Source organism: Mercurialis annua, linkage group LG7 (assembly GCF_937616625.2).
Source record: "Mercurialis annua linkage group LG7, ddMerAnnu1.2, whole genome shotgun sequence".
Taxonomy (NCBI): Eukaryota; Viridiplantae; Streptophyta; class Magnoliopsida; order Malpighiales; family Euphorbiaceae; genus Mercurialis; species Mercurialis annua.
This window is the reverse complement of record NC_065576.1, coordinates 8,523,831-8,595,502: the sequence shown is the minus strand read 5'-3', so window position 1 is coordinate 8,595,502 and position 71,672 is coordinate 8,523,831. Positions and strand designations below refer to the sequence as shown.

Sequence of the window (71,672 nt, the reverse complement as noted above, 5' to 3'; positions counted from 1 at the left end):
AAATTGGAAAAAAACTAAAAATGTCTCTTGTTTAAGTAAGAGTTCAATTATGATTAGTTGGTATCTAATTATGATTAATTAGAGTAAATTATGATTTCTATGAAACTCACTCTCCAGTTAAGATAACATGTTAGAAAAAAAAAAATTAATTCGGTTTACACACGTTTAGAGTATAAGTGATACGAGTTTGTTAATTTTGACTATTTTAGAACTTTAACACAAGTTGAGAAGGTGAAATGATCCTTTGTTCATAAAAATTATTCTTTTTTTATGGACATGGATGAGACATATGTACGTCTTAATACAAGCAACATTTGTTTTTTTTATTGCTAACATCAGAAGTACAATCAAATATAATAAAAGAATATTTTGCTTCTTTAATTTTTTCAACAATTGTATCTTGAGATAATTACAAAAAAATCTAATGAACAAAGGATCACTTTACCCCCCGAACTTGGCACAAAATATCAAAAACGTCCAAATTAGCAAAACGGGATCACTTTTACCCTGAACTTGTCAAATTTAGTACAAAAAACCCCCTCCCCACTCTCACCTTAGAGAGTGTACCTCACTCTCCGGTTTTAATAGTGGTTTTGGTTTTCTAAGGTGGTTTTTGATTGAAAAAAATTTAAAATGGTCCTAATTGTTTTTAAATATTTTATATTAATACCTAATAATTAAAAAAAAAACATTTTCATCCTTTCAATTTCAAACTTAATATTACAAATTAATCCTTCAACATTTACTTATATACCAAATTAATCACTAAAAATTATATTAACTCCATACCTAAATTATATTAACTAAAAACATAAAGGACCTTTTTGTATATTTTGTAAAAAAAATTATTTTTTTTAATTTTGATGACCAGCTGCCGGAAATTGTTTTCCGGCAGCTGCTCATCACGAACTGAGTTCGTCTCTGTGGTGGAGACGAACTCAGTTCGTCAGAGTTCGTCTCTCTGACGAACCCAGATATGGGTTCGTCAGAGAGACGAACTGGGTTCGTCTCTCAGTGAGAGACGAAGCAGATTCGTCTCTCAGATGAGAGACGAACGCTTCGTCTCTCAGATGAGAGACGAAGCAGATTCGTCTCTCAGATCTGAGAGACGAATCCGTTTCGTCCGGCCGCTGGTTTCCGATGGTGATAATGGGTTTGGGCGGTGGATTATAAATTTTGGGTGGTGGTCGGTGAAGATGGAGGTGGAGGAAGAGGGATGGTGGTGGTGGTGGTGGTGGAGGAAGAAGAAAAAGAAGGGTATAAAATTAATTAGGGTTTAAACTTAATTAGAATTAATTATTTTTAGTTTGGAGTCTCACTCTCCAATTAAGGTGCCACATCAGCATAGGGGTGTTTTTGAACCGGTTTTGTCAAGTTCAGGGTAAAAGTGATCCGGTTTTGCTAATTTTGACGTTTTTGATACTTTGTGCCAAGTTCGGGGGGTAAAGTGATCCTTTGTTCAAAATCTAATTATAAGACTTGTTTACGTGCAACACTTTTTTTTGGGTAAAATTTACATTATTACTATTTCTATTACATTTTCATTTTCCTGGCTAATTTTTTACACGTATCACCTTTTTCTGTCAATTCCAACACATGCTCAAAAGCTAAAATACCATATACACCTTTTGCTGACGTCAGCACACATCAATGGATCTGACGCACGCGTGAGGCCCCCTGACGCGTGAACAGGTCCATGGTGCACCTGTTTCATGAACCGGCAACACCATGTGCACCTGTGACATTCCCTTTAAAGGGGATGTCTCTATTTTTTTATAAAAAATTATATAATTTATTAATTTATATATATATATATATATATATATATATTTATTTAAATTATATCTAAAATTTATATATTATATACATTTAAAAATAAATATATAATAGAAATATTAATATTAATTTTTATTTTTAAAATATAAATATAACAAATTTTCAAAATATAAAAATACATGTTATAAAAATAATAAAATTTTAAAAAATATAATTGTATAAATCATTTACCGGATCCATCTCAGATACATATTTGTTATATCCCTGATCCATATTAAATGCATCTCCGATATATATTTAATACATCTTCTATTCATATTCAATCATAGGATCCTTTTCTTGTATTTTATACTTTAAAATAAATAAATTATTACATATATTTTTTATACATATTTGATACATATTTTAGATGTATCGGAAATTTTATTATATATATATATATATATATATGTATTTTATACATATATGATATATTTTTTTATACATAATAGATATATTTTTTTAAATATCTTTAATAGATACACGATATATTATATATATATATATATCATACGTTGTATTCATTTACTAAATATATACATATTTTATACTACATAATAGAAACATTTTTTAAAATGTACTTAATAGATCTTCATACATGATATATATATCGCGAATACATTTATACATACTTTATACATAATATGTACATCGCGAAGACATGATATTTTTTAAAATGTATATAATAGATACACTACGAATATATAATTTATAAATGATAAATATATTAAATATATACGTCGTTGATACATAATGTATACATGATATTTATATTATTTATGCGTCTGACTCGTGTTCAGTATGTATCAAGAATGTATCTGGTGGATTATTTATAAAATTATATATTTTTTTAAATTATATTATTTGAATAGTTTTATATTTTAATATATTTATGCTGTTAAAATTAAATTTGATGATATTTTTAAAATTTATATAGATAATTTTTTAATATATTTTAAATTAATAATTATATAACTAAAAGAATATATTTTTAAAGAATTTAAAAAAAAAAGTTTCCACTGGTAGTGCACAGTTCATAACAATGCACTAGCGGTGCATATAATAGTGCACCAAGCTAGTGCACTATTTTCGGGTCAGCAGGCCTGACGCCCGTCAGGCCTGCCGCTGATGTCAACCATTAAATATGGGTATAATTGTTTATTTTTTTTTAAAAAAGGTGCTAGATGTAAAGATTTAGCAAAAAGAGATATTAGGTGAAAATGTTAGCTTTTTTTATGAGAAATTCTTAGGTAGACTCGGTCCACCACGTCATTTTTGGACTAAACCAATCATATCATAGCACCTCATTAAAAATGAGGGTATTCTTGTAATATCATTATTCAAAAGTGTATGCAAATAACAAATAAAATTACAAGAATACCCTCATTTTAATGAGGTGTTATAATATGATTGGTTTAGTCCACAGATGACGTGGTAGACCGGGTCTACATAAACATTTCTCCTTTTGTATATATTTATGTAAGATTCTCTCGTATCTTTTATTTGTTTACCAACAAATCAATTAATTCATTTTATATTCTATGACCAAGATAATGATTATATATTTCACTGGTCTGAATACGTTTAAAATATTATTATATTAGAGCATCTCTAATGGAGTGCTATTTTTTGTGCTAAATTTAGTATTAAAAAGTGGTAAAATGCTATAGATAACATAACGTTCTATTTTTTTTCAATGCACAAAATTGAAAATAAGTGTTATTATTATTTTTTATGATTATTATCTCTTAATTTTATTAATTTTTAATTATTTGATAATTTTTAATTAGATATTTTAAATTAAAATTAGTGTAATTTTTTTGATATAGTAATGAGTTTTTAAAAAGAAACAATTAAAAGAATTGATGAACTATATAGAAATAAATTATTTAATTATTTAATTATATTGATGTATGATCTACTATTAAAAAATTAAATCGAAATCGTAAAATTAAAAAGAAGCACAAAATTTAAAATGAAAAAAGTAAAAAAATATGTTAAAATAATAAATGCAAAAAATATAACCATGGTAAAATATAATTAATAATGAATTGTTATTGGTTATTATAGTTTAGTACACGCTATAGTATGTTTTAAATTTACCACGTGATATAATATATATTAAATTTATTACAAATTATAGCACTATATTAAAGTTATATTTTATGACTTAATGCTAAATTATGGCTTTAACATTCCATTTTAGCGTTAAATTGGAGATGTTTAGATCAAATTATACAATCATTTCAATATTATTCAAATTTTTCTATTGTTATCCTTATAAATTTGTGTATTTAATCCTTGTAATATCTAAATTATTTTTTTGCAAGCATTATAATTGCTAATTTATAAGTTAATAAAAATTACTACAAAACCTAATTCATCAAATGGTAAATTTTCAAAATTAAGCAAAAACAACACAACAAATTTTGGGGTCAACAAAACGCGGCAAAAACTAGCGTTTTTCATTTTCCATTTTTCAAGCACGCGCCCATTTTTCAGGTGAAAAGTAATTAACCCCGCAATCGCAATCCAGTAATACAAACACCCAACCAATCAAATTAAACCATTCCAATCCAACGCTCAATAATACCCTCACACGGATCGCCACATAATCGAACGGCCAAACTGACTCCTTCTCTCTGTATAAAATCACCGCAAAACATTTCTGCACCATCATCATAAACACAAATTCAAAGAGAAAAGCAAAAATGTCAGGAAGAGGAAAGGGAGGCAAGGGATTAGGAAAGGGAGGAGCAAAACGACACCGTAAGGTGCTAAGAGATAACATCCAAGGCATCACCAAGCCGGCTATTCGCCGGTTAGCCAGACGTGGCGGAGTGAAGCGTATCAGCGGTTTGATCTACGAGGAGACACGTGGCGTCCTGAAGATATTTCTGGAGAATGTGATTCGTGACGCTGTGACGTACACTGAGCATGCGAGGAGGAAGACTGTTACGGCCATGGATGTCGTTTATGCTTTGAAAAGACAGGGAAGGACTCTTTATGGATTTGGTGGTTGAAATTAGGGTTAGGGTTTGTAATTGGGAATTATGGTTTAGGTTAGTTGATTTTAAAATGTTTTTATGTTGTGATGTTGATGAATGAAATAGATTTGTCATTATTTTGCATTAACGTTAGCTTCTGGTAATTGATTCTCTTTATTTTCTTGCCAATGATTTAATTCTGTTTGGGTAGTGAGAAAATGGTAGGATTAGTTTATTGGATCAACAGAGATCCGAGTATAATGTTCTGTTTATCCTCGATGAACTGGAATGTAAATTTTAAATTTTCTGCTGTTTCTTTGTTTAAAGTTAAATTAGAAAGATTTAGTATTGATAAATCCTAATTTTTAATTTTAAACAGTGGAAAATGCAATAATTTTAGCTTCTGGTAATGAATTCTGTTTGGATAGTGAGAAAATGGTAGGATTAGTTTATCGATGAAATAATTGTCAAAAAAAAAAGTTTATCAATGAAACAGATGCCTGAATATAATACTGTTAGACGTAATTCTTTTTGGATTTTTTTTTTGGTTACATCATTCTGTTCTTTTGTTCAATGCAATTTTTTTAATTATTCTTCTACCAATGTTAGGATTACTTATTTAGACTATTTACAATGACTATTAATTATAAACTACAATTAATTCGTTACAAATTAGTATCCTAAACTCAACCTTTTTTTTTCCCAATATCCTAAACTCAATCAAATTATATTAACCTCTAACCATTTTTAATCTTGGTTATATTTGGTTTGATCACTCACCTTTAATTCTGTAAATCTTAAATGAAATAAAAACAATAAAAATCTTAAATTTAAGAAAATTACTCCCTTTGTTCCAAATTGAGTGATAATATTTCAATTTTTTTTATTCTAACTTATAGGCATTATATATTTACTTTAATAACTAATTGTCTCATATACCTAATTTATTATAGAAAATATTTTGAAAAGACAACAAAATTTACAAAAAGATAAAAATTACCACTACATTAAATGAGGACAAATATACTACTATTTTTTATACATTAACTCATTTTATCTTAGAAATTAATTTTTTTAATATTCGTGCCTAAACTGCTCATCAATTTGGAATGGAGGGAGTATTTGATTAGTAAAATATTTAAATAAAAGTTAATAAAAGAAGTTTAAAAATGTGTTGTTTTTATTACAAATCAACATATCAATAATACATATATGATCCTAATGTCGCCACTAAGGCACAAAAATAACCCTAATAATTTAAAAGGTGGAAAAATGAATCTCAATTTAATAGTGAAATTTAACCCTGTCAAACAGAAAGGTCCAAATTTCAATTTTCAAAATATTAGTATCATTTTGCATTTTGGTGGCAACATGAGGACTGTTTATCCCATGTAACGGTTGTGTCACGTTATTTTTACAAGTCAATGAACATTTGTGATAGAAAATCTTTAATTATTGTTTATCTTTTTATCATTAAATATTAGTACATTGCTAACGCCTCATTGGTTTGTTGCACGAATGATGTGGCGCAACCGTTGTGTTGTATAATTATCCCAACATGGGAGTTTTAATTGAAAACCTAAAAACATTAAGAGTCAAGTGAAATTTTGGATAAATATTAGGGTTATTTTTGTACGTTATCACTTTTGATACATATTGTTGTGTGTTTATCACATGCATTGGTTGTTTCATGTCATATTTACAACAAGCTAATGAGCATTTGCGATAGGGAATCTTTTAATTATTATTTATTTTTTTATTATCAATTTTTCCATATATCTAACGCATCATTGGTTTGTTGCACGAATGACATGACGTAACATTTGCGTGCACTAAATTTTTCATATTGTATATGTTTTTTAAAGATTACTCCCCCCGGTCCGCATTTGAGATTTTTTTATCTATACTATTTGTTATTTTAGAGTTTTAAGAAAGTATTAATTGTTATTTTTCCAAATTTATTCCTAGCAATAAATTACTTAACAAGACTAAAAGAACTAATCAAACGTAAAAATAATATGGACAATTTAGTAAAATTATATTAAAATCAAAGTATATTAATTAAAATCTATGTGAAGAATAAATATTATGTACCGAAAGGAGTATGAAAGTAACAAATAATCTTATAATAAAAGAATTAATTACTATTATCACTATAAATTTAGATTTAAATTACTACTATTTTGTCCCATAAATTATAAAAAGTTAGTGTTTTCCCTTTTATTTTATATTTTTTTAAGCTAAAATTAGAGGAAAAGAAAACATTTCCCGAAACTCGCGTGAAAGGCAAATGTTGAAGTTAGACAATAATCGTCACTGTGTTTTGACTCTACTGCTATCAAACACTCGAAGACTTGCTTTACTTTTATTCAAAATAAATGAATTTATAAGCTTAATTTTGTTTCGCATAACTCACACAAATTACTGATATGGCAGACTCAGCAAGACGCCACCCTCTCGGTAACCAGCTAGGTCAAATTCTCTCTTCTACTTACAATTTTTGTTTAAAATTCAGTTTCATTGCTCTATATTTTCTCTCTATGTTTCACATGGAGGAAGCTAATTAATTTTTGTGGTTATTTGTTTCATGTTTTTAGGTTTTAATGATTTAGCTTAAAGTTATTAGTGTTTGTTGTGTTGAGAGGTTAAGGCTATTATTAAGTGTTTTTATCTTTTGAATTAGGTTTAGTTTAAAGATATGGAATTCATTGTTTAAATTCAAATATGATTATTTTGATCGTTAATTTTAAGCTAAGGGGGCACTTTTCTTGTGCTATGATGCCATTATATGATGTTAAAGTAGTCTTGACAATTTCCAAAGAAGTTGATTGAGCATTGTCCTTTTATGGGATTGCGGTTTTTGTAATTAGTATACTCTTCTAAAAGAAGGTGTGTTTTGATTTTTAACAAGCTACTGAGCGAGTTTTCTTTTACATGAATTATTTGTCATGTGATGGAATGCAGAGATTCAGCAAATACTTGTCGAAGCACAGCATAGATGGCTACGACCAGCTGAAATTTGTGAAATTCTTCGCAATCATGACCAATTCCGTATTGCTCCTGAGCCTCCACATCTGCCACCTAGTTAAGACTTCTGTACTCTACTAAGTTCCCTTCTTTACTTTTTTGTGCCTTCCCTTAAAGTTGATTAGCATGATATTATTGGTGGCTGAAACTTTTAGGAATTTGCATTTTTTGCTCAATTTGTTTAGCACGATGACATATGTTACTTCTCAATGCTCTATGACCAGCTATTCTTTGCAACAGGTCTGTATGGAAATGTTCTTAAGATCTATAATATCACTTGATTATTCAAACTATAGATTCATCTCCCAAAAAAATTAAATGCAATGACGAGTACCATTCTAATTTTTTCCTGATTGCATATAGTGAAAAGTGAAAACTATAAAATAAGCTTCATATGATTTTGTCATAGAACTCTAGAAATAGCTAAACAAAGACAATTATACATAATTTTAAGTATTTTTTGGAAGAATTTCTGAGTTTTGAATTTTGTTTTTGATAGTGAAAAGGAAGTTTTCTCAAAGGAAGTTTCAATTGCATGAATGAGGATAAAAGTTGTGGGAAATTTCTCATAATTTTCTTCTGTTTGCCATTCATTTATAGGTGGTTCACTTTTCCTTTTTGATCGCAAGGTGCTAAGATACTTCAGAAAAGATGGCCATACCTGGAGGAAAAAGAAAGATGGAAAGACAGTGAAAGAAGCTCATGAGAGGCTCAAGGTAAGCATAAGAAATCAAATAACTTTAGAATAGAGCCAATAACTTTACCTTTTTGCTGTTATGTTTTACAATGGAACGAGGCATTGTTTTTGCATTGAAAATGTGTTCCTGCTATCATATTAAAAGTAATTGAAAATAATAATATTTTCTCAGTCTGGAAGCATAGATGTTTTGCATTGCTACTATGCCCATGGAGAACAAAATGAAAGCTTTCAAAGACGCAGTTACTGGATGCTCGAAGAGTAAGTCTGTTATGTTATTCTTTACAAACCTAGTTGTTCTTGGTGCATTTTCTTTTCTCATAATGGTTATTGTCCATGTTGAACTCTACTTTACTGTGTTATCTGTTTCTTAGGGAGGGATATAGTAATTTAGATTGATCAGAAATGGAAGATTGAGTTGGTTCTAACTGAGTTTTGTTCTAAGACATTACCCTGCATCAGTAGTTGTCTTATTGTTCTTATCGTGCATGGTTTCGGGATTTCCCTGCACAATGAGAAGAAAACTATAGCTTTTACACATGGCTTAGCTTATAGAAAGAGTAGATCAATATTTATTAATCTACTTGAAAATTTCTTGGGGTGCTTTAGCTATGATTTTGAGACTGTTTACTACCCAACTTGCAGTCACTAATGGCTTGAGTGTTCAATATGTGACAAATTTGTTTATCAGCATGCGGGGTTCTCAGTTTAATTATCTGTGCCAGAGATTTTTATGTTCTTTTTCCTTCTATGCTTAAGCTTAACCTGACTCTTTTTATATGTCTGTGTTTGTCTATACCATATACTTATAAAATTCTTGTTCTGCCGACTCAAATATCAAATTGTTCAATTATCAACATTGCACAGTTAAAAGGAAAAGTTATCAACATTGCAAGTCTCAGAAATGAAAAGACATTAGACACTCATGAACAATTTATTGCTGATATTCATTTGCTTGGGATGGTTTGATTGCAAAGTTGTGTGAAACAATTGCTGGTTTCTTTTTTTCTGCATTCCACCTTTTAAGCTTCTTGTCTTTTATGCTTGCATGGTTGACTATGATGCAGTGTACTTTTCGTATTGTACTTGTTGAGTTGTTATCTTCTATTTCTCATTAGTTGTCTATGATGCAGGGAACTTTCTCACATAGTACTTGTCCACTATCGAGAAGTAAAGGTGAAATTATATCTTCCATTTGTTTGTTTGGTTGGTAAGCTAGTTCGCATTTCAAAAAATTTATTCTTTTAGAAATTACAAGTTAAAATCTGCACTAAAGACACAAAAGGGCTGCTATGTGTGCATACTAGGATTGTTGAAAACTTGGTCATTTGATCCTTATGGTTACGATGAACTTAATGTGTTTAACTCAATTACAATGTGTCCTTTTCTTTGAATGCACCTTGAATTTCAATTTACCTAACTCACCGGGTAGAGCAGTGAGCTGGTTACTGCTCAAGTTGCAATAATTTTTTTAATTAAGAACAATTTGTTCCGCCTAGAGCAAACTATCATCTTTAATACAACTTTTTGGTTAAACTATTATGCACTAAAATCTAATTGAGAACAATTATTTCTCCTAAAAAACGCAACTATGAAAGAAACTTCAATTTGGATGCAATTTTATGTGCTACACTTTGATTGTAAACTTGTAATTTTAGTTAGTTGATTGTTTCCAGTCAACACCCTGGATAAGCTCCACTCAGCAGAAACACATTTCTGGCTGCAGTTGCTACCCCTTGTGTGTAATTGGTACCATTAAATGTATTAAAACTGGAAACTGTTGCAAGTTCAGAATTTATAGGTGTAGGTATCCAACCCTCTTTTCACACTGACCTCATGTGTGATAATTGCTTATTTAGAATTAATATCTTCATTTTTTGAGTTTTCATGGCTTGAATTTAATATTCCATCAGGGAAACAGGACAAACTTTAACCGCATTAAACAGAATGAAGATGCTACTGCTCGTCACCAAGAGACTGAAGATTCTTTACCCAATTCTGAGATGGACACCTCTGTTTCATCCAATTTTCATCATGATAGTAATCAGGTACCTGCACAAACTACAGACACAGTAAGCATGACAAGTGCTCAGGCATCTGAATATGAAGATGCTGAATCAGGTGCATCCATATCTGTATTTCGGCATTTTTAATTTCTAATGTCAGACTTTCTTATAATAATTTCGTTTGAATTTTGTTGATAGATCTGACTTTTTCTTTTCCAGACGGATGCCTTCGTTTCTTCACATTCTTACTAGTGAATCTGATATTTGATGCAGTGTATAATCACCAAGCAACTTCTGGATTTCATGCTTTTCTTGAGATGCATCAACCTGCAACAGAGAATATTAATGCTGGCCTTTCTAATCATCATGATCCTGGGTTGATTTCAAGTAAGTTGGCTTTGACGCTGTGTTGTCCAATGTGTAGGCCTCTTTCTTTAGTGTAAACATACTTCGGTAATTTTTTTTAACTTTAAAAAGCAAGATAACAACTTTCATAACTATACTTAAACTGTTAATAGGTAATTATCAAGAGAAGCTGCCAGCCGTTCGTAGAAGGGAGTTTGTTTCTGAGGTGGATAAAACTGAAGAGACCAATCAGGCTGCATTAGCATATCAGCCCCAGAAACATTTTGACTTACCCTCACGGGAGGACGTATTAGAAAATTATGCTCCTGGTACTGAAACTTCAACATTTCAGCATCCATTTTCCTCACAAGCTCTTCCTGCAGGAATCATTCCTAAACAGGAAGAGGAAATTCTGAGACAGCTTTTTACCTATAATTTGGATAAAAAGCAGGAGCCTTGGAGTCATTTACCAGTTCAGAGAGAGTGGAATGTAAGTTGGAATTTTTTTCTGTGCTCTGCAACTTGTTGGCATATTATTTTTGGTGCAGATAGAAGGGTGGTTTCTAAAACCATAAACTCTTCTCCATAATGGTTTTCTCTAGTCTATGATGGTCGAAATTTGCAAACCTATTTGTTTCATAAAGTTAATGTGTTTATTGACAAGGTTATTTTAAATACTCTCACTTGTATCATGGCTACAATATTCCACAATCAATCTGCATGGGTTGAATTTTGAAATCTACATTAACTGTTCTATCGGAGCGCCTGCTGTAGCAGAGTTCATTTTTGTGAATTGATGAATTATCCATAATGTTTTAATTCATGCATCATATTTTTTAAAAGAGTGTATACTACCTTTTCATCATGGCATTTATTTATTTGTACTCTTAATTTCCTTTGCTAACAGACGTTTGAAGGTGCTTCTTCACATTTCTCAAAAAGAGTCGTAGATCAAAAGTTTCATCCAGACTTGACATATGACTTCAGTACGGCTAGTTCTCGTGAAAAAGAATTTACTAGTGGTGATTTACTCAATACACTGGATCGTTTAGAAACACGAGAGGGTGATCATCCTGTACAACATGATGTTCAACCTCAGCTTTCAAATACAGAGTATAACATGACCCTCGAGGGAAAGTCCATATGCTCTTTAGCGGCCAAGCAGCATCTGTTTGATCATTCTCTATCCGGAGAAGGTCTAAAGAAGCTTGATAGTTTCAACCGATGGATGAGCAAGGAACTCGGAGATGTTAATGCATCACATGTGCATTCCACTTCTGCGGCCTATTGGGATGCAGTTGAAAGTGAGAACGTGATGGACGTTGCCAAAATTCCTTCTCAAATGCACTTGGATACCTATGTACTGGGGCCTTCTCTCTCCAACCACCAGCTTTTTAGCATTATTGATTTTTCACCAAACTGGACATATATAGGCTCAGAGGTTAAGGTATTCTTCAAATTGCTTTTTATATGAATTGAATATCAGACTTTTTCCTGTAAGACACGATTACTAAGCTGTCTCTCAAGACAATCTAGTATATTTAATTTTTTTACATGTTATGATTTTCTTTACTCAATCATGCTTGCCATCCAGGTTTTCGTCACTGGACGATTCTTAAATGATCGAGAAGAAGCAGAAAATTTAAAATGGTCATGTATGTTTGGGGAAGTTGAAGTTCAAGCTGACGTTATAGCTGATGGTGTTCTTTGTTGTCAGACTCCTTTAAACAAGGCTGGGACAGTTCCTTTCTATGTTACCTGTTCAGATAGGGTAGCATGTAGTGAAGTGCGTGAATTTGAATTCCGACTCGGCCATATCCAAGATATGAACATCAATGAAAATTATAGCAACAGCACTAGTAGTGTACATCTTCACATGCGATTTGGGAAATTTTTGTCTCTTAGTTCTGCCCCTGTTCCGGAATTCGACACTAGTGATATTGGCCAATCCTCCCAATTGAGCAACAAAATCAGTTCATTTCTCAAAGAGGATACTGATGAATGGGATCAACTGTTAAATCTTACTACAGAAGGAGTTTCCTTGGAAAGAGTTAAGGAAGAATTTCTTCAAAAGCTACTCAAAGACAAGTTACACGTTTGGCTCTTACAGAAGGCAGCTGAGGGTGGAAAAGGCCCTAGTGTATTGGATGAAGGTGGTCAGGGAGTGCTGCATTTTGCAGCTGCTCTTGGATATGACTGGGCCCTTGAACCTACAATAATTGCAGGTGTAAGTGTCAACTTCCGTGATGCAAATGGATGGACTGCACTGCACTGGGCAGCATCTTGTGGCAGGTGAGTAGAATGTTCTTAATTTTCCTGTCTGTATTAGAACATTGAATAGCAGAATACATGTCCAACCAATGCCGTGTTGTAAATTTCCCGTCTGTCGTAGAACAGTGAACAGCAGAATACATGTCCAACCAATGACAATGTCGCGTTGTAAATTTCCTGTCCGTCTTCAGAAAAATTGATGGTGTGACTGTCCAGAATTGAATTAAAATTTCCAATCAGCACATTAATTAATGATTAAGTTAAGCTTTTTTAGTAAAATTAAGTGACCAATGTTGATTGGATTCCAATTACACCACTTGCCATGTAATCACTGGAACGTTCATAATCTTACACGGTGAACTAGACCACCTAAGAATTTCTCCTATCTGGAAACGATGAACAGCATAATACATGCTGTCAACATCTAGTCTGATAACGTTTAGCTTGTACCAAATTTCGTTGGGAAGAAGGGGGAATTTTCTTTTCATTATAGGAGGATAGCATTGTAAGACCATGTTTAAAAGCATGCTAGATGCCAATGACTGTTTGAAGGTGATAATCTGGTGTTTTAGTGTTGACTGTTGAAGGGGGAAGAAATTGCATTTTCTGTCTGTGTGTGTAGCATCAATTTTTCGTCAATTCTGTGGATCGAACTACATTATTGAAGTGCCAGTCATCGGAATTTCTCTTTGATTATCTGCAGCAAATATTTAGATGCTCATATCTCGTTCTCTATTTATTTGACTTTAACATCAGAGAGCGCACAGTTGCATCCCTCATTCTTCTTGGCGCAGCTCCTGGAGTATTAACAGATCCAACTCCCAAATACCCTGATGGTAGAACACCTGCTGACCTAGCTTCTGCTGAAGGACACAAAGGCATTGCTGGTTATCTCGCAGAATCTGCTCTGAGTGCTCATCTTTCTTCTCTTAATCTGGATAAGCAAGATAATGATAAGGCAGAAATATCCGGAGCAAAATCAGCGCAGATAGTTCCAGCTCATATGACAAGTATTAGTAATGAGGACTTGCCATCTGGGCAGTCATTGAAGGACTCGTTAGCTGCTGTTTGTAATGCTACGCAAACAGCTGCTCGCATTCACCAAGTCTTTAGGGTACAATCCTTCCAAAAGAAGCAATTTAAAGAGATTGGTGGTGATAAATTTGGAATATCAAATGAACGCGCTCTTTCACTGATTGGGGTCAAGGCAAACAAGCAGGGACAGAATGACGAGCCAGTGCATGCTGCTGCAGTACGGATTCAAAATAAGTTCCGTGGTTGGAAGGGTAGAAAGGAATTCTTGATAATTCGGCAGCGAATTGTCAAAATTCAGGTGCATTTTAATAGTCTAGAGCTCTTTATAATCTTTGTTCTCCTACTTTTTCATAAGAATTCTATGTGCACTTTCGACTTTCATGAATGAGTTATTTTCCTATAAATCAAAGCTTGAATGTGTAAATTCTAACTTCCCCATGTCTGGTGAAAGGCCCATGTGAGAGGCCACCAGGTCAGGAAAAACTATAGAAAGATAGTATGGTCGGTGGGAATAGTGGAAAAAGTGATTTTGCGGTGGAGACGAAAACGAAGTGGCTTGCGTGGATTTAAATCAGAAGCACTTACCGAGGGTCCCAGCAAAACAGATACAATGTCAAAAGAGGAGGATGATGATTTCTTTAAAGAAGGCAGAAAGCAAACAGAAGCAAGATCAAAGATAGCCCTTGCAAGGGTGAAATCCATGCACCAAAATCCCGAGGCAAGAGATCAATATCGCAGGCTGCTAAATGTTGTGAACGAAATCCAGGAAAATAAGGTAATCAACACATTATTTTATTCTGCTTCCTCTTCATAAGGTTGTTTTTCTCATAAATGGAACTCTAAGTATGCACTCAACATAGAAATGACAACTTTTTGCATGGAATTGAAATACATATTCATGAATCCTATATTGCACGGAAATGGAAATGTTAAAACGGAAATGTTACGTGGAAAACAGGGAAACAATATTTTTTTACAAAGAATATGTGGTAAATATTTTCAGTTCAGAATAAGTATTTTTGGAAACGAAAATGAAACGCTGAAACATAGGACTCAGACAAGCTTTCGTGCAACAACAGCCTGAATTTGGTGACTTTGACAGATATGTATATCGAGCAGCTTGTTGGTAGATACCAAAGACAGTTGTAAACTTGTTTGATATACTGCATTAATTTTACTATTTCTTTGTTCTTGAATTTAGTTATCTTTGTATCCATTTGATTTAACAGGCTGTGCCCAACAACAATACCGATTCTGAAGCAATGGCGGAGTTTGATGATCTGATTGACCTTGATGCCTTACTGGATGACGACACTTTCATGCATGTAGCTTCTTGAGCCAACTTTTTTCGGTTCATTATATGTTCTTTTGCTGTTTTAAAATTCATTTGTAAATATTCCAAACGGAGTTATTAGGATTAGTACTGCTACAATGATGAAATAATTTTATCAAATGGAAGCAATTGAAGATAGATTTAGTGCCAATGTGTAATAAGTCCATGGACAGTGTATGAAGTTCATTTGCGACTCGATGTTAATGGTGGCTTCTGCTATTAGTGGCTGATTTCATATGCATTGCATATGATTTTTAAAAAAAAAAATTTAGATAGGAGTGATTACTTTAAAAATGAAAACAGAGGGACAAGATTGTACCAAAATAGAAGGAAAAGTCACAAAACTATCCAAAAACTAAACTTTAAAAATAATTCATCTTTACCTGGCTCAAAAGCAAAAATCTTTTCATTAATTGTGCTTTTGTTTTTACTTGCAAAAAATTACACCAGAGATACATATTTAATGTCTCAAAAAATATATTGCTCATATATCTTCAATACAACTCTAATACGGACAAAACGGAAAAAATTTATTATTTTTTTACTTATAAAAATACATCGTAAATGTACATTTCCTATTTCAAATACATCTCTAATACGGAACAGAGAAGTGAAATTTTATAGGAACTTAACAAAAATTATTTAGATATTGAATGGAATTTTTATAGGAAAAGCGTGTTATTGAAATTTTTTACCTGTTTTTAAACTTTTATGTTATCAGTTTCTCGAAATAAAATTAGAGCTAGAAAACTAGCAAATTCTACAAAGCTTCAAGTTTTCCACATAGTTAAACTGCAAAATTTACTTTGAGATCCAAAAACAGATATAATAGGAAATTCAATAATTTCAGAATCGGTTCTCAACCATGAAGAATACAAAGTGTTTCTGTAAAATTTTCTCAGACCATATACACTCATCTTCTTTCCTCTTATTCTGAAAGAAAAAAACCAAAAGGACGGTGTGCTTCCACCATCCGCTGTACAGAAAACGACCCAAGTATACATTTTGCACAACGCATATCATTCTCGACAATGGTTGAAGGTTAAAAAGGGAAAAGATAAAAACGATAATAAAAGAAGCTAAGGAAACAAACGAGTCCGGTCCAGTCCAAATTATCAAAATACCTACTTGTAAAATTAAAACCCCTCCACTCAACTCTTGCTACTGGCACCAAGGCTCTCATAAAACAAAATGTAACCGTGATCTGTATTACTTGAATATTCCTGAGATGACCCAAAAAAAGTTTGAACTGCAGACTCGTCAATCATCTCGACATTTTCGTCATCAAAAAACAGCCAGTGATTATGGCTTTTCACAAGGCTCACATAGTGTCCATGATTAGGCCCACTCCCAACATGAACAACTACTGCAAACAATGAGTACTCAATATCTGAATCTTCCATTGTGTTACTGAGCTTCAGCTCAAGAGGGAAGACAACCCGATAAGATAGCTTCTTGTATCGACTCAGCTGCTCAATGTATTTGAACCTCTTTAGATGGATGACCAATATGTGAGGGGGTTTCTTTATCTTCATCCTCTTCTGGGCTTCTTGCAAACTGCATGTCCAACCAAAATTTGTCATCAAGTTCTTAAACATATATACAAACTTTTTTAATCATTTGCATGCTAAAACAGACGGTTAATTGTAATCATTAGCGCTAGCAGTTACAGTAAAGCGAATCGCTGCCACATTTTCTTATAAATGACGAAGTAAGACGAACTAAACTAAGTGCAACGCGAACACAGCAAGTTCCCAAATGAGAGGTGCCATGATTTTTGTATGAAAAGCTATCACCATATGTTGCATGAAAATAGTAAATTTCTGATGCATACCAAAGGCAAACAGGAAACTCTATCAATGGTAACCTATTAAGTCTTTATTTAAGGCTCTAGCCGACGAGCCCTTCCTGCAAACTTAATATCTCATAAGATGTTGAATACATAGAGTCCAGCATTACCAGGCTCTGAGTACACATCTATGCATTTAAGGTGGAATAATTTTCAACTAAATAACAGCAAATGAGAAGAGATATGGAAGATCATTTGCTTGCTTGGCAAAATTCTTTAAGAAGATTAAAACTTCTAAAAAGAAAATAAGTAATCAAGCAAGCGAACTGCTGGGTCAACTAAATACATTTGTCCAAACCCATTTTAAATACAGAATTTTAACTCAAGTAATAAGTTTAAAACTTTTGATCAAGCTTGGTATCTTTTCATACTACAATGATATGGTAAATTTGTTTGAGAATGAAAAATTGCTAGGAATTATTTTCATTTTGATGTATTGAGAAAGTAATTTAACAAAAACGTTTGTAGTTATTTTTGCTTTAGCAAGATTTACATATTTTCTATAAAGAGGTTGTTTCCATTGCTGATTCAACAGAATCAAGGTTAATTAAGAATTGATAAAAAAAGAAACAGAAAAAAAACTACTTCAGAAAAACAAAAGGAAAATAAAAAATTAGTTTCTATATTTTCAAAAATAGAAAACACAAAACACACACATAACAAAAAGGAAGCAGAGATTATCAATTTCAAATAGTGGCGAATCACGGACCAATGGCAGTTGAGTAAAATCCACTAACCTGCAGCACTTGTCGCAGAAAAACTTGTCCTCCGCATTCAAAGTCTCTGTGGAACTAAAATTTTTCAAACAGCTCGTTATTGAGCTATTCTGTTCAATATCAAGGCTTAAGTCGAAAAATGTCTCATCTCTTGCTGTAACAGTCTCACACTGCAGGCACCTTGTCTCATTGGTAAGAATACCCTGACACATACATTAGAAGAAATTGTAAGATTCTAGCTTGCTTTTCTTCTTTGTTGTTATTCCTCCAGCAGGTTTCATGTAGGGGGGGACAAAGAAAGGGTGGTTGGGTGAATAATGAAATTATTATCATGTAGCAATATAACCAAGGACCTAATGTGTAGCTGGTGAAACATATTTACAGTTGTATAAGCATTTAATTGCACAAATATTTGCGCAAGCAACATTTTAAATAAGATAAAAAGTTGGACAAGGCACCTGAAAATTTTTGTGCACCCATGTAACAAAAGGCTCCTTTGAAATGCCATTCACCTGACCATTCTTAAGCCCATTTGCAATCTTTTCAGGTGCAGACGCAGTTTCCGGATCACTTTTGGTAGCTTGGGCCTCTTTCTCCAGTATGTCGACAAGTTCATTTAGCAAAAAATTCAAAAATTCATGAGCATCCTGCATGAAAATGTATATATAAATATACAATTAATCACAAGACAGGCTAATTAATCGAATAAAAATGAAAGCAGACCTGGTGCATATAGCTACGAAAAAGCTCATTCTGTTTTTTCAATCTCTGTACGAAGCGCTTTGGAGCAATGACACCCGTTTTCTTCTTCTGTGAACTTATCTACAAAAAAAGAAACTATTGATTGGTCCCAGCGCCACAGCTGCAAATTGTTTTTTGATTGGAAAATAATTTCATCTCCAAGGTTCAAAGCATATAAATTAAAAAAAAGACAACGCAAGAGATGGGTAGCCACATATGGCTTCGACCCCATAGTTGGCTACATTTCAATCGTCACTTATACAATATGAAATTGACTTCACATGCCAAAAAATTCACATAACCAACTGTGGCAGTACAGCCATAGTTGCCAAACTAACTCAAGATTTTTTTTATTTTTGAAAAAGTCCTATGCTAGGAGTTAATCGTTTATCAAAACCACAAATCATAAGCTGTAGCAATAATAAGGCTTAATAAACAAAATCTAAAAACATTTACATGACCTGCAACTTAAGATTACAGATCTCCAAATATTACATCATTTAATAAGGTTAATAAACAAAAACTTGAATATTTACATGAGCTACAACTTAAGAATTTTATAGATTTCCAAAAATTACAACATTTGGTTGAGCAAAAATCCAAAAGCAATATCCAACACCTGCATTTGCTTGTTCAGTAGCTTAGATAATTATAGTAATGCTAAACAGAGGTACATAAAATAAGAAACAAGTCTGCAAAATCTTTTGAGGTGAGATTTTAGTGAATTATTCACAAATTATATAGGAAGAACAAAAAAATTGGAAGTTCAAACAAATAAATAGCAACAGAACTATGAAGCTCATGAGCTTGAGAAAATCTAAAGAGGCAAGTTGTGAGCAATTAAGAAAAGAGAAACGTACATCCCATTTGATCTAATGGTCAAAGTAAAAGCTAAACATTTACCAATGGAGATATTACCTGTGTAAACAAGTCCGCCAAGCATGTCAAAAGATTCTCTTCAGCATCCCCAATACTTTTATTATTTGCATAATATTCTAGTAACTGTTCTCGAAATGGTACACAAAAATAAAGTGCCTGCAGAGTAAATGGGAGAATAAAGAGAGAGAAGTAAGGAATAAAGGAACCGACTGATTACAATTTCAAACATAGTAAATGATAATCCTTAAAAGATTCATGGCGAGCGACTCAAAACCACATCAAAAGCCGGGTTTTCAATAGGCATATACAATAACAGTACAAAAGCAGCCATCTCATAAATCAATGCATCATCTATTACTTGACATTGATTAACAATTTCCCAAGAATGCAAGATAGGAAGTTGCTAAGATTAACAAAGAAATTGATCCAACTTTGCAATTAGACTGCAGTACGAAGAGACGGAAATTAGTGGCAATTTGAGAAACTGACAAATATTGATTATCAATAACATTTTTAAGACTTTCAACAGAACCTTTAGAAGCCTAATAATAACAGCCAGCAAAATACTTACAAAGAAATGAACCTAATAAAACATCCTTAGACTGTTACACATACACAATTACCCAGCTAAAAGCTCGAAATATAAATAACAGATAACACACAAGAAAACTGAGATTTTTACAGACAAACAAAATTTAGAAAACAGAAAATTAATTCAAGTCAACTTGATATAATGAGCTATAGCATGTAAAATTAAGCCATAATCATCAATTATAAAGAATCTCTAATACCTAATTTAGTTTCACTATAAAGCCTAACCTAAATTAATAGACTAAAAAACACAGATTTAATCTAAAAAATTACCAATACTAGAGCAAACTAAATTAAATCCTATCCCTATTTGATCTTAACTAAAATAAATTGATCAAAACCAGGTAAAAATCAAAGAATTGATCTAATACATAAACAGATAAAAAATACGCTAAAAAAATTAAAAAATTAGGGTTAAAAAATACGAAGAACCTGCAAAACGCTATTGCAGTAACAGGTATTGCCAAAATTTTCAAGGCCAAAATATCGTTCGCCTTCAGGAAACTGGTCGCCTAGTGCTTTCTCGAGTTTCGACCCTGCTGCGCCCATTTTTTACTGCACATCTACGTCTGTAATTCCTGTAACTTTTTCTTTAATGATTTCAATTAGAAGATCCGATTCAAAAAAAAAAAAACAAAATTCTCCAAGTTTTAATGTTTAAAATAGCGGATTAGGGTTTGCTTAAAGGGGAATTTTTCAATTGATTTTGGTGTAATTTGTTTTTGCAGGAAATGAAGGGGACGACGCGATGAGGGTTTGCTTTGATTTGGTTATTTGTTTAGTTTCTGGAAATTACAGACTTGGTTTTATATTTTTTATTATTTATGAAAATGGAAATTATATAGAATAAATGGTCAGTCTGGTTCTGAACTTATTCATTTTTAACCATTTTTTATCAATAAAAGATATAGTATTTTTAACTTTTTATTTATTCTCAAAAAAAACTTTTTATTTAACTAAAAATAATATTGACCATTTTAGCTCAATTAAATGTAGAAATGGATCTTTTCAATTATTTAATTTATTTAGATTACATAATTTTTTAAATTAATTTAATATAAAAATATTATTTTTAATTAATTAAAATATTTAAAAATAAATCATTTGACTTCGAGTTTTATGTTGAGGGATTTGTTCAAATTATATATGAAAGAGTCGATGATATATTTTCGAGTCTCAGTAGGGCCAGTGTTTAAGGCCGAATTAAAATGGAAGTTTAACTACTAACGTAACTAGATTCTACCACAGTCAAAAAAATAAAATAAAAAAAATCAAATGATATTGGTTGCTAATGTACTAAACTTTATTACCACTTTCATAATGATTATTAATGGAGTCTGGATTCTTCATCAACGATTGAAGATGCAAAATAGAATAGAAGGCTAATCGGACAGTGGTTGTCCGATTAACGTCATTTAGATATTTAAGTCAGTCTAAACTCAGTGAGCGTGTATTTTTTTATTGAATTAGTAGTGTGTATTTTCTTATTGAATTAATAGTGTTTGCAGGCATACCTCATCTTTTGGACTTGATCTCATGTCTTGCCGAATCTGGGGAGTTCGGCATAGCTAGGGATTAGGACGAATCCTTTTTTGGTCTTTGTTCATGCGAGGTCTTTAGGACTCGGTTGTCGCTGTTGTTGGGCTTTCGCCTTAGGCGAGTCCTTAGATTCACTCGAATGAGTGGATCCTGTACGACTCTGTTCTATCATAATTATGCTTGAATTCGGTTTCCATCATTTATCTATGTTCCATTTCTTTGTATTTTCAACAAAAAGTTTCGTTTTTTATTAGTTTTAAATTAAACTTATATATTTAATAAACACATATTCTAAAATTTATTTCCTTTTTCATAATTGATGTTGTATTTCTTTCTATAAAAAAATTATTATTACATTTTATCATTATTTTTATAGATTTAGATTGAAAAGTTTATAAAAAAAATGAATGTATCGATTAAGATCTGAGTCGCTGAATATGCCGCATTCTTTAAAATGCATTGCAACTCTGCCCGAAGGTGTAAGATATATTATCAACTACATTCTCACCAGGATAAAACGATCACATAACATAGACACTACACAGTGTAAATCGATATATAACACCTTTTGTATTTTTCAAGAAATCAGTTTGCACATAAAATAATGATGTAGACGGTTTTGCGTTTGTAAAAAAAGCGTGTGTTCAAATAAGGAAGAAGAATAGTGTATATAGAAAATATAATAAAAACAATGATAAATAAAAACATTAATAAAGACAAAATGTCTCAAAAACTACTGACCTTTAAACTTTTTTCAATAGCACCCCGATGTTATAAAATCGTTAATTTTACTTTATTTAGCATTTTTACTTTCAATTGTACCTAAACTGAAAAATTTGGACAATTTTGTCAGTCTACGGATAAAATCATTTCAAAGTAACTAAATACGAGTCATATTATATCCTTTTTCACTTAAAAAAAAAAATTCAAAATAAGTCCTTTATTTAAAAAAAAGTTCAAATAAATCCTAAGTGGGAAATTCATTAAATATATAATTAACTTTTTAAATTTTATTAAAACCGCCTCCAACCCCGGCGTCTGCCTTCGACCACACAGGTCGGCTGGTTCGTCTTCTCCATAAAGAAGACCTTCGTTTCTCCATGGAGAAACGAACCGATATGGTTGTCTTTCCCATGACGAAGATATCTTAGTTCGTCTAGTCGAGTTCATCTCCATTTCGGCGGTGCATTTTCGATTTAAAAATATTATTGATAATTAATTGATATTATATAAAAAAATATTATTATTTGTTGACTTCTATGAGCAAAAAAGCTTGTTTGCACTATTTATAACAATAACGCCTATTTATAATGCTAAACATGAAGGATTTATTTATTTTTTTTCCGAATGGAAAGAGGTCAATTTAATGATTTAGAGTACAATTAAAAGTCAAAAATGCGAAATAGAGTAAAATTGACGATTTTACAACATCAGAGTACTACTGAAAAAAGTTTAAAGGTCGGTAGTTTTTAGGACATTTTGCCTTAATAATAATATAACATCTCTATAACAATACGTGGCTGAAATTAAGGGATTTGTTTTGACAAAAACGTTACAAATATTTAAAGTTCACAAATAAAATAAAAATTAACAAGTATAGCTAAATTAAATGATGTTTTTAGCCCTTATAATAAAAAAAACTGATTCTTGAGATCTCCTTGCACGCTCATGTCACGTCGAGGTAAAGCAACCAAATCAGCTAGCCGACCAACTAGGTGGACGGCGTGTGAGGATTCGTTAAGAATGTGTCTCCTCACCCACTCACAAAACTAGGTATTCATTAGGGCCAAATTCTAATAATTGTGTTCAACAATGTAAATTCATAAAAGAGTCATTTCTCAAGCAAACACAAGGCACTCTTATTTTTGTAAAATTCACTTTAATAAAAAAACAATAATACCCCATCTGATTTTTTAAAAATATTTTCTCAAGCAACTATCACAATTTACCTACACAAATAAACAACTTTTCAGGCATAACATATTAATAATATTACAACTTAATCATATTTAATTATATAAAATGTGTTATAAAATTTTAATCATGTGTTCGTGTCTCCTCCTCAATCCAAAGACGACTAAGGAAATTTTCAATCAAAAACTCTCTAATTTTTTTACCTGAAAAGATTTTTAAAATCCATCCACGAAGGAAGTAATTTGTCGATCTAAAAAATCAACTTGAAATTGTTCATCGAGAATCATATCTTTTGAGATAATTACAAGAGAGATCTTCTGCAATTTATGTGATTCTGCCTGCACATATTTATCGCATGTTCTTTAAAGGCATCTCCAACTCGTAATTTAAAATATGTTGAATTTCACACTATTTCAGATTTTCTATGTTGTTTTTCCTCCAACCCATTATCCTACATTTCATACTAAAAGAATATTCTCTTTTAATTCAATACTACTATGTTAACCATTTACCATTTTACTTATATTTTAACCATATACAACCTCATCTATCAATATATTTGATAATGCTCATTGACCCCCTCAGTAACCTCCTCAACAGTTTGCGCCACATGAGTAGAATATTCTCTTCCACACTGCCCTCTTCATTGACCCCCTCAGTAGTAGCATGACTACCCTCCCTAGCTACCCCTGTATTTGGGCTTTCAACTTCAGTTTCAGGTCCTTCAATAGCTGTAGGTAGTGGGGTGTTTGCCAAAACAGGCTCGCTTGCATCCTTACTGGCATATATATGAATCTCATTCTTCCAAGAAACATTCTAATGTAATTCAATATAATTCTAATTAAGTCATCATTCACCACTAACATCAGGCCATTACTTAAATTCCTAGCAGGTTGCAAAAAATAAATTTCAAACACTGACTTGGACCAGTTAGGTAATTATTTCTTATGGCATAAACAATTAAGTAGTCTGAATCATAATTGAATTTGATTTCTACTTCACCATCGACATACTCCAAATTAGGATTAGATGACCAAGTTCCACCAAAATTAAAGTACACATCAATTACTTCACCCATTCTGTAACATGTAGTAAAACAGCAAACAAGGGGACCACTTATCAGCAAATACCAAAGCATTACGGACCAAGAACAAACATTATTAAACACTTAAAACTAATTTTAACAAATGCAAAGGGGACCACTAATCAGCAAATACCAAAACAACAGAGACCCTGAATAAACATTATTAAACACATCTCACCAAACATGGACCACTAATTAACAAACAAGACATTAACAAATACAAAGGGGGACCATTTATCAGCATTTTCTAACTACTGTGTTTTTCCAAAATGACAATAAATAGACATTAACAGGGACCATCACTGCCAAAGAACCCATTAAATAAAGGATAAAGTAATAGAATACAAGAAAAACGAATAATACCTGAATGTCAGATTACCCCACTTCGTATGATTTTATATCAACGCAAAACAACTAACTTCTGTTCCTCGCTTTCATCGATTGAGAAACCAGAAATTAGAACCCTAATTCGATTGAAATTATGGGAGAGAATGTGAGTTTTTTTGTCTTTAAGAGAATGGTAGAGATTGATTTTGATTTGGAGTGAGTGATTTCAACGTTAAGAAAACCCTAACTTTTCAATTTCAGGATTTAAAATTAAAAAAGTTGGGACATGTCATTAATTCACTGACATGCCATTAATTTCCTGCCATGTAAGTAATTGGCAATGGTAACAAACAAGCCACGTTGGAACCGTTTAACAGAGTTAGGAACAGTGTTAGGTGGAGGGCCTCGTTGTCAAAATTTAGAAACATTGGGGGCTTCTCTGACCCTTTACTGACGTTGAGGGCATAACTGATCCAAAATACAAACCTTAAGGGCTTATTTGACCCTTTTCCCATTAATAAACGCTCAAGACCTTACTTTCGAACATTAGGGGTCAAAGTTTAAATTCCCAAATCCTCAACACCCAAAATAAAAATTGGCTAATTGGAGATAAAATGCGAACATGGCCAAGCCCCTTATCTACTTCGGCTAGAATGCTAAGTTAGAGACACAGCACCAAATATTTCTCATAAGAAAGCAAAAAGATGTTGAGCCTTTCTATGGCCACCGTCTCTCCAATTCCAAAATCAAGCTTCTCAGGCATCCAAATCCGTCAATCATGTCCAATTCCGACGAGGGTACCTGTCAAAACGACATGGTCGTTTTCTGGGAAGCCATTAGTAGTAATGATGTCGAAGAGACTGGAAGAATTGAAGAAAATACGAGAAATGAGCACTGAACAAATTCAAGAAGAAGTTATTGATCTTAAAGGAGAGCTTTTTATGCTTCGGCTTCAAAGATCTGCTCGTAATGAGTTTAAGTCCAGCGAGTTTCGTCGCATGCACAAAAGGGTATGTGTAATCTTTCATTTATGTGTACCGTTTCGAAAACGTTTCAGACACAAAATTTCATTTTTACATAGAAAACTTCAAAATAACACGTGTGTCCGTGCCCGAGTGTCCCGTTTGCCCGTATTCGTGGTGCCTATGGTATGTTTGTGTTTTTAGTGATGGGAATAGAATACTTAGTTCTGGGTTTACTTTGTTTTTGTTGACACATTTGTAAATGTTAGTCTTTTAACTTGAAAAGCAAAAATAATTGTAGGATTGCTAGATATGGTGCATATGGTTATTCTTTTTGAAATTTTAGATTTTTTTTTATTTGTGGAGAGATTAGAGTTGGTGCATTGATGTTAAAGCTGTTATCTTTGAATTTATTTTTAGTTAGCTGAATAGTAATATGAAATTTTATTGCAATTGATGTAGAGGTGATTGATAATGTTGGTGAGGGTTGGATATGGTATTGGATAGTTGGAGTCTTAGTAGATATTTCTGTAAGTTAGTTATCTGGTAGGGATGCCATAGTCAATACGCTGATTTATCGTTGTGTTAACCATTGCCGAGACTTGCGGAATTGAACTTTGCTTCTGTTCTATTTTTGGATGTTGTAGGCTATGTCTTGTGTAGTGATTGGAGAGGTGCTATTTTTGAATGTTGGTGATGTGTTACAGGCAGTGAATGTTTCTCTTTTCACATCAGTCTTCACGCATTGTGATGTTGCTGAAGTCTTTTACGGATATTTTTTTTTGACAAAGTTTTACGGATATAGATTTCAAGCAAAGTGTTGGAATCTATGCTTTGACGCCCCATTGTCTGACACATTTATTTTATATGGATGAGGGTAGTGGTTTTGAATGACTAAAGATAATCTAACATAAATTGTCAAAATCTACTTGTGAACATAAATCAAAACCGCAACTAACATTATTTTATTACATATATATAGCATAGGTAGCCAAAAGTTTTCATCCTTTTTAGGTACTTAAAAACGGATGAAGCTCCTAATTGTGATAATCGGCAAGATGTGGCGAGGTATTCATTACTTAACCATAACAAGAAATGGTGTATCCACATAGATTTTGTATAGCCACCTAATGTGAGTTGAATATTATACTGGTTTGCTTAATGTACCACTAGAGTTTAAGGCTGTAGAGGGATGAAGGAAGCCCAAAAATGATGGCTTCTAGTTAAGTGGTATCTAGGGGTGTGCAAAACTGAACCGACAAATTCGGTAAGTTCAGTTCAGTTTGAAATTATAAAAGCTTTCAGCGTTCTGTTCGGTTCAATTTTGGTATAAGTCGAACCAGATTGAACCCAACTGGGTCGGTTTGGTTTGAAATATAATTAAGATTCTTACAAAATTACACCCCTATCAGTATCTCTACTTGACGCAGAATGGTGAAACGGGATCGATATGGTGGCTGTAAATGTTTGGAATGAGGCTCTAAGGATTTCATGTTCTTCTTTTAGGGTTGGGCAAAAGGGGTAATGATGAGACCACCTGCATAATGATACTTCTGGGTATCAATCTAAAATTTATCTTCCTAAGAATTCAAGTTTTGCAGCATATTTTGCTAGAGATATAATTCAAGTTTCTAGTAATGTGCCAGATTTGATCATTTGAACTCAAATAAACCTCTGGGCTGGGGGCTTGTGGTTCAAAGTTTTTTTGAACGGCCATGCTTAATAAGTCCAAGTCATTTTTGTCTGCACAAAAGAATTCGTATATGTTCAGCTGCCTAATGATTGACGGTGCATTTCAGGTTGCTCGCATGCTTACTGTGAAGCGGGAAAGAGAAATTGAGGAAGGAATTAACAAGAGATTATCGAGAAAACTGGACCGAAAATGGAAGAAAAGTATTGTTGTGAGGCCTCCTCCATCTTTGATTAAATTGCAAGCGGAGGAGGCAGCCGCAGAAGCTGCAGAAGCTGAGAAATCAGGATCAGCATAAGCTAATGTTTGCATTTTCTGTATGAATGAATGCATGATCTACTTTCATCTTATGGACAGCTTTTCAAATCACTTAGTTAATTCTTTTTGACAATTTATGTCTATAACATGATATCTTGAATCTGCTCCGTGTCGCCGTGTTTGTCGCTTCTGTTGAGAAAAAAAAAATGGAAAAACAACTTCAGCTAGGCATGTGAAGCAACTCTTACCTTAATTTTTGTGATATTATCATGAATTAAGTTTAACTAAAATTTCTTCCTTTTAATGGTAAGAGACCAGCAGAAAAACTATGCCGTGGATGTGTTATGGAGATCCCTGAATTCGAGCCAAAAATCCAATTAAAAAAATTTAAAAATATTCATTGACCGATAACTTTATCAAGTTGTACCAAAAGATTACTTGTATGATACACACCAAAAATCGTATTGAATTATGCTGAATTGCACTGAATCGAAAATTGAAACTACAATCAAATGAACAAAAATTTCCTACAAACACTATAGCAGGAAACTCCTGCAACAGTGTCCGGAAAAAGTGACACGTTACTATATAAGGGCTTTCTATAATGGCTAATTAACCTTTTAATTCAGATACTCAACTGGTTATTTAACCATACTTTTACACCAGCATAAGGCTGCCTTCATTTAACCATTTAGTCTATTTAGTTACCCAGAAATTATATGATTCTACAACTATTAATGGAACAGCAGCTTTTAATAATTATATTTTTTATACATAAAATTAATTACATTCATAACATAAAACCATTAAATGAATACGTAATTAGAAAGAAAAAAATTATATTTAAGTGATAGGATAATTTTACACTTGCATGTAACTCAATAAAAACTAAAAATAAAATAAAGAAAAAAACATTAAAACCTTATGTTTAATGTTTTAACATAAAATAGATAAAAAAAAAAGCAAAATAAAATTATTTTTTCAAAATTCATTCGATATTTTTCTTCTTGGAATCTGCAATTGCATCTTGTAAAAATAAACAATTATAAATATAAAAAATTTGAAATAAAATAAATTTATTTTTTTAAATGATCAATTACATGAAGAAGTTGAGTATATGAGAATTGATTTTGACTAGAAAATATGTAAGAACAATCATTTTGTGATGGACTTTCTAATATCTCTTGAGTAGTAATAACATCTTCAGATAAATATTTTCCACTCGATTCCTTCAAATAAATAATAAAAGATAAATATATCAAAATAATAAATATGTAATATATATCTTAAAATAATATAACAAATGCACATATACCTTATTAGTATTTTCAAATACCTGTAATTCGGCATTCAAATCTTCTTGTTCTGAATTGATGCATGTGGCATTTTGATCCTAAAATAATATTACAGTAGATAAGAAATTTTAAATATAATATAGATAATAATTTAACATAAAAACACAAATTTAAAACATTAAATTCATATAAAATAACTTATGTCTTATATGCAAAAATCACCTGTGATTTGGATCGACGTTTGATATTTTTTTTTCTAAAGCACCTTTTATCCTTTTACTTGGACGTCCAACAGTCGCTTTTTTTTTTAACTTCGCATATAATAGGAGAAGATGTTTTGTCAACTTTTGAGTTGGACAAACTAGATGGATTATTACTTATCTTCATTTCTTGCAAATCTTTCAATAATTTCTTGAAATCTTCACATGCATGCTCATTCATATTCTCACTTTCTGATGCAAGTGCCAATATTTCTCGAAAGTTATGACTCAAAGATGAATATCTTTTTCCAATTGACTATTGCGGACTACTTCCAACCGCAATGATATAATTGTCCTCAATCATTCCAATTTTTGCATCTCTTGTCCATCTCTTTAAGATGTATTGTGGCGAAATCTGTTTGATATTCTTCTTATCAAGAGTTTTCAAAGTATGTGCGCATAAGATTCCCACAAACGTAAATTTCATGCAATTACACTTAACTGATGGTGTTAATGCGTCTAATGTGACCAAATGTTCTTGATCTTTTCTACCACACTGGACTTTATAACTGGTAACATGTTCAGACTTGTCAACTTTGTGCATAACACAATCTAAAATCTTCATATATTCATCTTAAAACATCCTATACACCGCTGGAGTGTATACCTTTGAAGCATGTCTTAACATCTCCACATCAGCTTGTAAAACATGAACTCTTTCTCTCATTCTGAACTATATTAACAACTCATCATACCGCTTATCTGACAACAACCTGTTATAATTGTCAAAGAAATGAGTAAAGTTATTCTTTGCATCCAAATATTTTTTTAGGACGTTATTCATTGACTCACTTCGCTGGGTGCTCATCATATCAGCTGTAAACATATGCCGCCCACAAACCATAGCCCATTTTCTCCTTACTTCAAAAATTCCATTGCACCATGTATTATCAGTAAGCATATACTTATTAAGCATATCATCCCAAGCTTGAAGCCATTTATCTTCCTCTTCATAACCATATACACGAGAGCTAAAATCATATGCAAATTGTTTTGATGAATGAAAAACATGACTTAAATTTTTAGCAGCGTTCTGATAAATATGCCACACACATAATCGATGATGAGTTTCAGAAAATACTTCTTCAATTGCTTTGGCCATAGCGGGGCACTGATCTGTCAATATCGTTCTAGGCTGCTTACCAGACATTGCACTGAGAAAAGTCTCAAACAACCATTTAAACGATGATATTGTTTCATCATATAGTAACGCTGCACCAAAAATAATACTTTTTTTTTATGTTGATTAATGCCAATAAATGGAGCAAACGGCCTAGCATACTCATTTGTTCTATAAGTTGTATCAAAACATATGACATCTCCAAAATGTTGATAGTCGATAATTGATCTCCCATCTGCCCAGAACACATTTAATATGAAATTATCAGCATCATCAAATCGCACTAAATAAAAACAAGAAGGATCTTGTAATTGCATTTTATGAAAATACTCCATAATAGCATGACCATCTCCTCTAATCATCTCTGTTCTACGCTTGGCAGATATATAATTTCTAAAATCATTATCTAAAAATCCATTAAATTCACGGTCTCCACTTTGTGAAGTTAGTAAATTAATAGTGGACCTGACAGATAATCCAGCCTTTGCAGCATCATCAGCAATAACTTTATGGGCTGATGTAATTTGTCTTTGTAATCTTAACATGTGTTTCATTGGTGTAGGAGTAAGTTCATGACTATGCTCTGCCTTAAAAGAAATAATTTCAAACATACTGTTCGTTTAAGCTGACATGTCAGTTGTGCCAAACAATTGACTCTGGAAATTGGATGCTCAAATTTTAATTGTTCGGATCTTTTGTCAACACCTTTTTGACCTTGTTTTGAACAACAAAAAGTTCTCTTTATCTGTCCATCCACACGCCGCACATATTGTTTTCTAACACTAAATCCAAGTTTGTGAGCATAACTTTTATAAAAAGTATAGACACTTTCTTCACTGTCAAATTTCATACCAATACATGGCTCTTCGATATCCATTTAATCTGATAAAGAAATATATTTATTATAACATTAACTAATTAAATATTTAAGACTCGTAAAAATGCAATCTAACTTTTTATGTAATACTTTTGAATGAACAATGATATTTAGTAAAACTGGAATTATATAGTAGTGCACAGCAATATAATTTTTATAGAATATAATTTAATAACAAAAAATCTAAATTTACATTCAACTTAGAGATAACTATATAACAATAAGTAGAATTACATGTAAAGTTACAAAAATAATTTCTTTTAAAAATTTATACAACTATAAACAGTTAAATTTTATGATAGTGATTACAAATTAAATAAATAATAAATGGATAGAATACATAATAACAGCAATAATAGTATTTGTTAGGAATTCATATAAATATTAAATTTTATTTTAATCATGAATAAATTAAGCTAAGTTACTTTATTATTTCAAGTTTTTTTTGTAAAAAATTTCTGTTGACTTAAACTATTTATGATTCGAATTATTTAGCTTATGATTTTATTTTAATAAAATTAAATCTTTACCTGTGTTTGCTTTAAAAATAATTTTTATAATTTTACTGTATGAAACAGACATTAATAATGAAAAGAAAAGTGACAATCCTTAAAAAATTCACCATAAGCATATAATTCATAATTTATAAATTTTAATTGATATGAAATTCAAATATAAGATTATCTTAATTTATATTAAAAATAAATAACTAAAAAAATAGAATTACCTGTTTTTCGATGCTTGATCACTTTCAGTTTGATGACTGTTTACTTGACTAGTTTCGCGTTACGTGCTACGCACGTGGCTCGTAATGTAACTCGTCAATTAATTATATTTTAATTTAATTCATTATAAATATATAAGTTTATTTTATTTATAATCAATATAGATTAAAAAATACATTATTATTTGAATAAACTTATTATATTAATTTATTATAATTATATTATATTGTATTTATAATAAATATTAAATATTTTAAATATTTTTTAAATAATATTAAATTAATTAGAGATTAGTTAGAGTTTTTATTAGATTGTATAATATTCTATAAGAAGGATTATAATTAATATTATTGATTAGTTATAATTAATGCTAAATTAGTTATAAATTCGTTAGAGTTTGCTGGATTACTAATTATTTTGTGATTTTGATCAATAATTATTTTTCATGAGTAGTTAAATTATTAAAATAATATTAGAGATATCATGATAGCAAATTTGAATTAAATGATAATCAGAAATTAATAAGAAGTTTACCTTAATGTTTTGATTTTTATTTTGAAATTAATTTTGTTTAACCGTAAATAAATATTTAGACTCGAATAATTTATTTACACCAATATCTTTCTCTTTAATTATACAAAATCCTATTAGTAATGATAAACTGTAAATCAAATTTTCTAATGCACATCTATTAATCAAATTGGTTAGGTAAATTCATATTATTACACTCTTTATAAAGTATGGCTACCAATGAGCTGTAGTTTAAATGGTATAAGCGCTAGGCAGCAAACTGCTAAGTCGTGGGTTCGGTTCTTTCCACAAACGCTCCTCCCTCCCCAATTATCAAAAAAAAAAGTATGGCTTATTGACAAAAAAAAATGACCAAATAGATTCATCAAATTGCATCTGAAAGATTTCACTTTTTAACGATTTAACTCAGTTCGAATTGATAAAAACAGAAAATTAATTTTTTTGCAAAACACATGATGCAATAGTAATCAAACACTCATAAATAGGATTAAATGTTCTTCTTTTTTTTGATAATTATTAAATGTTTTTCTTATATTGGCTTATGGTATGAAAAAAAACATCCACCTTTTAGTCCCTTTTCGTTTACACCCTCATATTGTAAAATCACCGATTTCATCCAAATCCACACCTTTCGTTTTCAATTCCAAAATATTTAAATTCATACTTTTTGATTTTAATTGCACCCTCAAACATCAAATTAACCTCTTTTTCAATACTTCACATTTTAATATATATTCAAAATAGTCTTTAATGTTATAATTAAAACAAACAAAAATTATCTTTAAAATTTCAAAAAATCCGTAATAAATTTAAAATATTTATCTCAAAATTCTATACCAATCCCGAAAACAATTAATTCCAAAATTTTAGATTTATAATTTATATTTTTTAGTTAATCCTAATTATTAGATTTATATAAAATTTTAAATTTTATTTTAAAAAATAAATAATCTAATCATTAAATATTTCCTTATACAAAAGGATTTGATTATTCCTAATCCAATTCGTATGAGAACACTGGAGATTAATTATTTCCTTCAACTCTTTTAATCAAATTCGGCAAATTAACTCTTCAAGAAATTTATAGTCTGTGTTGTTTCTGTCTCTAGATTTTATCGATTTTTTTGCATTAAAAGAAGATGAAATTTGAAGCCGGCGACAACGTTGAAGTTTGCGGCAAACAGGAAGGCTACGTTGGTTCAGATGAATGAACAATTGATTCATCTGAACCACAAATTAGCAAAGGGAAATAAAGATCACACCAGACATGTAACTTACCAACTACAGGGATATGATTATGGTTGATAACCTCACAAACAGTTTTAGCAATGCACTTTAAGAAATAATTGGCAATGCACCTAGAGAATGTTAAGCCAGTTTTAAGAAATAAAATATATATTACAAAACTTCAACACCTGTAAGTGGTGATGCACTCATCTGCAAGGTTCTGCCATTCTCAATAAATCGCACAGAAGGCAGTGAAGGATCACTAACAAATTCAATTTCAAGAAAGTTAAAACCATAGGCACCAGAGTGCTTTAAACTAAAGACAAAGAGGAGCAGAATCCATCCCAACATAGAGATTGCCCATAAATTGTTCATCTCATGAATCAGATATTCAGATTCCATGCAATAGCATACCCAATAATAATGTCTGATAAATGACCGAGGAAACTTGTTATTGGAAGAAATTTAATGGACAAAACATTGTTTAAAGATTACATTGCATAATAAGAAGTTTTCATAATTTTGCTTAGAATAAGGATTCTAATTAAGTTCCTTTTTAGTAGTAGCAGTTAAATAGATTTCTTATTCTAATTCAATTATTTTCTAGTAATAATAGTTAAACGGATGTTCAAATTATTAAATTAATTGATTAACAAATTACCATAAAACCATAATTTAAATAACCATTAAAGAAAGGTTATTCGGTAAATGTGCCTGCCCCCCATCCCTGCTTTTATATATAGTACTAGTTTTTCGCCACGTGCTACGCACGTGCGATATTCATATGACCCGTTAATGTGTTAAATATTAATTCAGTATGACCCGTTATATATTAAAATAATAATAATTTATTAAAACTAAAATATTAAATTTAATAATTTAATATTAATTTACACTTTTAACAATAAAAAATTCCTTCATAAATAGTGTTAGTCTTAGTTGGACATTAATATATTATACTCCTATTGAAACACCAGAACTAAATATTCAAATTGCTGAAGTATAAAGTAGCCCATCAAAACTTTTATCAATTTTAATAAAACAAAAATATATAAATTGCTTAAATATTTTTTCTACATACAGTAAAATTGTAAAATCGTAAAGGAATTTGAATTTGTAATAATAACACAGTCCTATTCAAACACCACTGAGATAGTTAAGAATTCTATTACAACCATAGTAATGAATTTAATTAGAAGTAAACTTCTTGCTTTATTGTTTATAACAATTTACTATGGTAATAATTTCATTAGATTTACTATTATAAAAATCCTATTAATCATAAAATTTAAATGATCATTCAAAAATAAATAGGTTAACTTTCAAAAACTATTGTAGTTAATTATTATGTTATATTTTTAATTTTGATTTTAATACGTGTTACGCAAGTGAGCGACAATTATACGACCCGTTATATATTTAATAAAAATTAAAGTAAATAAATTAATTAATGTTCTAGTTTTAATACTTATTTTAGTTATTTTTTATTTATAATATTATTTATATAACCCGTTATCAATAAATTTATAGTTCCCTGTGAAAGTTAATTGTTATTTTATCTTATATCTTTTTTATTATTTTAAATTACTTATATATTAAAAATCATATAAATTTTAATATATAATGGCCTAATGAAAGCCAATATGTAACTATCTATTTGCACAAGTTTAATAATGGTTTAATTACTATTAATCACATAAATTATGCTGACTGCTTTATTTTAACTTCTTAATTAATAATGTAATTATCAAAAGTTAATTGATAAGTAAAGCAAATTAAAGGTTTGATGATATGGTTTAGTAGAGTTTGATTAGGGATACAGTATACTGAGTATAGCACATAAATTACAAATTTATCAATTAGTAGTATAATAGTTGATTAACAGTACATAGTATAATCATATATAAATTTTATTATACAATTATTAGGCAAGAATAAATAATACTGATTTTTCTTTATGTCACATAAATCACAATAAATATTATCACTTGAAAAAATCAAACGAATAGCTAGAAAGGAAAGTGTTGGAACATAAATATAAAGGAAAGTATTGGAACACAAATATGAATAATTGTCTAAAAAAACAAATTAAATCAAAGCATAGGATTAGAAATTGAAAGGATGGAACAGAAACCACATACATAATATGAAATTTGGAGCTCGCAGTAGAATTTCAAAAACAAGCTGCACTATTGAATTTCTTTTTTGCTGTGGATCATTATTTATTGAAGTTAATGACCAATTAAATTGTCATATACATATGAAATAGACTTAGCATTTCAGTGTAACTGTGATACATATGATTTCACAATTTGGCAAGTGATGGACTCTTAATGTGCTACGTCTAATTCATATGCGTAATGATTTTGATTTTTAATTTAGAGTTTAATTTATAATTATCTTTGTAATTTGTTTAATTATTGACGGCTAATGTTGTAATTTTTCCCGTCCCCCCCTTCACACTTATAGAATAGTTATAGATAGATAAGTTGCTTCAAAAATTTATGAGAACACCAATAATCTGCATTACATAGTATAATTCAGTACTTTTTTTTAACTAGTTTCGTATTACGTGCTATGCACGTGGCTCGTAATGTGACTCGTCAATTAAATTTATTATAAAATTACATAATTTATTTTATTTATAATTAATATTAAATTAGTTAGCATTTTTTGTTAAAAAAAGTTATTTATTATTTTTGTAAAATTTTGATTGGAATCAATTTTTATAAATAAATAAATAAATTACATATCTTTAATGGTCTATTTTTTAAAAATGAGTAACGGAGCTATAGTTGTTGTATGCCCCCACATATACACAGCATTAGTTAAATGTTATAAAAGTAAATCATATTAATATGTAATTAAAATACTTCAACATTTCGTGCTAGAATGATCTATATAAGTGCATGAATAATTGATTGTATATAGTGAAATTTTTTTCTCACATCTCATGATTGAATATTCAAAATAACATTGTTAACTATTAAAACATTATCCAATAATCCATGTACTTATATAATTGGGAGAACCAACAGAACTTTCACATTCAATCTCAACAATTAGTGCATTCTTTTAGTTCCCTTTTTTTGAAATACTTATTTTAATTTAATTATTTTAATAGCTATCTACTAATTAATAGGTATATTAGGTATATTGATCATATATAAACTCAAATAGAAATCAAGTAATAATTACAATTATCGGAAACTCCTCACATATATCAACTTTTTATACTCAAAACATCACTTTCGTAATTATAATGTGGCCATAGTCTAATATCTATATTTGCACTGGTGTGACGATTATGTGTTCTTATTATACACATAATGATTGTGTCATCATACTATGATACCCATTAATAATTTAGAATTATTATTTTATTATTTATTTGTTTCTTTTAATCTACTAACATTTTCATAAATTTGTTCTCATGAAGCAATATTGGTATGAGCATTTGGTCAAAAATTGAAAGAAAATTACTGAATTAGTTAATAGTTAATAGAAATTTTATCCGCTTTTACTGCCCACCATAGTTTGTGATGACTAATAAATCTTAGAAATATACTCCTTTACGTAGTGGTAATAGCTAGAGGAAGAATTATAGTTATAATAGAAACAAATTATAGAAGATCTTTTGGATATATGTATATGAAATCCAACTTCGGCAAAATTTTAGGTGAAGAGAGATTTATTAGTCTTTTGGATATATACATATGAAATCCAACTTCGGCAAAATTTTAGGTGAAGAAAGATTTATTAGTCAACAAATTAAATAATTGTGTTTTAATTAGGATTCTAATTTGTAATGCCCCGCATTTTTGGAGAAATGTTTAATTGGATTAAACATATTATTTTAGCCAAAGGGAGCTAAAATAAGGAAAAATAGCCCGTATAATTTTTATCATTGGAAAATTTGGATTTAAGCCCGGAATTATTATCGACGTGCTTAAGTAATAAATTAATTTAATAAATTAATAAGCAAAAGAAAAAAAAATATAAAATATAGTGTAGAGACATATTAAATAGTAGGCCTAATTAACAACAATACAAGTCCAAACAAATAGTAAAAGAGAAAACTCAAAGTCCAAGCCCAATTTCTTTCATTATTAATAATTAAAATAGAGATATTAATAAGGATAATAGAAACAAAGGAGAAAAAGAAGGAGATTTCCAGAATTTTCCTCTTCTTCTTCTCTAAACCATTTCTCATCCCAAAACTTCCATTTTCCACCAAAATCATGAAGGAATCTTGGATATTTTGAGGATTAAGCTAAGATTCTATCTATAGCAACAATAATCAAGGTAAGGTTTCTAAACTAGTAAGTTATTTAATTAGTTAAAGTTTTTAGGGTTTATGAAATTTATTAGAAATTGATTAAATTGGAAGAAAATTATTGTTAGAGTAATTATTATGAATATAAACACTAAGTATGAGAAAAGAAGATGAAATTAAGGTGAAAATTGTCAAATTAAATGGAAATTAGGAGTTTAATATATTGCTGGAAATTATTCAAAAATGACTAAATATTGAAGTTTTATGGGTTTTGCTTAAGGATTAATGAAAGTAAAGTGTATTTGTTGATTAGAGTAATTAGTAGTAATTATAAACACTAAAGAAATTGAAGAATTGATGATTTTTAATATTGCTGGAAATTTTTAATTGTTGGTTAAATATTAATTTTTGGAAAACGAAATCGGAGTCGGAGTCGGAATTGAGCGGAGGGGCGGAACCGGTGGCCGGAGGAAAGACCGGTCAGGCCAATGGCCTGACCTGTCTGCTCATGGTTGAGCAGACTACGGTCTGCTCAACCAGAGCAGACCAAGGTCTGCTTGCTGAAGCAGACCGAAGGTCTGCTCTGCTGAGCAGACCGAGGTCTGCTCGGCGGCAGACCAGCCGGTCGCTCTCCGGGACCCGCCCGTCGCTATGAGGAAAAATATATTTTTTTTCAAATATGACGTTTTTAAAAATTTAAATAAATTTGAATTTTTGAATAGTTAAAAAATAGGAAATAGGAGTAATAAAATTTGATAAAGAAATTTAAATCGAGCCTAATTTTAAAAGTGGCTTTGATAAAAGTAAATTAGAGTGTATTTGAAGTTGATTTAAAAAAAATAATAATAAAATAATGTCTAATATTAAGGATTAAAGGTATAAGTTTAAGTTAAAATGGAAAACATAAAATGTAAATTGGTAAATGGAATAAATAATATTTTTTTATATTTGGGTTTAAATTGATTATGACATTTTGAATTGATTTGAGAAATAAATTAAAATCTAAAGTAAAGGGTAGAATGAGTATATTAAGTTTAATGAAAGTCAGACTTAAAATTTGGTATTAAGTTTAATACACGGTTTATTAAAGTTGGTTAATTCAAGTTAAATTGGATTAGTGAATGTTAATAGAAGCTTTAATTTAAAATAAATTAGTTGATTTTAATAACATAAAGTAAATTAGTTTACATTGATAAAACTAAGTGAGTTATGAATTAACCTAAGTATTAGAAAACTTAGAAGTTAAAGTAGTAATTAGACGATTTGGTTAAGTATTAACCAAATCGATTAAGTTAGACTTTAAGAAGGCAAGAATTTAAAATAAGGACTTAGAATATAATTCAAACTTCAAAGTTTGAATATAAGAATGGAAATGGTAGGAATAAAATATATTATGAAATCAAGTGTTAATATGAGATTTGTTCAAATTATAAATATTGAGCGACTTTGGCTTGGAGAAGTAGTGGACTAAGGAAATAGCAACGGGCAAGATAATTTGATTATTGAAACAAAATTGGATTTAAGCGATCGAGGCAAGTTCGCAAGTTACTTTCGATATTGTATTGTTATTATTATATATATGTTTGATTATGTATTTTAAGTAAAACTTATATATTATTTATAGTGTCTTTTATTGCGCATTTGATTGATTTATTATATTTTAGTATAGCTTACAAATTTTGTTTTAAAGTTTGTCATAATATTTTAATAACAAACTCTATATTTTATTTATATTTTACTTTATTCTACATTTGAATTATATATTTTAAAGTCCATAAAGGTCGCATAAATGGAATTTATTCATGACAAATGATATTATATATCATTGTGCTATAAGATAATATCTATGATTTGGAAAAGAACTAGTTAATTGGAAATGATGATTTTCAAGGTTGAATGCTGTCATAAAGACGATGTGCTCTTTATGAAAATGTGAATTAACAAGTATATGTTCTATTTTAAAAGTTTGATTTATTTTTGTGAAAGTATTTATGAATTGATTGTTTCCTTTAATCTATTAATTGTTTTATGTAAAGCATGAATTACGTATTTTATGAATTTAGTTAATTTAACCCGATATGAGATCCGAGGGAAACGTGCTACCTATTGGGTGTCAATAGGCTGTGTGATCACCAGTACTAATACGAGTCTAGGCGTCTATGGTCAATGATTTGAAATGGTAAATTATGAATATCGATCGACTAATGGATTAAGGAGGATAAAAAGAAATGTAATAGACACAAGGTAACTCGGTCGAACTATCTCGGGACCTGTGTCTAGTGGGTAACTCGGTCGAACTATCTCGGGACCCACAACTTGGGATTAAGTAGTGGCATGATGTAACTCAGTTGAATTATCTCGGGACTATGCCACGTGGTAGCGGGTAACTCGGTCGAACTATCTCGGGACCCGGCCACTCGGACGATATAATTGAAAAGTGATTATTATCAATTATGTCCAATAAGTCCGTAGTACTTGGGTTTAGGGTTTCGAACGGATCGAATATTGGAAATCTTTTATTTATGTTTATTTATACTTTTTTTATTTAAGGAAATGTTTATTATCAAATTATGTTTCAAGTATAAGTATATTCCAGTAAGAGATTATAAATAGATTATTTTGAGTATCGTATGTTATCGACAATGCGACCTTAGTTTTAAATATAATATCGTTAGTAAACTGTGAACTTACTCAGCATAGTCTGACCCGTTGATATTCCAAACTTTTCAGGTACTCAGTAGATCAAGGTTGACCCGAGCTTCCATTCTTGATCCGGAAAGCTCGCTCTTTTGACATGTACAGTTTCTGTCTTTTGCTCTAGCGCTGCAGTAGATAGTCAGGCTAGTTTATTTTTGTCGAGGTCTATAGCGGTATGGTTGTATTTTGGGTTATCACCGCTTTTTGTCAATAGTTTTTGATAGGTCTCGTTTCTGGTAATAAACAATTATCAGAGGTAGTTTTAGATTAACTGTTTAACTTACAAATGATGATTGATGATATTTATATAATGGCTGTCAAGTTGTATACGTTTCTGTAATACCCCGTACGTTTGACGTTGCCGAAGTGAGCAACGCAATTTAAATTAATAATCAGAGCGACTAGAAAAAGAAGTTAGCGAAGGAATTAAGTAATTAAGAACGAGGATAGGTCGATATTGAAATTTAAAGAAGGAATTTCAATATTTCTAATGCCTAAATTAATTAAACGAGACTAAGGAAAAGTTGGAATTTAAGATAAGATTAAGTCCCCAAAAAATTAGAAAATGGAATTTTATTGCCCGAAAAATATTAAATAAATAAATTATTGACGGGAATCAGTAATTAAGAAAATAATATTGATAATTTGGACATCAATATTCATAAAAGAAAAATAAGGATGAAACAGTGACGGAAATCGTCGTTTTCGCTCAAATTGGAAAATTGAGCGTTTTAGCCAGAATTTGGCAAAATCGATTAGCGGAGTCTAAATAGTGAGTTAGCGGAAGAGTATTATTTATTTGGACATAAATAATACGAAAAATTGTCGAGATTAACGATTAAGTGATTTTTGGGCCAAATTGAATAAAAGAAAAGCTTAGGACCTAAGTTTGAGGAGGTGGCTTCATTAGGGGTTAATAGAAACATTATACCATAAATATATATAGCCTAAGAAATTGATTTAGCTCAGCAAAATGCATAATTATCTCAACTCCAAATATCATCATCTTCCTCATTTGAAGCTTCTAAGTAACAAATTTTCAATTAGCCATAACTCCTTCGTTTTAAGTCCGATTGATGCGATTTTTATGGCCACGGAACGAGCGTGAGATTCTCTACTCATCAAGCCCAGAAAATCAAGGTAAAAATCGTTATATAAGGTTAAGGTTTCTGCTGTAAATTTCTGTTTTGATTAAAGTTGTTAGTGATTATGATTTTAAGCTCTAAAATGGTGATTAGTAAGTGTAATTGATTGATTAAAGCTAAATTTAGGGGATGGTTTGAGTGAGTTGTGAGAGTTGTCAATTGTGGGGTGTTAGGGTTTGATGAAGGTTTATGTCTTGAAGGGGGATGCCCATGGCCATGGTGGCCGGACCCTCACCGTGCCGAAGCACGGTGAGCTGCTGCAGGCAGCAGCCCTGGTGCGACGCACCAGGGCATTGGCCGGCCCTTCCCTTGTCAAAACAGGGGAGGGCTGAGTTGAGGGGGAGGAGGCTGATGCCACCCTCCGTTCGTGTTTGAATGCGAAATTGTTTCGATAGTTAATGGAGTTACGAAACTAGGATATCGAACTAGACGTAAAAACAGTTTTTGGAGTAAAATGTTAGTGAATTGTAATTGAAGTTGGTTTAAGATTATGACATGATTAAAACTGAATACATAGGTAATTATATTGAGCTATAGGCTGATTTAAATCGATTAAAACGTTGAAAGAATAACCACAAAATTGACGTTTTAAACGTAGAACGTAAATGACGAAACTTATGTTAAAAAGGTGATATCAAAATAAATAAATAAAATAGTTATAGAAGGTGTAATAGGGCTGTACTAAGTTGATAATAAGGTTAATGACTTAGGGTAATAGTGGTGCTAAACGAATTTCAAATGTTGTTTTTGTATCGTGTTTGAACCGAGCAAGAATCAATAGATAACGTTTAGCGAATTAAGTGCGTTTCGACTAAGATCAAAGGGGTGAACCTAAAGTAAGGACACTAAGGATTGTATTTGCTGTTTTAAACTCAAAATGCTAAGGAAAAATATATTAAGGTTAAGCATTTTGAGATTTAAAAACGAAAAGACGAAATTGACGTAAAAACGCGACGAAGTGAATTTGGATGTTTGAGAGGCTTCTAAGGGATAAATTGAGCGTTATAGATAGGTTGAAGTTAAGGGAACTTAACGTAAGATATTAATTTAGTAGTTTTGATTTTATAATGCCAATGAGATATAAATGTATTTTGAACCTCGTTTGTAACAGACAAACCGAGAGGCGACGGGATCGACGGTTTTGGCCTAGGAGTATTCGGCCAAGACTAGTGCGTATAAATGATTTGGATTGGAAAGCAAGGAGTGAGTATACTTTACTCTCGCGTATTATTACGCTATTAGTATATTATAAAATATTTTATTAATAAGTTATAAAAATACATCGCATGATATAATAATTGTTGTGATTTGAGATTGTATGAACTAAATGGTTATTCTACCGTGAGATACACGGAGTATGAATTATTATATATACATAGATGAGTATATACATATGTATACTAATAGTTTATGTTTGATAGTTAAATTGTAAATTGATTTATTATATACTTGAGAATGAATTACATGTTTGGTGTTGGATCAAATTGTGTAGTGTTTTGTTGTTGTTTGTTCTATGTTTGAAATTTTGTATATCGTTTTGTTGTTATTTGTTCTATGCTTGAAAATGATGTGTGATCCGAAGAAACAAGCTACCTATTGGGCGTCAATAGGCCGTGTGATCACCGGTGTCTGTAAGAGTCTAGATATGTGTATATAGAAATGTTTGATATGAGCTCATTAAATGTTGATCATATTGATGATTATGAAATGGAATATGTTTGGGTATCGGAAAGGAGGATTATAATTTTGGCAGATACGAGGTAACTTGGTCGAACTATCTCGGGACCCGTATCTGGTGAGTAACTCGGTTGAACTATCTCGGGACTCACACCATGGGATTAAGCAGTGACATGATGTAACTCGGTTGAACTATCTCGGGACTATGCCACGTGGTAACGAGTAACTCGGTTGAACTACCTCGGGACCGTACCACTTGGATCAAATTGATTTGATATGAATACGATACATGTTAGGAAAGGTTAGGAGTTTAAGATTAAGGTTTCTATCGGATCAATTCTTTGTTTGTAATATAATGATATTATGTTTGTTTGAATAAATGATTTTCACTTGCGATGTTATTTTTTTATAATACCGTTAGTAAGGTATATCTCACTCAGCTTAAGCTGACCCCGTGGTTTTAAAACATTTCAGGTACCTAGACTTGGAGTGACTAGAAGTCCATCATTTTTTCGGGAGTCTGTCTTGCCATGTACAGACCGGCTTCCGTGACCGTGACCGCTGCAGTAGTACATTGTGTGACCAGTCATGACCTAGGACAATATTATAGTTTTGGAAAATGTTTATAACGATGTTAGATTTACGCAGCCAGTGTTTACAAAATAACTATTAATGTTTTCATAATTAAATGCTTCCGTGTTATAACATAATTGCGAAAAATTTATAGTGAATTTCAGGCTTGCTACGGGATTCGGAACTACAATTCCCATTCCCTAGCGCCGGTCGCGGCCCTCGATTTTGGGTCGTGACAAAGGTGGTATCAGAGCAAAGGATGGGAGGTTCGGCTGGTGAGCAGGGCTCCCGGGACCGTTCCGATTCTAGGGAACTCTCACTCATGATCTGTGACGAAGTGAGGCTCTCCGCCCTAGAGCGTATGGTAATGCGTGCTCTGATAGGTACATATGGATGTCACCCTATGGGATAGGACGGAGTCCATATCGGTTACGACCGCACCTGAAAAAAGGTGGTATCAGAGCAGTTGGTCCAGTTACCACTGCCAGTCTATTAAAAGTGTCTATTTGACCTTAAGTACCTAGGAACTACTGCAGCGTATAGAGTCGAGCCTTATTGACTATATGTGTTTGATTGAAATGTTTGTGTCGTTTTGCTTTAATATGCGATTGATTTGATTCACGTGTTCACGTGAATAGTATAAGTTGTGTGTTGCATATTTCATATGGTTAATTGCTTTGTTTTGCTATATGATTGATCGTAATTGTGTTTGATCGATATGGTGTGCATATAATAAATAGTATATCGTGTAGGCATTGCCTATAGAAATAGATTATGATAAACTATGTTTATTAGGAATTATCCTATGCATAATTTATAGTATAACAACTGAACGAAAAATACATAAAACACATAAAATACATATATCGTCAAACGTAATTCTTAATATTACGTTTTATCTATCACGAAGGATGGTAAGCGATTAGTGAATAAAGATTGTTATGAAGAATCGATATGTATGCCTAAGGGCTACGAGATACAAGTATGTGGTCGAGAAGGTGGATCGTAAAGATAGATGGACATTAGAAGGTATCGAGCGGGATGTTTGATTTGAAGTGTTGGAGAGGAATAGTTTTGGCTGCGAAACACTTAGGCAAGTGTTCGCAGACGACAAAACTTTCAATATCAAAATAATAATAAACTCCAATAAAAAAATAATAAAAGCCAATAATGTCGCAGAGTGTGTAATCTGGAGGGACTTACGGTTTTGCAAAAGATGTGAAAATCTTATGTTTTTAACGGTGCAATTGTGCTCAGACATTGCATATGGCCAATCATAATCACGTTAGCAATGCATACAATTTTTGTAAAAAAAAAATAGTTTTTCAAAATATAGGTCATGCATCATATTTGTACAACGATGAAAGAAAACGTGATTTTATCGAGCAACTCTTTAGTGATGAGAGATGTCATCACTCTGAGCCACAATTGTACTAGAGCTTTCAAAGTGATTTGAAATCAAATGAAAAGTTTGAAATGGCCGGCCAAACTAATCAAAGATGATTGGAAATTTTGTTTTGTTTTGTAAGAGAACTCCGATGTAAAGCCCTGCGACAATAATAAAAATATGAACATATGTGATAAAATGTACCCCAATAAAAGAATTGAGCCTAAATAATAATAAAATGTTATGGAATCGATCGAGATAAGTAATAAGAGGTGTCGATGAGATACTTATGATTATACTTACAAAAGGGTAAGACGGAGAGAAAGTAAGAAGCGTAAAATGAAAAGAATAAAACGTAAAGACCCGAAAAGAATGAGGGACACGAGTAGTATTGAGAAGAATTGGATAATACGCGTTTAACGCTTAATACTTGATTAGAGTAAACGAAGAAAGGAAGAAAAATATGGTATCAAAACTCGATTATTACTAATCGAAATTAATGGATGTAAGTAGATGGTATTGTATAGATTGAATTTGGATAATTCAATTAAGGCATGGTTAAATTAAATTTGTTGTCTTTAAACCTCAAGGGTGAGTGAAAATTTCGAAATTAAAGGAATGATAAAAATGTTGAAGTGGTGTCAACTTTGAGGACGTTTTGGGAAGTCAATGAAATCTCGGAAATAGGTCGAGTCTAAATGAAAGTTGTAGACGAGATGATAAAATATGGGAATGCTGGATTAAATTCAGCTCAAGAAATTATTAGACGTTTGATTTATCGACTTAAACAACGGCCTAAAGGACTTGCAAGTGCAGCTCCAAAACTACCTCAGGGAAGCGGTTTCAGCACAAGTTTTCGACATTATCGAGGATTATTTTGAACTCGATGTTCAAATGAAAGTTGAAGATGGCATTGAGGACTATAAGACTGCCAACTTTGTTTAACAAACGAACTACTCGACAAAAGAAATTTTAAGGATCAAAGTTGACGAGAAAAGCAATTTTGGATAAGTTTAAAATAACTTAAAATGTTAAGTTATTCAATTAAATTGTTCTAAATTAATCAAATTAAGATTTTGATTAATAATTAAGGATATTTAACGGACATTTTAAGATAGTATCAAATATGATACACTACAATTACGACTCGTAAAGGATTGCGGGTAAACGACGAAAAGACGTTAATGAATTTTAGTACTCTAGAAGAGAAAGTGTGCGGTAATTTAAGCGACAAGTTTAAGCGCCATCGTGATAAGAAGGTAGACTATACAAGAAAATGGTAAGATCTTTACCAGAAAAATAATTATAGAAAAATTCGAGGACGAATTTTTATAAGGGGGGAAGAATGTAATACCCCGTACGTTTGACGTTGCCGAAGTGAGCAACGCAATTTAAATTAATAATCAGAGCGACTAGAAAAAGAAGTTAGCGAAGGAATTAAGTAATTAAGAACGAGGATAGGTCGATATTGAAATTTAAAGAAGGAATTTCAATATTTGTAATGCCTAAATTAATTAAACGAGACTAAGGAAAAGTTGGAATTTAAGATAAGATTAAGTCCCCAAAAAATTAGAAAATGGAATTTTATTGCCCGAAAAATATTAAATAAATAAATTATTGACGGGAATCAATAATTAAGAAAATAATATTGATAATTTGGACATCAATATTCATAAAAGAAAAATAAGGATGAAACAGTGACGGAAATCGTCGTTTTCGCTCAAATTGGAAAATTGAGCGTTTTAGCCAGAATTTGGCAAAATCGATTAGCGGAGTCTAAATAGTGAGTTAGCGGAAGAGTATTATTTATTTGGACATAAATAATACGAAAAATTGTCGAGATTAACGATTAAGTGATTTTTGGGCCAAATTGAATAAAAGAAAAGCTTAGGACCTAAGTTTGAGGAGGTGGCTTCATTAGGGGTTAATAGAAACATTATACCATAAATATATATAGCCTAAGAAATTGATTTAGCTCAGCAAAATGCATAATTATCTCAGCTCCAAATATCATCATCTTCCTCATTTGAAGCTTCTAAGTAACAAATTTTCAATTAGCCATAACTCCTTCGTTTTAAGTCCGATTGATGCGATTTTTATGGCCACGGAACGAGCGTGAGATTCTCTACTCATCAAGCCCAGAAAATCAAGGTAAAAATCGTTATATAAGGTTAAGGTTTCTGCTGTAAATTTCTGTTTTGATTAAAGTTGTTAGTGATTATGATTTTAAGCTCTAAAATGGTGATTAGTAAGTGTAATTGATTGATTAAAGCTAAATTTAGGGGATGGTTTGAGTGAGTTGTGAGAGTTGTCAATTGTGGGGTGTTAGGGTTTGATGAAGGTTTATGTCTTGAAGGGGGATGCCCATGGCCATGGTGGCCGGACCCTCACCGTGCCGAAGCACGGTGAGCTGCTGCAGGCAGCAGCCCTGGTGCGACGCACCAGGGCATTGGCCGGCCCTTCCCTTGTCAAAACAGGGGAGGGCTGAGTTGAGGGGGAGGAGGCTGATGCCACCCTCCGTTCGTGTTTGAATGCGAAATTGTTTCGATAGTTAATGGAGTTACGAAACTAGGATATCGAACTAGACGTAAAAATAGTTTTTGGAGTAAAATGTTAGTGAATTGTAATTGAAGTTGGTTTAAGATTATGACATGATTAAAAATGAATACATAGGTAATTATATTGAGCTACAGGCTGATTTAAATCGATTAAAACGTTGAAAGAATAACCACAAAATTGACGTTTTAAACGTAGAACGTAAATGACGAAACTTATGTTAAAAAGGTGATATCAAAATAAATAAATAAAATAGTTATAGAAGGTGTAATAGGGCTGTACTAAGTTGATAATAAGGTTAATGACTTAGGGTAATAGTGGTGCTAAACGAATTTCAAATGTTGTTTTTGTATCGTGTTTGAACCGAGCAAGAATCAATAGATAACGTTTAGCGAATTAAGTGCGTTTCGACTAAGATCAAAGGGGTGAACCTAAAGTAAGGACACTAAGGATTGTATTTGCTGTTTTAAACTCAAAATGCTAAGGAAAAATATATTAAGGTTAAGCATTTTGAGATTTAAAAACGAAAAGACGAAATTGACGTAAAAACGCGACGAAGTGAATTTGGATGTTTGAGAGGCTTCTAAGGGATAAATTGAGCGTTATAGATAGGTTGAAGTTAAGGGAACTTAACGTAAGATATTAATTTAGTAGTTTTGATTTTATAATGCCAATGAGATATAAATGTATTTTGAACCTCGTTTGTAACAGACAAACCGAGAGGCGACGGGATCGACGGTTTTGGCCTAGGAGTATTCGGCCAAGACTAGTGCGTATAAATGATTTGGATTGGAAAGCAAGGAGTGAGTATACTTTACTCTCGCGTATTATTACGCTATTAGTATATTATAAAATATTTTATTAATAAGTTATAAAAATACATCGCATGATATAATAATTGTTGTGATTTGAGATTGTATGAACTAAATGGTTATTCTACCGTGAGATACACGGAGTATGAATTATTATATATACATAGATGAGTATATACATATGTATACTAATAGTTTATGTTTGATAGTTAAATTGTAAATTGATTTATTATATACTTGAGAATGAATTACATGTTTGGTGTTGGATCAAATTGTGTAGTGTTTTGTTGTTGTTTGTTCTATGTTTGAAATTTTGTATATCGTTTTGTTGTTATTTGTTCTATGCTTGAAAATGATGTGTGATCCGAAGAAACAAGCTACCTATTGGGCGTCAATAGGCCGTGTGATCACCGGTGTCTGTAAGAGTCTAGATATGTGTATATAGAAATGTTTGATATGAGCTCATTAAATGTTGATCATATTGATGATTATGAAATGGAATATGTTTGGGTATCGGAAAGGAGGATTATAATTTTGGCAGATACGAGGTAACTCGGTCGAACTATCTCGGGACCCGTATCTGGTGAGTAACTCGGTTGAACTATCTCGGGACTCACACCATGGGATTAAGCAGTGGCATGATGTAACTCGGTTGAACTATCTCGGGACTATGCCACGTGGTAACGAGTAACTCGGTTGAACTACCTCGAGACCGTACCACTTGGATCAAATTGATTTGATATGAATACGATACATGTTAGGAAAGGTTAGGAGTTTAAGATTAAGGTTTCTATCGGATCAATTCTTTGTTTGTAATATAATGATATTATGTTTGTTTGAATAAATGATTTTCACTTGCGATGTTATTTTTTTATAATACCGTTAGTAAGGTATATCTCACTCAGCTTAAGCTGACCCCGTGATTTTAAAACATTTCAGGTACCTAGACTTGGAGTGACTAGAAGTCCATCATTTTTTCGGGAGTCTGTCTTGCCATGTACAGACCGGCTTCCGTGACCGTGACCGCTGCAGTAGTACATTGTGTGACCAGTCATGACCTAGGACAATATTATAGTTTTGGAAAATGTTTATAACGATGTTAGATTTACGTAGCCAGTGTTTACAAAATAACTATTAATGTTTTCATAATTAAATGCTTCCGTGTTATAACATAATTGCGAAAAATTTATAGTGAATTTCAGGCTTGCTACGGGATTCGGAACTACAATTCCCATTCCCTAGCGCCGGTCGCGGCCCTCGATTTTGGGTCGTGACAGTTTCCGCAGGTGTTGGTTAGTTTAAATTACAGCCGTTATATTGCCGAAATTTTGAAAACGCTCAATTAAAGTTTTATAAAGATTTTTAAAACGCGAAAAAGAAATTGCTAAATTTAGGCTTGCTACGGGTTTCGGAAACGAAAATTCCCATTCCCTAGCGCCGGTCTCGGCTCGAGATTTCGGGTCGTGACAAATGTGGTATCAGAGCCAGGTTGGTCCAGGATACCACTGCTTTGTGTGAGTCTACCTAGGAAACTACTGCAGCACATAGGATTCGAGTCATGTCTTTTTCATGTTGTCTTCTGTTCTCTATAGTTTCAACCTTCCTATTTAGGATATAAGCCGCGATTATCGTGCGATACTGCGTGCGAATTAAATAATTAGTATTTATGCGACTTGGTGACTAGGCTTAGGTAGGAAGTAATGTATAGTGTGGGGATGTTATGATAAGCATACGATATAAGCGTTTAAGGATGACTGATAGAAAGGTGTAGATTTAAAGAGGCGGAAGAACTTACCAAGTTACAGAGTTAAAGTCTGGAGAACTTACAAAGTTAAAAGTTTATGAATTAAAGTTAATTGTTTAAACGATTTTAAAAGCATAATTGTGCCTAGTCCCGAGATAGAAATGCATTATTGCCACGACATGAATAGAACTGCATCACTACATACACATTAAATGGAAAGAATAATAAATGAGTTCATACATTAGTAGGACATGCATCATGCTCATTTGGCATAGACAAGAGGTAAGTTGTGGCAACTCTTTGGGGATGAGAGACGTCATCACCCTAGAGCACAATTATGCTGATCTTTAAAGGATTTAAATATGATTTTTAAAAAGGGTCATTTTCTTTGAATTGCAAAGATAATTGAATTATTTTTAAAGAGATTTGTTTTAAAACGTAAGTATACCTAGACCGGAACTCTGTAACGAAGGTAAAATGCTCGAGGTTAGGTTACAAGCAACTCTAAAAGGCACGACAAACGTGTATTAAAACACAAAATGAAGAATTGTGTTTTGAATATACAACGTTGGTAGTAGTTCAACGAACTATAGTGTGAGTAGAATAGTAAGGCGTATCTGAGAACAAAATGAAAGTTGTAGACGGCCTTGCATAGAACGAGTTTCAAGTGACAAACTAAAATTTGGACAGATTCTGGACGTTGGTTTTGTGGCCTGAAGTGGGCTAAAAACCTAAATTTTTTTACGAAGTAGAGAAAAAAAATGATTTTTTAGTTAGTTTGGAAAACTAACTACGTAATACATGGATAACGTAATACAAAATAAGTATAAGTTAGAAAATCGTAGAATAAAATATCCTATGAGATTATGCCTTAAGGAGATGGCGGAAGTAGTGAGCACTACCAATATTAAAATAATTGGATGGTAAGCATTATAAGAAAATTCGAGGACGAATTTTTTTAAGGGGGGAAGAATGTAATGCCCCGCATTTTTGGAGAAATGTTTAATTGGATTAAACATATTATTTTAGCTAAAGGGAGCTAAAATAAGGAAAAATAGCCCGTATAATTTTTATCATTGGAAAATTCGGATTTAAGCCCGGAATTATTATCGACGTGCTTAAGTAATAAATTAATTTAATAAATTAATAAGCAAAAGAAAAAAAAATATAAAATATAGTGTAGAGACATATTAAATAGTAGGCCTAATTAACAACAATACAAGTCCAAACAAATAGTAAAAGAGAAAACTCAAAGTCCAAGCCCAATTTCTTTCATTATTAATAATTAAAATAGAGATATTAATAAGGATAATAGAAACAAAGGAGAAAAAGAAGGAGATTTCCAGAATTTTCCTCTTCTTCTTCTCTAAACCATTTCTCATCCCAAAACTTCCATTTTCCACCAAAATCATGAAGGAATCTTGGATATTTTGAGGATTAAGCTAAGATTCTATCTATAGCAACAATAATCAAGGTAAGGTTTCTAAACTAGTAAGTTATTTAATTAGTTAAAGTTTTTAGGGTTTATGAAATTTATTAGAAATTGATTAAATTGGAAGAAAATTATTGTTAGAGTAATTATTATGAATATAAACACTAAGTATGAGAAAAGAAGATGAAATTAAGGTGAAAATTGTCAAATTAAATGGAAATTAGGAGTTTAATATATTGCTGGAAATTATTCAAAAATGACTAAATATTGAAGTTTTATGGGTTTTGCTTAAGGATTAATGAAAGTAAAGTGTATTTGTTGATTAGAGTAATTAGTAGTAATTATAAACACTAAAGAAATTGAAGAATTGATGATTTTTAATATTGCTGGAAATTTTTAATTGTTGGTTAAATATTAATTTTTGGAAAACGAAATCGGAGTCGGAGTCGGAATTGAGCGGAGGGGCGGAACCGGTGGCCGGAGGAAAGACCGGTCAGGCCAATGGCCTGACCTGTCTGCTCATGGTTGAGCAGACTACGGTCTGCTCAACCAGAGCAGACCAAGGTCTGCTTGCTGAAGCAGACCGAAGGTCTGCTCTGCTGAGCAGACCGAGGTCTGCTCGGCGGCAGACCAGCCGGTCGCTCTCCGGGACCCGCCCGTCGCTATGAGGAAAAATATATTTTTTTTTCAAATATGACGTTTTTAAAAATTTAAATAAATTTGAATTTTTGAATAGTTAAAAAATAGGAAATAGGAGTAATAAAATTTGATAAAGAAATTTAAATCGAGCCTAATTTTAAAAGTGGCTTTGATAAAAGTAAATTAGAGTGTATTTGAAGTTGATTTAAAAAAAAATAATAATAAAATAATGTCTAATATTAAGGATTAAAGGTATAAGTTTAAGTTAAAATGGAAAACATAAAATGTAAATTGGTAAATGGAATAAATAATATTTTTTTATATTTGGGTTTAAATTGATAATGACATTTTGAATTGATTTGAGAAATAAATTAAAATCTAAAGTAAAGGGTAGAATGAGTATATTAAGTTTAATGAAAGTCAGACTTAAAATTTGGTATTAAGTTTAATACACGGTTTATTAAAGTTGGTTAATTCAAGTTAAATTGGATTAGTGAATGTTAATAGAAGCTTTAATTTAAAATAAATTAGTTGATTTTAATAACATAAAGTAAATTAGTTTACATTGATAAAACTAAGTGAGTTATGAATTAACCTAAGTATTAGAAAACTTAGAAGTTAAAGTAGTAATTAGACGATTTGGTTAAGTATTAACCAAATCGATTAAGTTAGACTTTAAGAAGGCAAGAATTTAAAATAAGGACTTAGAATATAATTCAAACTTCAAAGTTTGAATATAAGAATGGAAATGGTAGGAATAAAATATATTATGAAATCAAGTGTTAATATGAGATTTGTTCAAATTATAGATATTGAGCGACTTTGGCTTGGAGAAGTAGTGGACTAAGGAAATAGCAACGGGCAAGATAATTTGATTATTGAAACAAAATTGGATTTAAGCGATCGAGGTAAGTTCGCAAGTTACTTTCGATATTGTATTGTTATTATTATATATATGTTTGATTATGTATTTTAAGTAAAACTTATATATTATTTATAGTGTCTTTTATTGCGCATTTGATTGATTTATTATATTTTAGTATAGCTTACAAATTTTGTTTTAAAGTTTGTCATAATATTTTAATAACAAACTCTATATTTTATTTATATTTTACTTTATTCTACATTTGAATTATATATTTTAAAGTCCATAAAGGTCGCATAAATGGAATTTATTCATGACAAATGATATTATATATCATTGTGCTATAAGATAATATCTATGATTTGGAAAAGAACTAGTTAATTGGAAATGATGATTTTCAAGGTTGAATGGTGTCATAAAGACGATGTGCTCTTTATGAAAATGTGAATTAACAAGTATATGTTCTATTTTAAAAGTTTGATTTATTTTTGTGAAAGTATTTATGAATTGATTGTTTCCTTTAATCTATTAATTGTTTTATGTAAAGCATGAATTACGTATTTTATGAATTTAGTTAATTTAACCCGATATGAGATCCGATGGAAACGTGCTATCTATTGGGTGTCAATAGGCTGTGTGATCACCAGTACTAATACGAGTCTAGGCGTCTATGGTCAATGATTTGAAATGGTAAATTATGAATATCGATCGACTAATGGATTAAGGAGGATAAAAAGAAATGTAATAGACACAAGGTAACTCGGTCGAACTATCTCGGGACCTGTGTCTAGTGGGTAACTCGGTCGAACTATCTCGGGACCCACAACTTGGGATTAAGTAGTGGCATGATGTAACTCGGTTGAATTATCTCGGGATTATGCCACGTGGTAGCGGGTAACTCGGTCGAACTATCTCGGGACCCGGCCACTCGGACGATATAATTGAAAAGTGATTATTATCAATTATGTCCAATAAATCCGTAGTACTTGGGTTTAGGGTTTCGAACGGATCGAATATTGGAAATCTTTTATTTATGTTTATTTATACTTTCTTTATTTAAGGAAATGTTTATTATCAAATTATGTTTCAAGTATAAGTATATTCCAGTAAGAGATTATAAATAGATTATTTTGAGTATCGTATGTTATCGACAATGCGACCTTAGTTTTAAATATAATATCGTTAGTAAACTGTGAACTTACTCAGCATAGTCTGACCCGTTGATATTCCAAACTTTTCAGGTACTCAGTAGATCAAGGTTGACCCGAGCTTCCATTCTTGATCCGGAAAGCTCGCTCTTTTGACATGTACAGTTTCTGTCTTTTGCTCTAGCGCTGCAGTAGATAGTCAGGCTAGTTTATTTTTGTCGAGGTCTATAGCGGTATGGTTGTATTTTGGGTTATCACCGCTTTTTGTCAATAGTTTTTGATAGGTCTCGTTTCTGGTAATAAACAATTATCAGAGGTAGTTTTAGATTAACTGTTTAACTTACAAATGATGATTGATGATATTTATATAATGGCTGTCAAGTTGTATACGTTTCCGCAGGTGTTGGTTAGTTTAAATTACAGCCGTTATATTGCCGAAATTTTGAAAACGCTCAATTAAAGTTTTATAAAGATTTTTAAAACGCGAAAAAGAAATTGCTAAATTTAGGCTTGCTACGGGTTTCGGAAACGAAAATTCCCATTCCCTAGCGCCGGTCTCGGCTCGAGATTTCGGGTCGTGACATAATTATAATATATTTTTAATAATTAATTAATCAATGACCGTTATACCTTTATTTAGTAATAAATTAGAAAGGATTATTCAGTAAATTTGCCTGTCCCCCCTCCCATCCGTTCTTTTATATATAACTAGTTTCGCATTACGTGCTATGCACGTGGCTCGTAACGTAACTCCTCAATGAACATATTAGTAAATCTATTATAATTATATTAATTTTGTATTTATAATTAATATTAAATTAGTTAAGACTTTTTGTAAAAGTAAATTTAATATATTCGGTTATTAAATTTTTTCCATACTGAATTTACTCTTCTTTTGATTTTATAATAATCATAATTAAATAATTAACTTAATTTTATTAATAATATCGTTAAAAATAATAAGATAGAAATTTAAATTATAATATATTGACCAAATACAGTATTTTAATTTTGTAGTTTAATCAAACTAAAAAATAGGTATTCCTACTAATTTGAAGACAATTTAGTTATTGTTTACATACTAAAAATTAAATTGGAGATAATTTAGCTACCTATTCTAATTAGGATTCTAATTACAATAGTGATTAATTAAACAACTAATTAGTTAATGACCATAAAACCTTTATTTATTAGTAAACTAAAAAGGATTATTCAGTAAATTTGCCTGTCCCCCCCCCCATCCGTGCTTTTATATATAGTATAGATATAAATATAGATAAAAGAACTACATAAAATAGGCAATATGTTACCTGAATATTTTTTTTGATATCTAACAATGAAAATAATTGCTCTCTATATATAGATGATTTAGGTTATAGTGTTTTAATAGTTATCAAAATCCTTAACCTAATTAGAATTAGAATTTATATTAACTACTGTAAACAATGACGCTGCTTCTTCTAGAATTGTAAAGAAGTTTTGGCTCTAAATAAGAATTGGTACGTTAAGAAAATTGTGTTAAAGTTTGATTAATTAACTAGTTAAATACCTAAACTTAACTGGTTAAATGTATCTGAATTAAAAGGTTAATTATCCATTATAGAAAGCCATCATATAGTAACGTGTCACTTTTTCCGGACACTGTTGCAGGGGTTTCCTGCTATAGTGTTTGCAGGAAATTTTTGTTCCAATCAAATTAAAAATTATTTATTGTCAAACTTCAAAGCAAATTTGTTGAAAATCGAACCTAAAGTATTCAGCACCAAAAATATTTATTAACCATTGAATATTTTTAATTCGATTAGTACTGAGTCTGAGAGCCATATAAAACTATCTCAAATTATATTGAGTGATAAATTAAAATTATAATCGAATTAAAAATAATACTTTGTCAAATTCCAAAGTAAATTGTTCAATAGCAACTTAATTTTATTAATAGTTTAAATAATATTGTACTAGTATTTTCAATAATATTTTATTAGTATATTATCCATGTAAGTTAAGATTTGCTTATTTTTTGATGTAGTATTAAATTTCTTTTTATAGTTAGTATTTATCTATTTTTTAATTAATAATAATGAGTAGGTGTCTCGAAATGATAATTTTTTGTAACGAAATCAAAATAAAAGAAAAATTTATCATTTGAATCAAACGCTGTCGTTTTGTCGTCCCATCCCCACCTCAAATTAAAAGATTTTTCTGCACACTACGCTCGTACACATCCCGCCCAGCTGAACGAAACAGCCATGGAAGAAGAAACCGCCGCCGATTTCACTATTCAAAAAAAGCACCAAGCAATGCTAGACCGCCTCTCCAACCGCCACCAGAACCGCACAACCAAATCCACCGCCGCCACCTCCGCCACAACCACCGCATCGCTCCTCTCCAAATTCACCGAATCCAAAAACTCAATCGAATCACAGCTCTCCGACACATCGAATCTCACCGCCGCAACAACCGATCCATCTCTCATTAAATCTCATCTCCTCAATATCTCCTCATCCATCTCATCCCTCGAGCAATTAATCGCCGAGAACTCGTACATTCTCCCGTCCTACGAGCTCCGCTTCTGGTTAAAAACCGTCTCCGATCTCAAACAATCTCTCGAAAATCTCAACTCCAATCTCATCCCTAAAAAGAAATTCTCCTTCAAAAATAAACCGGCGTCATCGCCCAAACCCGAAACTAATCGAACCGAAATCCCCAAAACCGAAACTCCAAACCAAAACCCTCTGATCATCAGAGATTCACCGGGAATCAGGGGCAAAGAAAATGAAATATTGACTCATAATTTTAACTGCTCACCGGCCGGTGAATTTACTTTACAGAATCTTGATTCTTGTGAGGTAAGGTTAATTGGATGTGTGAATGCGATTTTTATTAATAATTTAAGGAATTGTAAGGTTTATGGTGGTCCGGTAGTAGGTTCAATTTTGATTGAGGGAGTGGAGGATTGTGTTTTTGTTTTAGCTTCGCATCAGATTCGGATACATTATGCTAAGGGGAGTGATTTTTATTTGAGAGTGAGGAGTAGGCCGATAATTGAGGATTGTGGTGGTGTTAGATTTGGGCCGTATTGTTTGAGATATGAAGGGGTTGAGGATGATCTGAAGAGGGCGGGTTTGGAGGAGGAGAGCGGGAATTGGAGTAATGTCGATGATTTTAAGTGGCTGCGAGCTGCACAATCGCCGAATTGGTGTGTTTTGGAGGAGAATGAGAGGATTGGAGTTGTCGAGTTGAAAGAGCTGGGATGTGGAAATTGATTGTTTAGTGGATGGAGAAAGTTTGTTTATTGGAGATTTGTAAATCTCAAAGCCGGTGAGTATCTTTGGTGTTTAGTTTATGTTATTGAAAATTTTATGCTAGTGATGTTTTGTGGAACAGATGATAATGTTGAATTTCTGAAATATCAATGAATGCATTTGCTAGCTTTTTGGTGGATGGAGTTTCTATTTAAATTGTGTTCATAAGTGTTCTCTTTTGTGCATTTATTCTTGATTCTCATTTTGTTAGGATATGACTTTGGTTCTTTTATGTGTTTCAAACTTGCATTTTTCAAATGCCAGTCGATAAAGGACATGGTATGATGCTAATTTTTTCTGTTGCAATCTGTTGGTTGATAGTCATGTTAGAACTAATGAGATTGTTGCTGGAAACTTAGTTTATGTTTAGTTACTTTCTAATGTAATAGTTTTTGGAGGGAAACTAATATTTTGTGTAATGATGGCTTATGTCAGAAGTTTGAATTTAATATTAGAGCCAAAATGTAATCTTCCCTTGTAAGAAACAAGTTAATATATTTTTGAATATAAGAAATATAGAAGCTGAGAGAATACTCTAGAGAACTCCAGCTTTAAGAAAAATCTTCTCTGTTTTACTTTCATGCTCTGCTCTAATTTCTACAGTGGTATCAGAGCTTATTTCCTACGGGCTGTGAGTTTTTAGAAAGAGTTTTCTTTGAGAGAAAAACACGTGAGGGAGAGAAACACTTGGGGTTTGAGAGATTGAGAGAGTTGTGGGCAAAGATGGCCTCTACAAGTTCATCAACTCCTGGAGTTCCGATCTTTACGGGAGTTCACTATCATTTATGGTCTGTAAAGATGAAAACTTATCTCAAATCACAAGGGCTTTGGAGAGTGGTTGAGACAGATGAAGATCCACCAGCTCTTAGAGGAAATCCAACCATTGCTCAAATTAGAGCTCATGAAGATGAGTTGCTCAAGAAAGATAAAGCCTTGACCTGTATGCACTCGGGTTTAGCAGATCATGTTTTCACTGGAATCATGGATTTAGAATCACCAAAAGCTGTCTGGGACAAGCTTAAAGAAACATATGAAGGCACAGATCGAGTCAAGGCGATCAAGCTTTTGACTCTTAAGAGAGAGTTTGAACTCCTCAAGATGAAAGATGATGAGCAGATTAAGGATTATTCGGCAAGAATCATGGATTTAGTCAACCAAATCAGACTTTATGGTGAGACTTTATCTGATCAGAAGGCTGTGGAGAAGATTATGATCAGTGTTCCACAAAAATTTGAGGCCAAAATTTCTGCTATTGAGGAGTCTTGTGATCTGGAAAAGATGACTATTGCGGAGCTTACGAGCAAGCTACAAGCTCAAGAACAAAGATCCTCTCTCAGATCTGAAGAATGTACAGAAGGTGCTTTTTCTGTTTTTCACAAAGGAAAGAAGCAGTACATCAAGAAAAGAAAAGGGAAAGGCAACAAGAACAAAGATCTAGATGACTCAAGTTTAACAAATCAAGGCAAGTTTCCTCCTTGCTCACATTGCAAAAGAAAGAATCATGCCGAGGGTGACTGTTGGTTCAAGAACAAAGAAAAGCCAAATTTCAAATGCAATTTCTGTAAAAAATTTGGTCACACAGAGAAGTTTTGCAGAGCCAAAAAGGGTCAGCAACCTCAACAACAATTTCAACAGCAGGCCAATGTTATTGAGGAGGAGCAGCAGCAGCAAGGGGAGCATTTATTTGTGGTTTCTCAAGCAATGAAGGCATCTCAGAATTTTACTTGGCTCATTGACAGTGGTTGTACAAGTCACATGACACCGGATGCAACAATTTTCACCAGCCTTGATCAGTCTATCAAGACAAGGGTGAAGCTAGGAAATGGCTCAATTGTACAGGCAAGAGGAAGAGGCTCAATTTCAATCAACACTAAGCAAGGTACCAAGATTATTTCAGATGTTCTTTACATTCCACAACTTGATCAAAACTTGCTAAGTGTGCCTCAAATGATTAAAAAAGGCTATTGTGTTTATTTTAAAAATTCATGCTGCTACATAGTAGATGCTTGTGGTTTTGAGGTTGCAAAAGTGAAAATGCATGATAATGACTTTTATTTGAAACTCGATGCTGTTAGTTCACGCGCATTTAGTGCAAAAGAAGATGATAGCATGAAATGGCATAGACGGTTGGGTCATTATAATTTCAGAACTTTGAAGCAGATGCATGAAAAAGAGTTAGTTTCTGATCTGCCTGAAATTACATCATGTGAGACTGAATGTGAAGGTTGTAAACTTGGCAAATCCCATAGAACACCTTTTCCACAGGGTGGAGTCATCAGAGCTACTCAAAAGCTTGAGTTGGTCCACTCGGATATTTGTGGCCCAATGCAGACACCCTCTATTAGTGGCAGCACATATTTTGCTCTTTTCATCGATGACTTCACAAGAATGACATGGGTTTACTTCATGAAAACCAAGTCATCAGTATTTTCAATATTTAAAAATTTTAAGAAGCTTGTGGAAACTCAAAGTGGTTGTGTGTTGAAGGTGTTAAGAACTGACAACGGGGGAGAATACACGTCCTCGGAATTCAAGTCCTTTTGTCAACAAGAAGGAGTATTGCATCAGCTTACAATTCCTTATTCTCCTCAACAAAATGGGGTTTCGGAAAGAAAGAATAGAACAGTGATGAATATGGCAAGGTGTATGTTGTTTGAGAAGAAAATGCCAAGATTGTTTTGGGCAGAAGCTGTAGCGACTTCAGTTTATTTGCTGAACAGAATAGCTACAAAGGCAGTTGAGGATAAAACTCCTTATGAAGCTTGGACAGGTCTCAAGCCTTCGGTTAATCATCTTAAAGTTTTTGGCTCAATTTGCTACTTTCATATTCCTTCAGTTAAAAGAACAAAGCTTGATGAAAGAGCAGCAAAGGGCATATTTATTGGTTATTCAAATGAGTCAAAGGGGTACAGAATATATGATCTTAAAAGCAAAAAAGTTGAGTTAAGTAGGGATGTCAACTTTGATGAGAACTCATTTTGGAATTGGGAGACACATGAAATTCAAAAACATGAGTTTCCTTCCTTGTCCATTTCTGATGTCAGCCCTCAAGATGAAGATGAGAATGAATTATTTGACGTGCAAAGCACTACCGATTCTGCAGTCATAAGAAGCAGACCTTTAGCTGAAGTGTATGAAAGATGCAACTTTGTCTTTGCCGAACCAAGCAGTTTTGCTGAAGCTTCCAAGAATCCAGAGTGGATTGCAGCTATGAAAGATGAAATTGAGATGATTGAGAAAAACCAAACCTGGCAGCTTGTTGATCTGCCGCAAAATAAGCATGCTATTGGTGTTAAGTGGGTTTATCGGACCAAATTTAATCCGGATGGCTCAATACACAAGTACAAGGCGAGATTGGTTGTGAAAGGGTATTCTCAAGTTGCTGGTATTGATTACGGAGACACATTTGCTCCCGTGGCAAGACATGATACAATCAAGTTGCTATTGTCATTTGCTGCCCAAAAGAGTTGGAAAGTGTTCCACTTAGATGTAAAGTCTGCATTCTTGAATGGAGAACTTCAAGAGGAGATTTATGTATGTCAGCCTGAAGGTTTCGAAGTACATTATATGGAGGACAAAGTTTATAGGCTCAAGAAAGCATTGTATGGCCTTAAGCAGGCTCCAAGGGCCTGGTATCAGAAAATAGATGCGCACCTAATCCAACAAGGATTTAGGAGGAGCGAAAATGAGCCTACCTTATACTTAAAGCATGAAGATAATGATTTAAAGCTGGTATTGTCTTTATATGTCGACGACCTCCTTGTTACCGGCAACGACGAAAAGGTTGTGGCTGATTTTAAGAAGCAGATGAAGAATGTTTTTGAGATGTCAGATTTGGGTTTGATGAATTACTTCCTCGGCATAGAAATTTATCAATGCTCATCGGGGATATTTATCTCACAAAGGAAGTATGCACTTGATGTTTTAAAGAAATTTAAGCTTGAAGCTTGTAAGGAAGTTGCAGCTCCTCTAGCTCAAAATGAGAAGCTGTCGAAGAGTGATGGAGGAAAGCTTGAAGATCCAACTATTTACAGAAGTATAATTGGGAGTTTGCTTTATCTAACAACAACAAGACCAGACTTGATGTATCCAGCTAGTCTCCTTTCAAGGTTCATGAGTTCACCTAGCAATATCCATTTAGGAGTTGCTAAGAGAGTGCTGAAATTTCTTAAGGGCACTTCAAGTGATGGAATTTGGTATTTAAGTTCTAAAGAAATTGAGTTGGAAGGATACGCCGATAGTGATTGGGCAGGAAGTGTTGATGATATGAAGAGCACTTCAGGCTATATTTTCACACTTGGTACAGGTGCCATATGTTGGAATTCGAAGAAGCAAGAGGTTGTAGCTCAATCAACAGCTGAAGCGGAATATATTTCGATTGCAGCGGCATCAAATCAAGCTATATGGCTAAGGAAATTGTTAGCAGATCTTGGTGTTGAGTTGAAGAAGGCAACTACAATTTTCTGCGATAATAAATCTGCAATTGCCATAGCAGAAAACCCAGTACATCATGGGAGAACCAAGCATATCAATGTGAAGTTTCATTCTATCAGAGATGCTGAAAAGAATTTGCAGATCAAGGTTAAGCACTGCTCTTCAGAGTCACAACTTGCTGATCTGTTAACCAAGTCCTTATCAAGGCCCAGAATTGATTTTTTGAAGAATCAACTTGGAGTGTCCAACATCAATCTCAAGGAGGAGTGTTAGAACTAATGAGATTGTTGCTGGAAACTTAGTTTATGTTTAGTTACTTTCTAATGTAATAGTTTTTGGAGGGAAACTAATATTTTGTGTAATGATGGCTTATGTCAGAAGTTTGAATTTAATATTAGAGCCAAAATGTAATCTTCCCTTGTAAGAAACAAGTTAATATATTTTTGAATATAAGAAATATAGAAGCTGAGAGAATACTCTAGAGAACTCCAGCTTTAAGAAAAATCTTCTCTGTTTTACTTTCATGCTCTGCTCTAATTTCTACAAGTCAGAGAATGTTTTAGTAGGTGGAAGCATAATTCAATCTTTTAGTGACTGTTTCGAGCTGCATGCCCGTAAGATTTATGGCATAAAAATTCTTACGTGTTGTAGTAAGTTAGATGGCGGTAGCTCTGTTGAAGTAGAACATCAGAAGGTTGCTATTACCATGCTATTTAGACGTGGTAAGATATCCATTAGCAAAAGAATGAGAACATGTTTAGATGAGTCAAATTAGCTACTTCCCTTGGCAATTGAACTATGGTTGAATTCATTAGCAAAGGAAAGAGGTTCAGATGAATTTAGCTACTTCCCTTTGCAATTGAACTATGTTTGAGTGAACCAAGTTAAGAACTTTGAATTTTTTAGCTTTTCGATTGCAGCTATGCCACTCAGAATGTACAATGGACCCAGAGGGCTCTTAAGAAACTGAAGCGGCAAAACGGACCGCTGACGATTATGTAACGACAAGTCCAAAAGTTTCAGTTTTTTCATTATACTGAAACAATAATCATGTATTTCAAGTGAAGAATTATTATTGCACAGAATTAATGACTGAAGATTTGACTGTTCACGATTTCCGGATTTTAGGAATATACAACAGAGAGATTGCAGAGAAATGCTCGAACATCTTCTTCTCTGGCCATTCGTCCAATATTGTGTCATACTTGATGATCCGCGGATGCAGCTGAGGATGCAAAACTAAGCATATCAAACAAGATTATTTCCAGGTCACCAACTGCTTTACGTACTCTACTTCTTTCTTGCTGCTTTTAAGTGAGTTGGCGCTGATGGAATAAGCTTAAGCCCACTCTATATCTTAAGATTATACTGATTAATATGATGTTAGGTATAAGATGTCCACAAAGAAGGAATAGCTTTTAAGATTGGTAAAATTTTGTAATAAAGAGTGTGCTCCATCACGCCCTAAAGTTACAATTTTCTGATTAGAAACCGGAGAAAATTAGATGATGAATGTTGCATCTATGTGAAGATTTATGCAAGATAAGGTTAGTGATAGCAAGTTAGCAACCTATGATGTACGGAAATTTCTTGAGTCGTATATTTCAGAGTTTTATTTACGTTTTAAGAATCACTTTTGAAACTTCAAAAATTTATATTTTTAATATTATAGAAAAATATCTTAACACTGTTCTCCATTTCAATGTTTGCATTTTCATGTAACACAGGTATTGGTTATTCAATTTTATCATAAAGTTTTTTTGCATAAAAAAATTCCCATTTATATTTAAGCTTCCATTCAATTTACACTAATTTCACTAAATGCATGATTTTCATCTAATGACATGATTTTTCAATTGCCAATGTGGGCCTAGCTTGAATGGGTAAGGCACCTCTAAGTGCATCAAGAGGTTGTGGGTTCGAACACACCTTGGTAACTAACAACTAACCAATGAGACTCGAAAGGGTTGATTCCCATCTTTGATAAAAAAAACATGATTTTTCAATTTATAGCTTAGCCGTAAATCAAAAATTTGACATTTTCTTATATGTACGTGGCAGATGATTTTGACTGTGTTACAAGCACACTCTACTGATCTTAGAATTGATCTAAACACTGGTATATTGTCTGATCTCGAGCAGAGGTACTTCATTCGCTTGTTTTTTCCTTGCTGTTCTTGTGCTGGCTAGGCTATTAATTTTATATACAATGTGGAATCCTAGTTGCAATTTGCAAATAACATGTATTTATTCAGACCAATTGACCAGCTCGCAGTTCTTACCTCTTTTTGCATTCTAGTTTAGATTTTGGATAAGTTTAGCTTTGTATATGAGGTAGCTCTATTAGGTCCAGTTACCTCATACACATACATAGGGGTCTGCAAAAATCAAAATCAAACTGACAAATTCTATTTGGTTCAGTTAGATATTATAGTTTTTCTTTTGGTTTTCTGGCATGGTGAAAGGATTTGAAAGTAAAAAAATGCAGTTGAGTTTTGGTAATGATCTGAACCGAAAAATGGATCCGACCATTTCTAGCATATACATTATCGATAAGGTATGTCTTAGCCATCCTTTTGTTGTGCTAAGCATTCGGTTTATTATTGCAAATAAGCATATTATATGATGGAACATTTAAGTGTGTTATTTCTTGGTTTATTTTGTCATACATGCATGGCTTTTTCAGTCCTCTTGCATTTTCCGATCGCTAGGTTCTTTATTTTCGCGGTGTAGGAATTTTGTTTGTTTGTTTAAATAAATAGGACTTTAGAAATTTCTATTTTCAGCTGGTAAAGGAATGTTCGAGAGTATGACTTGGTGGATAATGAGTCACTGGAGCGGGTGAAAAATTTCGAGCTTATAAAGGAATGGTGTATTCTTTTGGCTTAATTTCTTAAAAAACCCCCACCTTACACTTTTTTTTCGTTTATACCCTGACCTTGTAAAAACACAATTTGTACCCAATTTTGGTTTTTATGTTTCATCCCTACCCAAAAGCATTAAATTGCACTCTTTTCATTTAGAAAAGAGTTAAAACATACTTTTTTTTATTTTTAAAAATATAAATAAATCCTTAAACTTTAAAAATGATCAAATATATCCAAATAATTAATTAATTTTTTTAATTATATAAAATAATAATAAAATTAAAAAAATCATTATTATTTTTAAATTTTTTGTTAGAAATATTTTTTAAAAAAATTAAAAAAATAAACAAAAAATTCGGAATTATTTTCAAAAAAAATTTTAAAAAAATTGTTATTATCTTTAATTTTTTTGAAGAAGATGGTATTTTTGTACTATTAATAACTTTAATATCTAATTAGTATATAAGTTAAAAATGAAGGATTGTTTTAAACTCTTTTTCAAATGAAAAGAGTACAATTTAATGCTTTTGGGTAGAGATGAAACATAAAAACTCAAAATTGGGTACAAATGGTGTTTTTACAAGGTCAGGGTATAAACGAAAAAAAAATGCAAGGTGAGTTTTTTTTAAGGAATTAAGCCTATTCTTTTCTTAACTTAGAGAACTCTATAATTTTTCTACTCTTAATTGTTGTAATTGTTGTCGATGATCGTTCAACGTCCAACGGGTGTTGCTGATATTCTCGATTTTGTGTATGAGACTATGAGTTATTGGTAATAATATTGAGAAGAATTTCTTCATGTTAAAATTGATGGATACTTCGAAAATTATCAAGTTAATGTAGCTAGGAATTCTTCTATTAAATTAGAACTCTTGCTGGCACAAGTCAAATGTCGTTGGATAGATTGTGATAAGTGAAAAATAATAGATATTTTTAAATATCACTTTCAAACTAAAAAATAATTAAAGTCCATGTTAAAGGGAAATTATTACCTAGACCTGGTCTATGAATTTTCCATGCACCTATCCAATGAGGTGTTAGGAAATCAAACACAATTTTCTTTCCCTTAAAAAGGTTTAAAATTAGATTTTTGAAAGTAAAAAAATTTAAAGTGGGAAAATATCTAAATTTATGTTAGAAAAATCTCCATGGATTTCACATTTTTAATAATCAGTTAATATGAGAATAAGTTTAAAAATATGAAATTGATTAATTATATTTATATTTGATCTATTCAGTTATTTTTCTAATCCTTCAGTTAATTTGATCTTCATAAATTAACTATTAAGTCAAATTTACTTGGTTTTGAAGTAAAGAGAATAATCGAAATAACCAAACATTCAACCAACTAAATTACGAAGGACAATTAAACGAATAAAATTGCAGAGTTAATCGGAATTAATATAAAATATTATCCTTAAATGCTACACCTACTAAACAAGAAAATCTATAAGAATAAGTCAAAATCGTCACAAAATTCATATTTAATTTTTAACAAACTAGACCAGTGTTTTAAACTCTTTAATCAAACACATTTATCTCATTGACTTGTAGACTTAGCTTAAGAAAATAGTAATAATTAGTCCAAGGATAATTACATTTTATAATTACCAGCTTAAGAAAATAGTAATGATTAGTCCAAGGATAATTATATTTTATAATTACCAAATGCATAGTCATCCACAGAGCTGTAAATGAACCAAATAGCTCGCAAACTATTTGGAGGTTGATCCAATACAAAATTTATTCGACGATATTTATTAGATTAAATTCAAATTTAGTTTACAAAGTTATTTCACTAAAGAGTTAAATTTAAGTTTAGCAAAACATAACTTAGTGAAGTTTGCAAACTCGATTAAACTGGCTCGATTAATAAACTCATGAACGGAGCAAATTATGTTGCTGATAAAATTACCATTTGATTCAAGTAAACTGCTAGTAAGTGTTGATTTAAAAGTTACACTTTCCTTTTATGTATGTTTTCTTTTTTTGGTTAACTGTACAATTTAAACCTTCCATGTTCAGCTCGGCTTTTAACATGGGGAAGTTCTTACCTAGACCCGGTCTATAAAAAATTCATGGACCCATCCAATGAGGTGTTAGAGAAATGAGAAGAAAGAGAAAATAATGAGAAGAGAAAGAAAATTGTGTTTGATTTCCTAACACCTCATTGGATAGGTGCATGGAAAATTCATAGACCAGGTCTAGGTAATAATTTCCCATTAAGATATATTAACATATAAAATCCCAACGTATATTGTTTAGCAATCTATTTTATGGTTAATAGCAATCTATTTATGGTTAATAGCAATCTATTTCATGGTTTAAAACATTATATATAAAATTTTAAAAATAATTAAAAGATCACTTAAAGTAATTGTATTTTTACCTCAACACAGAAAAAATTAAAAAAATATCTCACTTTTTAGTATTTTTTTTTTAACCCATCTAGAGGTCTCTGTATTTTATACTTTTTTTTCCGGAAGTCCTCATACTTCATTTTTGTATTATCTGATTCCTCTACTTACCAATTTCCAATTTTCAGGTCCTTTTTGAGTTTTTTTAGTCTCTCTATTAACAATTTTTTCCCTCCAGTCATAAAAAGGACTGGAAAAACTTCAAAAAGGACATGAAAAACAAAAAACAGGTAAATAGAAGGACCAGATAATATAAAAATGAAATATAAGGACCTCCAAAAAAATGTAAATAACAGGGACCTTTAGATGGGTTTGGCCTTGTTTTTATGAATTTAAATTTTATAAAATCCCACAAAAAATGACAAAAACTAATTTACACATAGCTTTCGCACAAGAAGTGGCAAACTAGTTGTACACTAAATGCTACAACTGAGTGAGAAAAGCACAAAATCATCCAAGTAAAGTACAATCACCGCAAAGTTTTTTAATATTATATATTTTTTATATTTAAGGAATTGTTTTAAAAGTAAAATTTAACTTTGATTTACTAAAATTATGTATCGTTATTATATTTATTTAATAATGTGATTTTGATTATATTAATTATAAATTTATGGAATATAGAGAGTGCCTTATTTTTTTATTTTAAAATGTATTGATTAATTGATAAAAATAATTATTTGGTTATAAAAGATAATAAACATAAAAATTATTAGTATTTTTTGAGTTTTTTTAGAAATTGAGTTGAAACGATTTAAAATTTGAAGGTGTAAACAATTTTAGTGAAAAAGCTCAAGGCCTTATCCACACATTTTACCTAATATTTTTCACAGGTGGCAAACAGGTGACACGTCAAGTCATTTCCACAAGCCTATCATGGTTCGGTGCAATCAAGTCTTTTTCAGATCTAAAATCAAATCACTATTTTGGCTGTCCGCAATGATGTTCTTGATTTTCTAATAAAATCCGTCCCTAAACCCTAAAACAAATTGGCGGAATTAACCCCGCCAATTTTTTTTCACTTTCAGCGATGAATTTTATTATCCGTCGCTAAAAGTAATACATTTAGCGAAAAATTATTACATCCGTCGCTAAATGTTTATTTCTAGCGATGGATTATTAAATCCTTCTCTAAAAGTATTTATTTATTAAAAATAATTATTAATTAAAATAATATTAATTAAAAGAATAGTTAATTAAAAAGAAAATTTCTACTAACAAAAATTTCTATTAACAAAATAATTTTTTATCAACAAAAAATATTTTTTATAAAACAAATTATTATATTAGAATGCGGGAGTAAAGTGTAAAAATAATAATTTTTTTAAAAAATTATTAAAAAAGTTATTTATTTAAAAATAATTAGTATAAAAACAATTATTTTATAATACGGGAGTAAATCGCGGGAGTAACTTTTTGTTACTTTCAGTTATAATTAAATATATTATACATAGATATATAACGAGAATCTGAGTTGGTTAAGATGAATTTATGCGCGGGTAAACTATACGTTGAAGAGGATTGGGTGGGAGCAATGTGAAGAATGGGTGACCTACTAGAAAGTTGGAAACTTTGCGAAAATTACGGGTGGGTGATAGTGTGTGGTGTATAGCGGGTGGATGGGTGACCTGACGATCGATTAAATAATATCTTATTTTACAATTTAATTAAAAATTAATTTTTTTATTTTTTAAAAATTAGTGACGGATTTAAATCTGTCGCTAATTTTTTAAAAATCCGTCGCAATTTTGTTTATTTCGTCGCTATAAAGTTTTGCGACCAGAAATTTAGGTCCTCCGCTAAACAAGTTAGCGACGAAATTTAGCCATTTACCGATGAAAAAATCCGTCGCCAAATGTCTGTTTTCTAGTACTGTTGTGCATCTGTAATGGGTTGTTGGTTAAACAATAGTTTATTAATGGTATACCAATAATTTTATTTTTAGTGCACTGTTATTCTATTAGTAAATATTGGGTTAACCGTTGGTAAATTTGTAATAAAGTTTATTTTGAATTTATCATTAGTAAACCGTTGAATAGCTTGATGCACATTTTCATGATTATTGCATTTGTTATTTTCAGTTAGTCCTTCCATTCCATTAAAAAATTCTTTTGTCATTTTTTATGTCCCATTTAAAAATTATATTGTACTTTTTTAACTTAAACTTTCTTCTTTACCCTTTATTTTATCGCAATAATTAAACACACTTGAAAGATAATTAATGACATGTACAATTTTAAAGTACAATTAATTAGGATAAAGGAATTTTTTTTAATATATATAAAAAACAATAACGGGACTTTGTAAATGGAACGGAAGGAGTACTTTTTGGTGATCAAACTTGAAAACTACTTATTTTAGTGCTTTAAGAAACTTCCTTGGTGAACTATGTTTTCTATAGAAAGTCGAAATAAAATATATAATTTTTATGACAACAATGATATTAATTACTTTACGGTATAAGTGGTTAAGTTTCTGATGTCAACGAGAAAGACTATTATTGTTATTAACATCTAAAACGTATCATAAGTTAACTTTCTATTCCTTGACATATAATAACCTCAACAACCGTCTAATTTAAGCATGCATACGCTACCGTTTATCTTGCATTAAAATTAATTGCATCTTGACATTTCATTTTTTTATGTTTCTAAAGTTTCTAAATTTTAGATTTTTAACATACTTTTGTGAAATTTTTTATTTCACTATATTTTAGTTTCAGTGTTTCGATATAAGATAGGGTATTGCTAGTTCATTATTAGAAAAAGGTACAAAAATAATTTTAATATTTATCCAAAATTTCAATTGAACTCTTTATGTTTTTTGGATGTCAATTATGATTCCCATGTTTCTTCTGTTAATTAAAAAAACACACGACTTAATGGAAACATCCATTTTCTGTTAAGTAATCTGACGTGACACTCTTTGCTTGCCATAAAACTCCAATGTGGCAATATCTTTTAGTAAAAAAAATATAAAAATGACCCTAATGTCTACTCTAATTCTCATTTAGCTACTTAATATTTTTCGGATCTCACTTATGCCCTTAATATTTTTTGAATTGTATGTCTCCATCAACAAATATGGCGTGACATTAATTTAAGGATTTATGTGCATATAAAATTCTAATTTAATAAAAAAATAATAACAATATATAAAATTAGTATTGGAACATTTGAATACCTGACGGCAAGACACGAACATTATAAGTATAGCTAAAATTTTAAGAAAATTTATAAAAATATATATTTCTAAATTTATTTATAAATGATTTTGAATTTGAATTTTATTCTTGAAAGAGACTTTCAGTTTTTATAAAAAGGTACAAAAATGACTCTAATGTTGCCATCGGAAAGTAAAAATGACCCTAATAATCTTTTGGGCGCAAAAATAACTTTAATGTTACTAGTGAGGTGTAAAAATGACAATAATATTTTGTAAACTAAAATTTATGACCCCTCTATTAGACGGGATTGAATTTCATGGACAAAACCGAGGGTCATTTTTGCACCTTTCAAATTATTAAGATCATTTTTACGCTTTAGTGGAAATATTAGATTAATTTTATAAATTTTTCTTTTATAAATGATCTAACTTTAT

General features: G+C 31.5%; 6 protein-coding genes and 2 long non-coding RNA genes across 15 annotated transcripts; 6 read left to right on the top strand and 2 right to left on the bottom strand.

The window, feature by feature from the left end:
• Positions 1-4,479: 4,479 nt before the first annotated feature.
• LOC126654637 (histone H4) lies at positions 4,480-4,950 on the top strand. The gene has a single exon (XM_050348566.2). It carries the CDS (start codon positions 4,527-4,529, stop codon positions 4,836-4,838), a length of 312 nt encoding a protein of 103 aa, XP_050204523.1. The 5' UTR covers positions 4,480-4,526; the 3' UTR covers positions 4,839-4,950.
• Positions 4,951-7,076: 2,126 nt separating this feature from the next.
• Positions 7,077-15,735, top strand: LOC126655170 (calmodulin-binding transcription activator 3). Of its 3 annotated transcripts, XM_050349195.2 has the most exons (13): positions 7,077-7,274; positions 7,767-7,886; positions 8,430-8,545; positions 8,699-8,787; positions 9,660-9,702; positions 10,440-10,647; positions 10,806-10,919; positions 11,051-11,367; positions 11,785-12,324; positions 12,472-13,169; positions 13,905-14,481; positions 14,635-14,958; positions 15,413-15,735. In XM_050349195.2, the coding sequence occupies exons 1-13, from the start codon at positions 7,232-7,234 to the stop codon at positions 15,518-15,520; spliced, it is 3,297 nt and encodes a 1,098-aa protein (XP_050205152.1). In that variant the 5' UTR covers positions 7,077-7,231; the 3' UTR covers positions 15,521-15,735. The 3 variants fall into 3 exon arrangements, with proteins under 3 accessions (XP_050205152.1, XP_050205154.1, XP_050205155.1); XM_050349197.2 differs by lacking the exons at positions 7,077-7,274; positions 7,767-7,886 and adding an exon at positions 7,914-8,069; XM_050349198.2 differs by lacking the exons at positions 7,077-7,274; positions 7,767-7,886; positions 8,699-8,787 and having other exon boundaries at positions 7,914-8,545.
• A 607-nt stretch (positions 15,736-16,342) lies between these two features.
• On the bottom strand, positions 16,343-21,091 carry LOC126656408 (ubiquitin carboxyl-terminal hydrolase 3). Its single transcript, XM_050350977.2, has 6 exons — positions 20,725-21,091; positions 19,741-19,857; positions 18,805-18,903; positions 18,540-18,728; positions 18,103-18,284; positions 16,343-17,073 (listed from the first exon to the last, which is right to left on the bottom strand). Exons 1-6 carry the CDS (start codon positions 20,839-20,841, stop codon positions 16,668-16,670), a joined length of 1,110 nt encoding a protein of 369 aa, XP_050206934.1. The 5' UTR covers positions 20,842-21,091; the 3' UTR covers positions 16,343-16,667.
• Positions 21,092-25,785: 4,694 nt separating this feature from the next.
• LOC126657631 (50S ribosomal protein L29, chloroplastic) lies at positions 25,786-28,199 on the top strand. Its single transcript, XM_050352343.2, has 2 exons — positions 25,786-26,166; positions 27,918-28,199. Exons 1-2 carry the CDS (start codon positions 25,861-25,863, stop codon positions 28,104-28,106), a joined length of 495 nt encoding a protein of 164 aa, XP_050208300.1. The 5' UTR covers positions 25,786-25,860; the 3' UTR covers positions 28,107-28,199.
• Positions 28,200-29,877: 1,678 nt separating this feature from the next.
• Positions 29,878-31,295, bottom strand: LOC126656723 (protein FAR1-RELATED SEQUENCE 5-like). The gene is made up of 3 exons (XM_056103742.1): positions 30,892-31,295; positions 30,317-30,775; positions 29,878-30,130 (listed from the first exon to the last, which is right to left on the bottom strand). The coding sequence occupies exons 1-3, from the start codon at positions 31,293-31,295 to the stop codon at positions 29,878-29,880; spliced, it is 1,116 nt and encodes a 371-aa protein (XP_055959717.1).
• Positions 31,296-37,912: 6,617 nt separating this feature from the next.
• On the top strand, positions 37,913-41,403 carry LOC130014871 (uncharacterized). The gene is made up of 2 exons (XR_008789553.1): positions 37,913-38,406; positions 41,108-41,403. It is a non-coding gene; the product is annotated as an uncharacterized LOC130014871 (long non-coding RNA).
• Positions 41,404-47,827: 6,424 nt separating this feature from the next.
• LOC126657696 (uncharacterized) lies at positions 47,828-55,441 on the top strand. The gene is made up of 5 exons (XR_007633398.2): positions 47,828-48,007; positions 49,124-49,215; positions 50,164-52,442; positions 53,849-53,947; positions 55,146-55,441. It is a non-coding gene; the product is annotated as an uncharacterized LOC126657696 (long non-coding RNA).
• Positions 55,442-57,254: 1,813 nt separating this feature from the next.
• On the top strand, positions 57,255-65,761 carry LOC126656386 (tubulin-folding cofactor C). 6 transcript variants are annotated; one of them, XM_050350952.2, is made up of 4 exons: positions 57,255-58,370; positions 63,709-64,056; positions 64,850-64,932; positions 65,575-65,761. In XM_050350952.2, exon 1 carries the CDS (start codon positions 57,299-57,301, stop codon positions 58,313-58,315), a length of 1,017 nt encoding a protein of 338 aa, XP_050206909.1. In that variant the 5' UTR covers positions 57,255-57,298; the 3' UTR covers positions 58,316-58,370; positions 63,709-64,056; positions 64,850-64,932; positions 65,575-65,761. The 6 variants fall into 6 exon arrangements, with proteins under 6 accessions (XP_050206909.1, XP_050206906.1, XP_055959637.1 ...); XM_050350949.2 differs by lacking the exon at positions 65,575-65,761 and having other exon boundaries at positions 63,709-64,335; positions 64,850-65,239; XM_056103662.1 differs by lacking the exons at positions 64,850-64,932; positions 65,575-65,761 and adding an exon at positions 64,176-64,301.
• The last annotated feature ends 5,911 nt before the right edge of the window (positions 65,762-71,672 follow it).

Excerpts from the sequence above, each read along its gene's own strand:
- LOC126654637 (XM_050348566.2), top strand. The coding sequence starts at position 4,527 with ATGTCAGGAAGAGGAAAGGGAGGCAAGGGATTAGGAAAGGGAGGAGCA.
- LOC126655170 (XM_050349195.2), top strand. The coding sequence starts at position 7,232 with ATGGCAGACTCAGCAAGACGCCACCCTCTCGGTAACCAGCTAG. Across the intron at positions 7,275-7,766 it reads CCCTCTCGGTAACCAGCTAG|AGATTCAGCAAATACTTGTC; the intron begins GTCAAATTCTCT and ends GATGGAATGCAG. Across the intron at positions 11,368-11,784 it reads CAGTTCAGAGAGAGTGGAAT|ACGTTTGAAGGTGCTTCTTC; the intron begins GTAAGTTGGAAT and ends CTTTGCTAACAG.
- LOC126656408 (XM_050350977.2), bottom strand. The coding sequence starts at position 20,841 with ATGGGCGCAGCAGGGTCGAAACTCGAGAAAGCACTAGGCGACCAGTTT. Across the intron at positions 19,858-20,724 it reads ACTGCAATAGCGTTTTGCAG|GCACTTTATTTTTGTGTACC; the intron begins GTTCTTCGTATT and ends TTTACTCTGCAG. Across the intron at positions 18,904-19,740 it reads TGGCGGACTTGTTTACACAG|ATAAGTTCACAGAAGAAGAA; the intron begins GTAATATCTCCA and ends CTTTTTTTGTAG.
- LOC126657631 (XM_050352343.2), top strand. The coding sequence starts at position 25,861 with ATGTTGAGCCTTTCTATGGCCACCGTCTCTCCAATTCCAAAATCAAGC. Across the intron at positions 26,167-27,917 it reads TTCGTCGCATGCACAAAAGG|GTTGCTCGCATGCTTACTGT; the intron begins GTATGTGTAATC and ends GGTGCATTTCAG.
- LOC126656723 (XM_056103742.1), bottom strand. The coding sequence starts at position 31,295 with ATGAAACACATGTTAAGATTACAAAGACAAATTACATCAGCCCATAAA. Across the intron at positions 30,776-30,891 it reads ACAAATGAGTATGCTAGGCC|TGCAATGTCTGGTAAGCAGC; the intron begins GTTTGCTCCATT and ends GACTTTTCTCAG. Across the intron at positions 30,131-30,316 it reads AGGTTGTTGTCAGATAAGCG|TTATAAAGTCCAGTGTGGTA; the intron begins GTATGATGAGTT and ends ACATGTTACCAG.
- LOC126656386 (XM_050350952.2), top strand. The coding sequence starts at position 57,299 with ATGGAAGAAGAAACCGCCGCCGATTTCACTATTCAAAAAAAGCACCAA.